At 43.0% G+C, this 60948-nt stretch overlaps 1 protein-coding gene across 1 annotated transcript; it reads left to right on the top strand.

The window, feature by feature from the left end:
• The first annotated feature begins 992 nt into the window (after positions 1-992).
• Positions 993-46196, top strand: LOC135550988 (neuronal vesicle trafficking-associated protein 2-like). Its single transcript, XM_064982329.1, has 5 exons — positions 993-1149; positions 1611-1777; positions 10274-10390; positions 44028-44138; positions 44828-46196. The coding sequence occupies exons 2-5, from the start codon at positions 1649-1651 to the stop codon at positions 45017-45019; spliced, it is 549 nt and encodes a 182-aa protein (XP_064838401.1). The 5' UTR covers positions 993-1149; positions 1611-1648; the 3' UTR covers positions 45020-46196.
• The last annotated feature ends 14752 nt before the right edge of the window (positions 46197-60948 follow it).

Raw genomic sequence — 60948 nt, 5'->3', positions numbered from 1 at the left:
ACTTCAGCGACTGACATAACAAGACGAAAACTGCTGACACACTACCAAACTGCTGAAGCACTATGAAATTGTTAGTTGTGTGTCCTACTATCAATACTAACTAAACAGTACATTGTGTTGAGGCCAATGACTGTTGAAGTGGCCGTTTATGTCTAGAAACGGTACGGGCAATGTCCATTTTAATGTTATTTCTCCTCAGTTATACTTAACTGCTCCTCAATTCTACTTTCTAACCAAGTGGGAATGGGATAATTACCAGTTGCGAAGTCGTAAATACGAGTTGTGTGCTTTCACGTTTTGAACTGGGAAATACCATCAAACATGGTGGTCATTAGAAGGTTTGTGAGTGTTTTGCTCTTTTTTGGGCCGACGAAAAGTATATTCAGAGCTGCTTTCACTTTCTAAATCAAACCGAAGATGAACAGAATCAATAAACTACTGCTGATGACGTCGCCATGCTTAATGTCTTTTTGTGTTGACAAATTACGTCAGAGATGTGCAGGGGAGAACGGGGATGATAGATGAGTTTCCCACTTGTAATTATCAATTGAATTGGCGTTCAAGTGGATTTCCCCAGTCATATGCTGTTATTTACAAAGTTACTAGATGATGTGAAGGCAGTTTTATAGAGATGGCTATTTTTATGCAGGGGGGGAGATACAGACATGCACCGTAAATGTTGGGCGGATTATTTACTGTAATCCGATTAGACATTTTTTCATATAATCCGGGTTGATTACAGTTATTTATTAATGTAGCTATCCCGAAACATGTAATCCGTTACTACCCAACCCTGCAGCACAGTTATAGCGGCAAGTCCCTAGATGGCGATAAAGACTAAGAAAATACATCTGTTTTGGTTTGTGGTTTTATTCAAATTGGCCAAAACAAATGTGGGATTTCATTCAAAAATCCACCTAGTGGTGCCGTTTGCAAGTATAAAGTGAGGAGGCCGTGTTTGGGTTTGGGGGCTGGGCTGCCTATGTAATCTGTTAGTCTCTGCCTACTTTCTCGCATCAGCACCACCAAGCTTTGATTGCGTTTTAGCCCGGTCTGCCTGCATCTGCGTTCCTTGCCTCGCGTCTTAGATATTAGCCTACAAAACAGCAGACGAAGAAACGAAAAAGGATCTATAGAAGTGTGTCCATCGTAAGTAGATGTTTTTATTTGACATATTCTGTTTTTGGACGCTAAGGACGAAGTAGTCTATGCTAGGTTACTGCAGGTGTAGCCCTATGAACATAGCCCGATAACATAGTATTTATTTTGATGCCTGCTCCATGGCGTTGGAAAAGGTGATTTTCCACCTTTTTTAAATGTAGAATATATTAATTTCGATACATTAGATGGGGGAAATGATATCTCAAGTTAGCCTGCACACCCACATATTTAATTTATCAAATATTTTGAATAATTAAACGGGGTTTCATAGCGTCTTATTACCCTGTTACAATATTTGATGTTATGAAGTTAAAGTTAAAATCCAACATTTAAATAAACTTGGTTGGATTAAATAACAAACGTATCGATTTGCGTGGTTAGTAGATGTTTTATTGTTTGATAAATGACACACGAACAATGAACTAACATAGTTTTTGTTATATTTACAGCATCTGCTTGAGAAGTGTACTATTTTCTATTAGTAAAGATGGTTAAACTGGGGAGCAATCTAGAAGACAAAGGCGCTAAACCGGTCAGTGTGGAGGATGGCTTCCAAAACGTGCCGCTCATCACCCCTCTGGACGTCGGTAACCTCCAGTATGGAGCGCCAGACAAGGTAAAATGGACTATCTGTCTGCTCTGCTCTCCTCTCCGACTCACTCCTTGATTTAGTGCCATTGCCATTACGTAATTGAACAGAAATCCCATCTTTCTGTCATCTCAATTGCCCTCTTGCTTCCTTTGTTTAAAGCACCTATTAAGGAAGCAGGTGTACAACTGGGATGTACAAGGAAGCCAGCAAACATGTAATCTCTAATTTACTTTGACAAGAGGGTTTATTTTTTGGTCCAGCACTGAGGACTTCTGCTGCTTATTACACAGAATGATGATGAATGAATCACTGAACTGAATGCGTTAATATGATTGATATGAGTAATGATATTTGTAATTGTTTAATAATGCATATAATTGAATCTTACTTTGAAGGGATTTTCAATCATAACAGCTGATCGGCTAGTGTTCTCCATATGAACGCAGCAGTTTTTAAAAACGTTTTCATAGGAGTGAAGGACAGGTCCTTTGTTGTGTTGTCACAAGGCATATCTGCTGATGTCATTTCATGCATGTTTTACTTCAGCAGGGAATGCTGATATTAATTTGACATTGAGGATGTAAAGAAATAACTGTCCTCTCTCTGTGATTTATTTGTCAGCTCCCAGCTGATCATGAGGCTGGCTCTTGGTTTATTTGATCGACAGCACAGCAGGGCCCGTGGCCCCATGCAGGCCGAGCCCGTCACTCTATAGTAACCATTAGGAGAAGAACCGTGACACTTTTGCAGAGTGGTGCTTCAGCCCTCGTCTTGTATTCTGCTGATGAAAGCACAATCTCCCAGTACACCTGCTAACTGGAGTGGCCTGTCACTCCACACAGACTTGCAGCATTACAAAAGAGCCCTGTGTCATATTTCACTAGGGGGGCAGGGTCACAATAGCAGGTCCTGCCTCTCCTTCCACAACAGTGTTATAAAGGAGACTCTGGGGAGACGGAGCACCATACAGAATTTTCAATGCGTTGATTCATGCCTCTCGAGTGTCATATAAGATATACCATTTAGAGGGTCAAAATGGGTCAAGGGCAGTGCTATTGGGCTGTGATTACGGGAACAGCTGCTTTAGAGAACATGTCAAAATGGATAAGTACATAATTGCCGGTTGTTTGGAGATGGAGTTGTTGAAGTGGACTAGGTGCCATGCCAAAACATTTCCCCGGGGTGGTTGGATAACTAGAAAAAATGTGAAGGCTCTACTTTGCATACAGCCTTGGGAAAATGCAGTTGAGTTATTTATTTTAATGGGGAATTATTGACATTTGAAACAATGCAGTGAAGGCTCATTTCATGATGTGTTTACCGTGGTCCTGTGTTCCCTGAACAGTGAAACTGACATGAAATTACATGACATGACATCAGAGGGTTTGAATAGTCTTTGTTTGTCTCTATGAAGAGTGGACATCAATGTCTCCAGATCTCCCCCTCAAAGCGCTGTCATTCTAGTATCTAGTTCGTTCCTGACAGAGATTGAGAGGTGGTCTAGGCAGGCTCTCAGAGCTCTGGAGGGCAGTGGTGTGTGTAGACTAGACACAGTGTAGTCTTGTTGGGCTACAGATGATGCATAGCTCTGGGTACAGTTCACATTCTGCTGCATTCCCAAGATTCCATGTTCACCGTCTGGTTAAAAACCTCCCCAGCCTGAGGTGATGTTACCATGTTTTCTCAGAGATTCGTGGCTGTATGTTATACGGAAATAATGTATTTTTATGGGGTGGATCAGCTTTAACATTGCAGCTTCTATCAATGTAATTGTCTGCATTATTTACAATCCACCATATATATTTTGTTTATAAATATAGATATTATTTTAAATATATTTTATATATTTTCCTTTATTATTTTCCCCTAACCCTACCGCCCCTCCCCTAATTGGAGTAAACTAATGGACAACAACACTTAGGCTTCTACTTCCAGTTTATACATACTAAATAACAGTGGAGGCTGCTGCGGGGAGGACGGCTCATAGTAATGACTCGCTGGAACGGAGCGAATGGAATGGCATCAAACACATGGAAACCATGGAAACCATGTGTTTGATGTATTTGATACCATTCCACCAATTCCACTCCAGCCATTACCACAAGCCTGTCCTCCTCAATTGCGGTGCCACCAACCTCCTGTGCTATATACATTTCATGGACGCAGTATATTATACATTAGTTATCTTTTATTTTTCTTTAGTCCCACCCTTCAGCTCCCCTCAACCCCTCCCATCTATCTCTGAACATCATTTCATTTCTATTTGCCATATATTGTTCAAGTGTTCTGTGATGTTTCCCAAAAGTTCTGAACCTTTCTATTCTCATAGTTTTCTACAGATTGTAAATTAAAGATACACATTTTAGGTAAGAGTATTATTATACTATTGATCAATTGACTATAACTTTTCACATCACCCAGCAGTGCTATTCACAGAGTTAACTCCAGGTAAATGTTGCAATTCTTCAGCCATTGCTGAACCTGCGACCAAAAACAAGCTACAGGAAAGGACAATAACAAAAACGAAAATCAAATGATTCTGTCTTTTCGCAGCAAAATGTCACCGTTCATCAGGTGAATATAAAACAATGACTGAAATAGATGACACCCTCTATGGACATTATTACAGAGAGTGGCCTAGAGGTCTAAAGGGAATTTACATTGTACCTTCAAACATAACTCAAAACACTATGGGGTTGAGTCTATTCTGTCATCCTGTGTTGGAGGAGTTACCAGGGAGCTACAGCTGTTGATATCCCTCTAAGTCTAACCAGGGCTACACAGGGCTGGACAGGACTATACAGGGCTGGACAGGACTACACAGAGCTACACAGGGCTGGAAAGGACTATACAGAGCTACACAGGGCTGGAAAGGACTACACAGAGCTACACAGGGCTGGACAGGACTACACAGAGCTACACAGGGCTAAGCACGGCTGGACAGGACTACACAGAGCTACACAGGGCTGGAAAGGACTACACAGAGCTACACAGGGCTACACAGGGCTACACAGCGCTGGACAGGACTACACAGAGCTACACAGGGCTAAGCACAGCTAGACAGGACTATACAGGGCTGGACAGGACTACACAGAGCTACACAGGGCTGGACAGGACTACACAGAGCTACACAGGGCTAAGCACGGCTAGACAGGACTATACAGGGCTGGACAGGACTACACAGAGCTACACAGGGCTGGACAGGATTATACAGGGCTGGACAGGACTACACAGAGCTACACAGGGCTAAGCACGGCTGGAAAGGACTACACAGAGCTACACAGGGCTGGACAGGACTACACAGGGCTAGACATGGCTGGCCAGGACTATTCAGGGCTAGACATGGCTGGCCAGGACTATACAGGGCTAGACAGGGCTACACAGGGCTAGACAGGGCTCCCCAGGGCTACACAGAGCTACACAGGGCTTAGCACGACTACACAAGGCTGGACAGGGCTACACAGAGCTAGACAGGGCTAGACAGGGCTGGACAGGGCTACACAGGGCAAGACAGGGCTGGACAGGGCTACACAGGGCTACACAGGGCTAGACAGGGCTAGACAGGGCTGGACAGGGCTACACAGGGCTGGACAGGGCTACACAGGGCTGGACAGGACTACACATGGCTGGACAGGGCTACACAGGGCAAGACAGGGCTGGACAGGGCTACACAGGGCTACACAGGGCTACACAAGGCTAGACAGGGCTGGACAGGGCTACACAGGGCTGGACAGGGCTACACAGGGCTGGACAGGGCTACACAGGGCTGGACAGGGCTACACAGGGCTACACAGCGCTAGACAGGGCTAGACAGGGCTACACAGGGCTACACAGGGCTAGACAGGGCTGGACAGGGCTACACAGGGCTGGACAGGGCTACACAGGGCAAGACAGGGCTGGACAGGGCTACACAGGGTTGGACAGGGCTAGACAGGGCCAGACAGGGCTAGACAGGGCTACACAGGGCTACACAGGGCTAGACAGGGCTGGACAGGGCTACACAGGGCTGGACAGGGCTACACAGGGCTGGACAGGGCTACACAAGGCTGGACAGGGCTAGACAGGGCCAGACAGGGCTGGACAGGGCTACACAGGGCTACACAGGGCTAGACATGGCTAGACCTGGCTACACAGGGCAAGACAGGGCTGGACAGGGCTACACAGGGCTGGACAGGGCTACACAGGGCTGGACAGGGCTACACAGGGCTGGACAGGGCTACACATGGCTGGACAGGGCTACACATGGCTGGACAGGGCTACATAGGGCTACACAGGGCTAGACAGGGCTGGACAGGGCTGGACAGGGCTACACATGGCTGGACAGGGCTACATAGGGCTACACAGGGCTAGACAGGGCTGGACAGGGCTGGACAGGGCTACACAGGGCTGGACAGGGCTACACAGGGCTGGACAGGGCTACACATGGCTGGACAGGGCTGGACAGGGCTACACAGGGCTGGACAGGGCTACACAGGGCAAGACAGGGCTACACAGGGTTGGACAGGGCTACACAGGGCTAGACAGGGCCAGACAGGGCTAGACAGGGCTACACATGGCTAGACAGGGGAACAAACAGGCCAGGGAAACAGAATTCTCTGTGGGTCAGTGCTGAGAGGAATTAGACCCGATCCCATCTGGAAGGCCAGTGACGTGCCTGCAGGCCGCAGGGTCTCCAATATCTTGATTGGGTGGGAAACCAGCAGAGTAACTGAGCTGTGGAGTGTAATGAAGGGTGGTACATACAGCACTTTGAATCAATAATTTTCATAAGAATTCAGGCCCCAGGCCAAGCCTTTGATTGCACATCTTTGAGAACAAGCTGCTGTTTTACAGGGTGAGCTAAATGACCCATCACTTGGCCCAAACATCTAAGAGCTTGTTGGTTATTGGATGAGGGATGCCATGTTGTGACTGTGCAAGTGGGCCATCTAATACTCACCTGGAGTTTCCTCTCAGAATAACTGCAGTGTTTCTTAGAAAAGTGTACACACCAAAGCATAAAGGAGAATCTAGCAGAATATGTAAAGACCATATTTGGGGACTTTTTTTTGTTATCTTGCTAGTCTTATTATCTTGGTAGGTTTATTATTTTGAGTTTCTTTGGCGTTTCACCTCCTTATTCCTTGTAGCAGTGATGCAGTCATTCATGTGCATTATTCAGACAGGAAGTCATTGGGTATGTCCCAAATGGTAGCCTATTCCCTATTTGGTTCACTACTTTGACTAGGACCCTATCCCTAAAAGTAGTGCACTAAATAGGGAATAAGTTGCCATTTGGGACTTATCCATAATGACATAAAATGTGATCCTGTTCTAGGATTAGACAACAATCTCTATGTGATCTTATTATCAGCCTTTTGATATACAGTGGGGCAAAAAAGTATGTAGTCAGTCACCAATTGTGCAAGTTCTCCCACTTAAAAAGATGAGAGTCCTGTCATTGTCATCATAGGTACACTTCAACTATGAGAAAAAAAATATATCCAGATATCACATTGTAGGATTTTTAATGAATTTATTTGCAAATTATGGTGGAAAATAAGTATTTGGTCACCTACAAGCAAGCAAGATTTTTGGCTCTAACAGACCTATAACTTCTTCTTTAAGAGGCTCCTCTGTCCTCCACTCGTTACCTGTATTAATGGCACCTGTTTGAACTTGTTATCAGTATAAAAGACACCTGTCCACAACCTCAAACAGTCACACTCCAAACTCCACTATGGCCAAGACCAAAGAGCTGTCAAAGGACACCAGAAACAAAATTGTAGACCTGCACCAGGCTGGGAAGACTGAATCTGCAATAGGTAAGCAGCTTGGTTTGAAGAAATAAACTGTGGGTGCAATTATTAGGAAATGGAAGACATACAAGACCACTGATAATCTCCCTCGTTCTTGGGCTCCACGCAAGAGTTCACCCCGTGGGTTCAAAATGATCACAAGAACGGTGAGCAAAAATCCCAGAACCACACGGGGGGACCTAGTGAATGACCTGCAGAGAGCTGGGACCAAAGTAACATGTCATATGGTCAGATGAAACCAAAATATAAATTTTTGGTAAAAACTCAACTCGTCGTGTTTGGAGGACAAAGAATACTATGTTGCATCCAAAGAACACCATACCTACTGTGAAGCATGGGGGTGGAAACATCATGCTTTTGGGGCTGTTTTTCTGCAAAGGCAACAGGACGACTGATCCGTGTAAAGGAAAGAATGAATGGGGCCATCTATCGTGAGATTTTGAGTGAAAACCTCCTTCCATCAGCAAGGGCATTGAAGATGAAACGTGGCTGGGTCTTTCAGCATGACAATGATCCCAAACACACCGCCCGGCAACGAAGGAGTGGCTTCGTAAGAAGCATTTCAAGGTCCTGAAGTGGCCTAGCCAGTCTCCAGATCTCAACCCTATAGAAAATCTTTGGAGGGAGTAGAAAGTCCGTGTTACCCAGCAACAGCCCCAAAACATCACTGCTCTAGAGGAGATCTGCATGGAGGAATGGGCCAAAATACCAGCAACAGTGTGTGAAAACCTTGTGAAGACTTACAGAAAACGTTTGACCTCTGTCATTGCCAACAAAGGGTATATAACAAAGTATTGAGATAAACTTTTGTTATTGACCAAATACTTATTTTCCACCATAATTTGCAAATAAATTCATAAAAAATCCTACATTGTGATTTTCTGGATTTGTTTTCTTCTCATTTTGTCTGTCATAGTTGAAGTGTACCTATGATGAAAATTACAGGCCTCTCTCATCTTTTTAAGTGGGAGAACTTGCACAATTGGTGGCTGACTTAATACTTCTTTGCCCAACTGTAGGTATATTATAATGCAAATACAGTCCGTTTGATTATCTGACTCAGTGGAGCTCCTAGGATGACCTACTGTACCTGGGGAACTGCATGTCCTCACACAAGGGTAGCCTACATATTGCTTTTTCCCATGAATGAGAAATGAAATGCCAATGGTAATGATAACAGTGTCTCTAAAAAAAGACAGAGAAGCATGGGGTGCAGACAGCCTGGTATTTCAGGGGGGAAATGAAATGTCAACATGATGGGGGAAGAAGTTAGAGAGGCTGTAATTGCAGAGTTCAGGGCAAGTAGCTGAGTCTCTTGGAGACTTCAGGACAATATAATGCCGTTAATTCCAGGTTGTGCTGTAGAGAGAGGAGGTACCAACGGTTTGTGGAAGGTGCAATTATTTGGTCCTATTATTGGAAGCGCTAGCGCCATTCAGTTCCTGTAATTTGTCAAGTTAGAGAGGTCCAGGGGAAGAGTGTCTGCAGATGGATATCTGAGAGGAACAGTACAGTCACAATGGCCTGTACCAGTGATAAGGAACCAGCAGTACAGTCACAGTGGCCTGTACAAGTGATAAGGAACCAGCAGTACAGTCACAGTGGCCTGTACAAGTGATAAGGAACCAGCAGTACAGTCACAGTGGCCTGTACCAGTGATAAGGAACCAGCAGTACAGTCACAGTGGCCTGTACCAGTGATAAGGAACCAGCAGTACAGTCACAGTGGCCTGTACCAGTGATAAGGAACCAGCAGTACAGTCACAGTGGCCTGTACCAGTGATAAGGAACCAGCAGTACAGTCACAGTGGCCTGTACCAGTGTTAAGGAACCAGCAGTACAGTCACAATGGCCTGTACCAGTGATAAGGAACCAGCAGTACAGTCACAGTGGCCTGTACCAGTGATAAGGAACCAGCAGTACAGTCACAGTGGCCTGTACCAGTGATAAGGAACCAGCAGTACAGTCACAGTGGCCTGTACCAGTGATAAGGAACCAGCAGTACAGTCACAGTGGCCTGTACAAGTGATAAGGAAACAGCAGTACAATGTGCTGAATTCATCAGTCATTTACTGCAGAGTTTACTTTCTGACGAAATCTTCAATGTGACTTTCATACAAGCAGCACAATGAGGTTCACCTGGATGTTTAATTTTTAAAAAATGTAACCTTTATTTGACTAGGCAAGTCAGTTAAGAAGGTTGTGATACAGCCCAGGATCAAACCAGGGTCTGTAGTGACGGCTCTAGCAGTGAGATGCAGTCCCTTAAACCTCTGCGCCACTCGGGAGCACTCAGGATGTAATCACGTGCACATTTTCATCTCTCTCTCCCCCTCTGTGTTTTGACTGCTATTCTGAGCCAATTTCAGTGAAGAATGGCAGAGTGACATTACTGGGACAGGCCTCTGCTTACCCAACTCTCTGTTCCTCTACATCGTGTTAAAAGAGAGTGGATTGGTTCTGATTGGGGTGCATCATACAGGCCAGTGCCTAAAATAGCCAACCCCTGACAGTTGCTTGGCAGAGACAGAGGTTAGAGTTTTTATGTTTCTCTCTCTGCCCTTGAGTAGATAACACAGTGATGACATAACACGGTGATGACGTAAGAGTAAGACTGTGCGCTATGATGGCTCTGTCTAACTGAAGTCCAGCTAACCCCTAAGGTACATTTTTTTGCTGTGTCACTGTAACTGACTGTGTTTTGTCCTCTCCTTTCTCTGTAGGTGGTGGTGAAGACACGGACTGAGTACCAGACGGACCAGAAGAAATCCAAGATGAAGGTGCCCAAGGTGGAGGAGTTTACCATCAGCTTCACTGATGGAGTGTCAGAGAGACTCAAGGTACTCTGAAAGTTCATTTCTTAATTCACTGAGACAGACCAACTCTTCCCTCAGCGCTAAGATGCTACTTTGCTACGTTGCTGCCTGCTAGCGTTGTTAATATTAGAATTCCGCTCCTTTAAGCGCATACAGTGTTCCTGAGGAGTTATCTTTGGGAATGTATCAACTTCACGGATGCAGATGTAAGTTCCTCAGGATTCCTTAGGAGCTGTACAGGGAACACAATGGTAATTGGGTTGTCATGGTAGCCAGATCTCAAGCATAAGCTCATGAGAATCTTTGTACTACTTGAGCTAGCAAGCTGAAATGTCCGTGTGAATATAACAGTGTGTGATCCACAGTACCTGAGACATACTGGATGTTTCTTCTGGATTTATTACACATTATTAACATACAAAGTAGATACCCAGGTTGAAATTGAAATGGACCTGCAGTTTCTTATCGAGCAACTCTGTCACTAACAGTGAGAGAAGACCCAGACCGTAGAGTGAAATGGATTGACCTCATCCATAGTTAACACATGCTCTGCTTTCATTAGCCTCAATAGCAGTGGTCATTGTTCCCTCGGCACATCAAATCAATGGGCTGCAATTTCTTATACAGTCCTGAGAGTGAGGTCTAGGGCTGGGAATTGCCAGGGACCTCTCAATATGATATTATCAATATACTTAGGTGCCCATACTATACAGTGGGGCAAAAAAGTATTTAGTCAGCCACCAATTGTGCAAGTTCTCCCACTTAAAAATACGAGAGAGGCCTGTAATTTTCATCATAGGTACACTTCAACTATGACAGACAAAATGAGAAGAAAAAAATCCTGAAAATCACATTGTAGAATTTTTAATGAATTTATTTGCAAATTATGGTGAAAAATAAGTATTTGGTCACCTACAAACAAGCAAGATTTCTGGCTTTCACAGACCTGTAACTTCTTCTTTAAGAGGCTCCTCTGTCCTCCACTCTTTACCTGTATTAATGCCACCTGTTTGAACTTGTTATCAGTATAAAAGACACCTGTCCACAACCTCAAACAGTCAAACTCCAAACTCCACTATGGCCAAGACCAAAGAGCCAGAAACAAAATTGTAGACCTGCACCAGGCTGGGAAGACTGAATCTGCAATAGGTAAGCAGCTTGGTTTGAAGAAATCAACTGTGGGAGCAATTATTAGGAAATTGAAGACATACAAGACCACTGTTAATCTCCCTCAATCTGGGGCTCCACGCAAGATCTCACCCCGTGGGGTCAAAATGATCACAAGAACGGTGAGCAAAAATCCCAGAACCACACGGGGAACCTAGTGAATGACCTGCAGAGAGCTGGGACCAAAGTAACAAAGCCTACCATCAGTAACACACTACGCCGCCAGGGACTCAAATCCTGCAGTTCCAGACGTGTCCCCCTGCTTAAGCCAGTACATGTCCAGGCCCGTCTGAAGTTTGCTAGAGAGCATTTGGATGATCCAGAAGAAGATTGGGAAAATGTCATATGGACAGATGAAACCAAAATATAACTTTTTGGTAAAAACTCAACTCGTCGTGTTTGAAGGACAAAGAATGCTGAGTTGCATCCAAAGAACACCATACCTACTGTGAAGCATGGGGGTGGAAACATCATGCTTTGGGGCTGTTTTTCTGCAAAGGGACCAGGACGACTGATCCGTGTAAAGGAAAGAATGAATGGGGCCATGTATCGTGAGATTTTGAGTGAAAACCTCCTTCCATCAGCAAGGGCATTGAAGATGAAACGTGGCTGGGTCTTTCAGCATGACAATGATCCCAAGCACACCGCCCGGGCAACGAAGGAGTGGCTTTGTAAAAAGCATTTGAAGGTCCTGAGGTGGCCTAGCCAGTCTCCAGATCTCAACCCCATAGAAAATCTTTGGAGGGAGTTGAAAGTCCGTGTTGCCCAGCAACAGCCCCAAAACATCACTGCTCCAGAGGAGATATGCATGGAGGAATGGGCCAAAATACCAGCAACAGTGTGTGAAAACCTTGTGAAGACTTACAGAAAACGTTTGACCTCTGTCATTGCCAACAAAGCCTGAAATGTGGCAAAAGGTCGCAAAGTTCAAGGGGGCCGAATACTTTCGCAAGGCACTGTATAACAAAGTATTGAGATACACTTTTGTTATTGACCAAATACCTATTTTCCACCATAATATACAAATAAATTCATAAAAAATCCTACAATGTGATTTTCTGGATTTTTTTTCTCATTTTTTCTGGCATAATTGAAGTGTACCTATGATGAAAATTACAGGCCTCTCTCATCTTTTTAAGTAGGAGAACTTGCACAATTGGTGGCTGACTCAATACTTTTTTGCCCCACTCTATGTATTGCAATTCTCAGGATTCTATAGGTATTGCGATTCTATGCTGTGATTTTGTTGAGATTTAAATGTTACAAACATATTCACCATATGTTCCGTGTGTCTCAATTGGTAGAGCATGGCGTTTGCAACACCAGGCTTGTGAGTTTGATTCCCATGGGGGACAAGTACGAAAATGTATGCTCTCACTACTTTAAGCCACTCTGGATAAGAGCATCAGCTAAATGTAATATTGCTCACTATATGTCTTCTGCAGAAAGAGAAGGGAGAAAAGGAGTTTTGGTCAGTCATGGAAATCAAAGTATTTAAAACATGTTGGCTCACTATTTAAAAAGAAGATGGAGAACAAGCTATATGATGAAAAATACCTGAGTTTTGGTGCAGGTACAGACGACTAGTGCTAGCTAACGCTATCTAGCAAAAAAACACAACCAAAATATATATTTTTGCAAATCAATACTTGGAGTCAAAATATCAAAATATCAACATGCGATATGTAACTGTATCGATTCCACCCCCCCATCACTTGTTTAGAGCTATTGCCATTTTAGGTGCTGTTGAATTTTGATGGAAGAGAGGGTTCTGCAGAGTGTTTGACTATAATTATTGTGAGATGGAGTCTGGCAGTGAGGAAGGAGAGCAGAGAGAGGGGAAGTTTGGCTATGCCGTTAAAGGTCATTTGAGGAGCCGGCAGAGGAAGAGATAGACAATGAAATATTCAACACAAACAGAGGCTGTGAAGCTTGTCTGAGTGGGGTTGTGACTGACTGAGAGGAGGATCTCTTCTGCCCTGCTCCCTTTGTTGCAGAGTGGAGAGGCTTGATCGACCATGCCTGGCTTTCCCTCCCACAGCTGGGAGATGAGACGGAGGTATTTGACCTGGAAACAAGGAGGGCTTTCTCTTGCAGACTGCACGGCGCAATGCGCTATCAACTTCTGTTTGGTGGAGGGGAATTCAAATGAGAGACTTTCTTATAACTCAGTCTGATTTGTGTGCCGTAGGATCTTTTGGGGGGGCTGGATGCCTTGCGTGACTGATTGAGCTGAATGAGCAGTGGTGTATTCTGACTATCCTCCCAGCCTAGCGCTGACTGGGGAGAAAGAGACGGATCTGTGTAGGAAGCTCTCCATCGTCTCTCCATAGCTGATTGTGTTGATGGATGAAGCGCTCAGAGTCTCACCTCCCTGCGATTGCTCCAAGTTGAGTTGAGCATGGCCAAATTCCCCATAGTTACTTTATCTGGGAAAAGGGGGAGGAACGTCTTCCTTCGTTAAACACAAAACAAAAGAAGACGGAGGTCTCTCGGTATCTGATGCAGCAAAGCGGAACATATTAACATATCATGTCGGAATAAAAGGGGGAATTAGGAGGACTCAATGAAAGTGGGGAGGTGGATGGAGGGACGGGCTTCAAGCTGTCTGCTGGGGCTCGGAGGGCAGGTTGTGGCTGGCTCTCTCTTTCTCTGCAAGCAGGGAGGCATGATGTTTGACCACACACTGCATGCCAAGTGACTCACACAGCATGCCAAGTGGCTCACACAGGATGCCAAGTGGCTCAGACAGCATGCCAAGTAGCTCACACAGCATGCCAAGTGGCTCACACAGCATACCACGTGGCTCACACAGCAGCAGCAGTAACAGTAGTAGTAGTAGTAGTAGTAGTAGTAGTAGCAGCAGTAGAAGTAGCCTAGTAGTAGTAGTAGTGGTAGCCTAGTAGTAGTGGTGGTAGTAGTAGTAGTAGTGGTAGCCTAGTAGTAGTGGTAGTAGTAGTAGTAGTAGTAGTAGCAGCAGTAGTAGCAGTAGAAGTAGCCTAGTAGTAGTAGTAGTAGTAGTAGTAGTAGTAGTAGTAGTAGTAGTAGTAGTAGTAGTAGTAGTAGTAGCCTAGTAGTAGTAGTAGTAGTAGTAGTAGTAGTAGTAGTAGTAGTAGTAGTAGTAGTAGTAGTAGTAGTAGTAGTAGTAGTAGTAGTAGTAGTAGTAGTAGTTAGTAGTAGTAGTCGTAGTAGTCGTAGTAGTAGTAGTTCTCATCCAAAGCAATTATCATATAATTATCTTAACTGTCTTTGTTTTTTTCTGTTGGGGGAAAAAAAGCCTGTTGCAAACAACAGAAGCAATGCCGCACTCCACTGAAGGGGAAGTTGGAGATGTTTGATGTTCATACAGTGGGGAGAAGAAGTATTTGATACAATGCCGATTTTGCAGGTTTTCCTACTTACAAAGCATGTAGAGGTCTGTAATTTTTATCATAGGTACACTTCAACTGTGAGAGACGGAATCTAAAGCAAAAATCCAGAAAATCACATTGTATGATTTTTATTGCATGACATAAGTATTTGATACATCAGAAAAGCAGAACTTAATATTTGGTACAGAAACCTTTGTTTGCAATTACAAAGATCATACATTTCCTGTAGTTCTTGACCAGGTTTGCACACACTGCAGCACACACTGCAGCCCACTCCTCCATACAGACCTTCTCCAGATCCTTCAGGTTTCGGGGCTGTCGCTGGGCAATACGGACTTTCAGCCCCCTCCAAAGATTTTCTATTTGGTTCAGGTCTGGAGACTGGCTAGGCCACTCCAGGACCTTGAGATGCTTCTTACAGAGCCACTCCTTAGTTGCCCTGGCTGTGTGTTTCAGGTTGTTGTCATGCTGGAAGACCCAGCCACAACCCATCTTCAATGCTCTTACTGAGGGAAGGAGGTTGTTGGCCAAGATCTCGTGATACATGGCCCCATCCATCCTCCCCTCAATACGATGCAGTCGTCCTGTCCCCTTTGCAGAAAAGCATCCCCAAAGAATGATGTTTCCACCTCCATGCTTCACGGTTGGGATGGTGTTCTTAGGGTTGTACTCATCCTTCTTCTTCCTCCAAACACGGCGAGTTGAATTTAGACCAAAAAATCTCTATTTTTGTCTCATCAGACCACATGACCTTCTCCCATTCCTCCTCTGGATCATCCAGATGGTCATTGGCAAACTTCAGACGGGCCTGGACATGCGCTGGCTTGAGCAGGGGGACCTTGCGTGCACTGCAGAATTTTAATCCATGACGGCGTAGTGTGTTACTAATGGTTTTCTTTGAGACTGTGGTCCCAGCTCTCTTCAGGTCATTGACCAGGTCCTGCCATGTAGTTCTGGGCTGATCCCTCACCTTCCTCATGATCATTGATGCCCCACGAGGTGAGATCTTGCATGGAGCCCCAGACCAAGGGTGATTGACCATCATCTTCAACTTCTTCCATTTTCTAATAATTGCGCCAACAGTTGTTGCCTTCTCACCAAGCTGCTTGCCTAATGTCCTGTAGCCCATCCCATTCTTGTGCAGGTCTACAATTTTATCCCTGTTGTCCTTACACAGCGCTCTGGTCTTGGCCATTGCGGAGAGGTTGGTGTCTGTTTGATTGAGTGTGTGGACAGGTGTCTTTTATACAGGTAATGAGTTCAAACAGGTGCAGATAATACAGGTAATGAGTGGAGAATATGATGGCTTCTTAAAGAAAAACTAACAGGTCTGTGAGAGCCGGAATTCTTACTGGTTGGTAGGTGATCAAATACTTATGTCATGCAATAAAATGCAAATTAATTACTTAAAAATCATACATTGTGATTTTCTGGATCTTTGTTTTAGATTCCGTCTCTCACAGTTGAAGTGTACCTATGATAAAAATTACAGACCTCTACATGCTTTGTAAGTAGGAAAACCTGCAAAATTGACAGTGTATCAAATACTTGTCCTCCCCACTGTATGTGACGTAAACAGTTGTTTCAGATGGATGAGTAATGCTGCCATACAGAATGTTCAGAGTGTATGGTTATTACACACGCTCACACACACACAAAGGAAAATTGGTTTACCTGTAAAAATAGCTTATGAATACTCCATTTAAATGGGAATCGATTCTCAATTGCGATACGGTTCTAGAAACATAAAGCCCTTTACTTTTATATACATTACATTACGATGACAAAATAATCGCAAACGTTTCAGACAGCACTTTTCAGAGACAGCACGTTTCAGTGACAGCACGTTTCAGTGACAGCACGCTTCAGTGACAGCACGTTTCTGGCAGACTTCTTCTGTTACACACAGGTGTTCGAAGTATGCTAGAAAGCTAATTTGTATAGGTGGTCCCTCCAACTGCAGTCTGTCTTCTGTAAACACGTGCTGTAACATGGAGATGTGGCCATGTGGGAACACTAACCCTATAAAGGTGTGCATCCATTTCTCGCTGATATGAAAGGTAAGGTCCTGATGCTTAATGTCTTTGTCAAATGACAATGACTCTTATGTGTAATGTAATGAAATGGAACTGAGAGTCATGAACAATGGCTAACTCTCCCTGTGTGCACATGAGTATAGAGAAAATGAAATGAAAGAGCAAGGAGCTGAGCTGAGACGCCTCTCTCTCTGTCAAGGGACTCAGCAGAATGAGAATGAAGGGCAGGCGCTGGCTGGGTGTCTTGGCTAGCAGATGCAATCTCCACATATCCAAAACATTGCCTGTGAGCATCAGAGGTGAACCAGTTGCATACACAGCTCGAGCAAGACATTCATCAGCATTTCTTTGACTACTTTACTCCATTGAGTCAAATAATCTGATTCCAGGAGGACCATGAGCTGTTGCTATCAATAAGGTGTCTGATTTATCATTTTCATCTTGAATAGAAGTCGAGGGACTTTTGTCAGAGATTGCTTGTTGTGAGCACTGAGGAAACTTTATGCACTTGGCCAGATGATTCTGCATCTTTCTTGCATTTTTCACTTAAGATTTGGCACAGTATTTGCAAATGTACATAGCTTTTCCTTCTACATTAGCTGCAGTGAAATGTCTCTACACATCAGATAGTGCCCGTGGCGTTTTCCTGTAAAGAGCTTTTTTTTATTTGAAAAAAAAGAATAGAAATTCCATGTACAGATAAATAGAAAAGCAGTTAGATTAAACAAATCCTTTGTAAGATACATGTTTTAAAATGAAACATGTATGGAAACAGGTGAATTAACACTCCTCAGTTAGCAGGCGAGCTAAAACCCACATGGTAGCAAAAAAACGAACTAACAAGTTAGAAATGATTTAAACACACTTGCTGGCTACTATTTACTAGTTAGCAAAAAATCATGAATGTCCTATAAAATAAATTCACCCCACCCGTTATTGTAATCAAAACTTACGAGAAAGCATGTAGTCCTTGGCTCAGACAGTGTAGTAGTGTGGGAGCAATAGCATCTCATTAGTGTGCAAGATCTTGAGAATCAGCTGTTCATGTGATGGAACAGTGCACTGCACATGTGATGGAAGAATCCACTGTGCGTGCAGAGGGTTGCAATTCCATTGAATTGGGCATAGTTTAACCAAAATATGCCACAAGACCTAGAATTGCCTTATGTGTATCCCACAAAAAACGGCTCATTGTTATAAGCTAACTTTTTCATGAATTTAAGAAAGATTCCCAAAATTCCAGGGCTTAACTTCCCATGGAAAATGTATGGGGAAATTTACTGGAAAGTTTCCGACCCTTTGCAACCCTAATAAAGAGTAGAGAGTAGTAGACAGTATAGAGTAGTAGAGAGTATTGTGTAGTAGAGACTAATAGAGAGCATATAGTAGTAGAGAGTAGTAGAGAGTAGAGGAGAGTATGGAGTAGTAGAAAGTAATAGAGAGTATATAGTAGTAGAGAGTATAGAGTAGTATAGAGTATAAAGTAGAAGAGAGTATAGAGTAGTATAGAGTATATAGTAGAGAGTAGTAGAGAGTATAGAGTAGTAGAGAGTATAGAGTAGAGAGTAGTAGAGAGTAGAAGAGAGTAGAGAGTAGTAGAAAGTAATAGAGTGTATATAGTACTAGAGTGTATAGGGTAGTAGAGGGTAGAAGAGAGTATAGAGTAGTAGAGAGTATAGAATATAGAGTAGTAGAGAGTATAGAGTATAGAGTAGTAGAGAGTATAGAGTAGAGAGTAGTAGAGCGTATAGAGTAGTAGAGAGTAGAAGATAGTATAGAGTAGTAGAGAGTATAGAGTATAGAGTAGTATAGAGTATATAGTAGTAGAGAGTATAGAGTAGTAGATAGTAGTAGAGAGTATAGAGTAGTAGAGAGCAGAGAGTAGTAGAGATTAGAGAGTAGTAGAGAGTATAGAGTAGTAGATAGTAGAGAGGAGTAGAGTATATAGTAGTAGAGAGTTGTAGAGAGTATAGAATAGAGAGTAGTAGAGAGTAGAGAGTATTAGAGAGTATATAGTAGTAGAGAGTAGAGAGTGTAGAGTAGAAGAGAGTATAGAGTAGTAGAGAGTAGAGAGTCGAGAGTATAGAGTAGTAGAGAGTAGAGAGTTTAGAGTAGAAGAGAGTATAGAGTAGTAGAGAGTAGAAGAGAGTAGTAGAGAGTAGAAGAGAGTATGGAGTAGTATAGAGTGTAGATTATAGAGTAGTAGAGAGTCGTGGAGTATAGAGTAGTAGAGAGTAGTGGAGAGTAGTAGAGAGTAGTGGAGTATAGAGTATAATAGAGTAGTTGAGAGTATAGAGTAGTAGAGATTACAGAGTAGTATTGAGTATAGAGTAATATAGAGTAGTAGAGAGTAGAAAAGAGTATAGAGTAGTAGAGAGTAGTGGAGTATAGAGTAGTTTAGAGTATAGAGTAGTAGAGCGTATAGAGTAGTAGAGAGTTTAGAGTAATAGAGAGTAGTAGAGAGTAGAAAAGAGTATAGAGTAGTAGAGAATAGTAGAGACTATAGAGTAGTAGAGAGTATAGAGTAGTATAGAGTATAGCGTAGTAGAGAGTATAGAGTAGAATAGAGTAATAGAGAGTATAGAGTAGTAGAGAGTAGTAGAGAGTAGTAGAGCGTAAAGAGTAGTAGAGAGTAAAGAGTAGCAGAGAGAAGTATAGAGTATAGTGTAGTAGAGAGTAGAGAGTAGTCGAGACTATAAAGTAGTAGAGATTATAGATTAGTATAGAGTAGAGTCATAGAGAGTAGAGCTAGTAGAGAGTATTGAGTATAGAGTAGTAGAGGATATAGAGTAGTATAAAGTATAGAGTTGTAAAGAGTAGATTGTAGTAGAGAGTGGAATAGAGTATAGAGTAGTATAGAGTATAGAATTGTAGAGAGTAGATAGTATTGAGAATAGAATAGTATAGAGTACAGAGTAGTATAGAGCATATAGTATGGAGTAGTAGAGGATAGTATAGAGTAGTAGAAAGTAGAAGAGAGTATAGAGTAGTAGAGAGTATAGAGTAGTAGAGAGTATAGTGCAGTCGAGAGTAGAGAGTAGTATAAAGCAGTAGAGAATAGTAGAGAGTAGGAGAGTAGTAGAGAGTAGTAGAGAGTTTACAGTAGTAGAGAGTAGTATAGAGTAGCAGAGATTAGTATAGAGTATTGAGTATAGAATATAGAGTGGTAGAGATGATAGAGTATTGCGTATAGAGTAGTAGAGTATAGAGTAGTATGGAGTAGATAGTAGTAGAGAGTAGTAGATATTAGAGAGTTGTAGAGAGCATAGAGGTGTAGAGAGCATAGAGTATTAGAGAGTAGAATAGAGTATAGAGTAGTAGAGAATATAGAGTAGTAGAGAGTGGAGAGTGATAGAGAGCATAGAGTAGTAGAGAGTATATTGTAGTAGAGAGTATAGAGTTGTAGAGAGTATGAGAGTAGTAGAGAATATAGAGTAGTAGAGATTATAGAATATTGCATATAGAGTATAGAGTATTAGAGAGTATAGAGTGGTATAGAGTAGACAGTAGAGAGTTGTAGAGAGTAGGGATGATTAGAGTGTAGTATAGAGTAGAGAGTAATAGAGAGTAGAGAGTAGTAGTGAGTATAGATTAGAAGTGAGTATAGAGTAGTAGAGACTAGAGAGTAGTAGTGAGTATAGAGTAGTAGAGACTAGAGAGTAGTAGTGAGTATAGATTAGAAGTGAGTATAGAGTAGCTGAGACTAGAGAGTAGTAGTGAGTGACGAGTAGTAGAGTAGTAGAGTATAGTGTAGTAGAGAGTAGTAGATTATAGAGTAGTTTTCAGAAATCGGTATTTTTGGAGTATAGAGTAGTAGAACACATTCTTATTGTCAATGAAGGCCTAGGAACGGTGGGTTGTTCAGGGGCAGAATAGAGCTAGAAAATCTTGCAGTAGTAGAGAATATAGAGTATGGAGTAGTAGAAGTCTTAAGTTTCAGCACTTAAGTCCCAAGTAGGTCACAAGTCAAGAAGAGAGTCAAGTCTCAGTATAGTCCTAGTAGTAGAGATTATAGAGTAGTAGTAGAGTATATAGTAGTAGAAATATTTCCATGTATAGAGTAGTAGATAGTAGAATATAGTAGTAGAGTAGAGAGTAGTAGAGAGTAGAGTAGTAGAGAGCAGAGAGTAGTAGAGAGTAGAGAGTAGTAGAGAGTATAGAGTAGTAGATAGTAAAGAGGAGTAGAGTATATAGTAGTAGAGCGTATAGAATAGAGAGTAGTAGAGAGTAGAGAGTATTAGAGAGTATATAGTAGTAGAGTGTAGAGAGAGTAGAGTAGAATAGCGTATAGAGTAGTAGAGAGTAGAGAGTAGTGAGTATAGAGTAGTAGAGAGTAGAAGAGTGTAGTAGAGAGTAGAAGAGAGTATGGAGTAGTATAGAGTAGTAGATTATAGAGTAGTAGAGAGTAGAGATAGAGTGGTAGAGTTGTAGTGGAGTATAGAGTAGTAGAGAGTAGTAGGAGAGTAGTAGAAAGAGTAGTGTAGAGAGTAGAGAAGAGTATAAAGTAGTAATAGAATAGTTATAGAGAGTAGAGTGAGTAGAGTAGTAGAGATTATAGAGTAGTATTGAGTAAAGAGTAATATAGAGTAGTAGAGTAGTAGAAAAGAGTAGTATAGAGAGTAGTAGAGAGTAGAGTAGTAGAGTAGTTAGAGAGTATAGAGTAGTAGAAGTAGAGAGCGTATAGTAGAGTAGAGTAGTAGAGTAGTAGAGAGTTTAGAGTAATATAGAGTAGTAGAGAGTAGAAAAGAGTATAGAGTAGTAGAGAGTAGTAGAGACTATAGAGTAGTAGAGTTGTAGTATAGAGTAGTAGAGAGTATAGAGTAGTATAGAGTAGTAGAGAGTATTGAGTATAGAGAATATAGAGTAGTAGAGATGGAGATAAAGTAGCATAGCGTAGTAGAGTAGTAGAGTAATAGAGTAGTATAGAGTAGATATTATAGTAGAGTAGAGTAGAGAGTATAGAGTAGAATAGAGTAATAGAGATTATAGAGTAGTAGAGAGTAGTAGAGAGTAGTAGAGAGTAAAGAGTAGTAGAGTGAAGTATAGAGTATAGTGTAGTAGAGAGTAGAGAGTAGTCGAGACTATAGAGTAGTAGAGATTATAGATTAGTATAGAGTAGATGTTGACCGATTAATCGGAATGGCCGATTAATTAGGGCCGATTTCAAGTTTTCATAACAATCAAAAATCGGTATTTTTGGACACCGATTTAGCCATTTTTTTTATTTTGTATATTTTTTTACAACTTTATTTAATCTTTATTAACTAGGCAAGTCAGTTAAGAACACATTCTTATTGTCAATGAAGGCCTAGGAACGGTGGGTTGTTCAGGGGCAGAATGACGATTTTTACCTTGTCAGCTCAGGGATTCAATCTTTCAATCTTGCAACCTTACAGTTAACTAGTTCAACGCTCTAACCACCTGCCTCTCATTGCACTCCACAAGGAGCCTGCCTGTTGTTGTCTTGTTTTACAAGTCACAAGTAAGTCTTAAGTTTCAGCACTTAAGTCCCAAGTCAGGTCACAAGAAAAGACAGGCAAGTCCGAGTCAAGTCTCAAGTCCTAAACTTTGAGTTTCGAGTCCTAAGCAAGTCATAATGTACTCTTCACCAAATGTAATACCTATTCATATTTTTAACAGGAGTAATACTTAGTATATTACATTTACGCAATTAATGAATGCTTTTAGAAATATATATATTTATTACTTTCCAAATAAACATTATATTTCCATGGAAATACATGGGTAGCCATGAGAAAGAGTTGTCGGGAGTAGTATAGAGTAGGGAGTAGAAGGGAGTATAGAGTTGTAGAAATTAGAGACTAGTAGAGAGTAGAATAGAGTACAGAGTTGTAGAGAGTAGTAGAGAGTAGGGAATAGAAGATAGTAGAGTTTTAGAGAATAGAGAGTAGTATAGAGTTGTAGAGAGCAGTAGAGAGTAGAATAGAGTATAGAGTGGTAGAGAGTAGAGAGTTTTGAGTATAGAGTAGTAGAGAGTATAGAGTAGTAGAGAGTAGAGAGTATAGAGTATAGAGTAGTAGAGATGTAGAGAGTAGGGAATAGAAGATAGTAGAGTTGTAGAGAATAGAGAGTAGTAGAGAGTAGAATAGAGTATAGAGTGGTAGAGAGTAGAGAGTTTTGAGTATAGAGTAGTAGAGAGTATAGAGTAGTAGAGAGTATAGAGTAGTAGAGAGTAGAGAGTATAGAGTAGTAGAGAGTTTTGAGTATAGAGTAGTAGAGAGTATAGAGTAGTAGAGAGTATAGAGTAGTAGAGAGTAGAGAGTATAGAGTAGTAGAGAGTATAGTGTATAGAGTAGTAGAAAGTATAGTACTTCTCTGTAGAACTGTACATTTGTAAATATGTTAAAACTATAATTTCTAGACTCGATTTCCACCTAGAGGCTTTTCTCCCTGGCTCTGTCACACAACTGTGGCAAGTCAATGGCCTGTATGGATCAGCCTGTTCTGTGACAGTTAGTCCTCCAGTCAGGATCTGGGTTGTGGCCTGAGGCTAGCAGCAATCCTCCTCCAGACTATAATTTATGACCAGCCTCTCTCCACTGTCACTTGTCGCCATCCGCATTTCTAAAGTGCCAGTCAATACACAATACAAACTCACTCACTCCACCACTCACTCACCACACCACCACCACCACCACCACCACTCACCACCACCACACTCACTCACTCACTCACCTTGGAGCCATAGAAACACTGCCAGGTCCTAGTGCTAGGGAATTAGAGCCGCCTCCCTGGTGAACGCTGGCCATTGATTGGTTGGATTAATCAGCCATGTTGTTCATGGGCAGCCCTGACCCCCCCAGCCCAGTTAGCGGCCAGTGATGCTGACTGACTGCCTGACTGCCTGCCTGTCAGTGTTACGATGATCGATCGCTTCCAGTTATTCCAATTACAGCTGGGTCCTCCTCCACCCTCTCTGAGATAGAGAATCTATCAACATGGCATCGCATGGGGAGGTTCAACTTTGAATGGTTAGGAGGCATTGCATGATAGCTAAGATTGAACATGTGAAGATACTGTTACAATGAATTTGTTTACCCATTATTGCCACTCCCCCTCCACATGTACAAACAGATACATGCAATGGGTTATGTGGGCTACAGATGGGAAATACTATATGTTAATTTATTAATTTATATGTTAATTTATTACTGCTATTCACTGTTCCATTGGACCAAAAAGTACAACAAAAGACGGTTGGTAGTTTGTGCCAAAGGAGTAATTTATTTTTGTGATTTGTAATTTCAAAAAGGACAGCATATTCAAGCTGCCGCGGGGGACAAGGATTTTTGTGTGAGCAATGTAGGAGATCATTTATAGCAGCAGCTGGCTTTTCCTCTGTTCTCACAGCGATTAACACTCAGCTGCCTCCAATAGCTCACAATTATTACATCTGGTTACGGAGCTCATGTTAAATCCTCAACTTTCTCCATAATGATGTGTTCTGTCTAATGTTTCAGGAAAAGTTCAATTCTTCGCCAATTTTACCTGGTTTACTTTCTGTAATCTAGTTTTCAAGAGTAACAGGCTGACTACACTGCTCGTGTCACACGCGTCCCATAAATGTGGAAATCTATATTATTAAATTATTGTACCTACACTGCTCACGCTCGCCAACGAGCGTCTGCGTTGCCAAGGGCTAAAATAGAAGTCAGTTCTATTTGTGACGCGGATCGCGCTTCAAGTCCCACCTCTCCCATCTCCTCATTGGTTTATGGAAGCAGGTACCCACGTGCCATCTCCTCATTGGTTATACCCACGTGGGTGACTGAAAGATGAATGAAGTCAGTGGCGGTGATGCACCTAATTTATGAAAGATGCCAATTGCAATATAAAGTCCAGAGAAGAAAAAGCCTGGAAGGAGGAGAGATGACTAGAAAATATTTGGTTGACTGTTTTTTGTGTGGATGAATTGTCGGAGTAGAGGACCTTGGGCATTTCAGGTTAAATAACAACTCGATGTTTATATCCCAGGACAAATTAGCTAGCAACAGCAAGCTATCTAAATGGGACACATTAGCTAGCAATGGCAAGCTAGCTAGCTAAATTGCCATAAATGTATAATGCTTTTAACCTGTCCCCAAATTAATGTATTTGGTTGAGTTTGTTTTGATATTTTAACCTGCTTGTCGTGATCACGTTTGGTGTGGGGAACAAAATACATTTTTGCACGATGGCATACGATGGCGCACGCACACAGCTGGTTTGGGTTCCGTGTAACACTACCCGCGGAAATTATTTGATCATTTGATTTGTGGTGATGTGGAAATAGGGACACGCTGTCATTGAGGAGGTAGCATAAGGATATGTTATTGTAATTCAGGCTGAAGTGTCCCACTCCTTGTTTCTGGTTTGTGTGGCTCTGACACTTTCCATGAGCACTTTATATGTTGTGAAGTCATGATGACCGTGGGAATCTAATTGACTGCTGTGTTCTGTCAGAACCCTCTCCTCCATCTCTGGCCCGGTGAGCTTGGGGAGCAACTTGTTTCTATGTGTCTGTTTCTGTCCTCTCTCTCTCTCTCTCTCTCTCTCTCTCTCTCTCTCTCTCTCTCTCTCTCTCTGTCTCTTCTGTCTCTGTCTCTCTCTCTCTCTCTCTCTCTCCCTCTCTCTCTCTCTCTGTCTGTCTCTCTCTCTCTCTCTCTCTCAATTCAAGGGGCTTTATTGGCATGGGAAACGTGTGTTAACATTGCCAAAGCAAGTGAGGTAGATAATATAGGTAGATAATATACAAAGTGAAATAAGCAATACAAATTAACAGTAAACATTACACATACAGGAGTTTCAAAACCATAAAGACATTACAAATGTCATATTACATATATATGCAGTGTTGTAACAATGTTTAAATGGTTAAGGGTACATGAGGGAAAATAAATAAGCATATATATGGGTTGTATTTACAATGTTGTTTGTTCTTCACTGGTTGCCCTTTTCTTGTGGCAACAGGTCACAAATCTTGCTGCTGTGATGGCACACTATGGAATTTCATCCAGTAGATATGGGAGTTTATCAAAATTGGGTTTGTTTTCAATTTTTTTGTGGATCTGTGTAATCTGAGGGAAATATGTGTCTCTAATATGGTCATACATTGGACAGGCGGTTAGGAAGTGCAGCTCAGTTTCCACCTCATTTTGTGGGCAGTGAGCACATAGCCTGTCTTCTCTTGAGAGCCATGTCTGCCTATGGCGGCCTTTCTCAATAGCAAGGCTATGCTCATTGAGTCTGTACATAGTCAAAGCTTTCCTTACGTTTGGGTCAGTCACAGTGGTCAGGTATTCTGCCACCGTGTACTCTCTGTTTAGGGCCAAATAGCATTCTGGTTTGCTCTGATTTTTTGTTTATCCTTTCCAATGTGTCAAGTAATTATCTTTTTGTTTTCTTGTGATTTGGTTGGGTCTAATTGAGCTACTGTCCTGGGGCTCTGTGGGGTGTATTTGTGTTTGTGAACAGAGCCCCAGGAGCAGCTTGCTTAGGGGACTCTTCTCCAGGTTTATCTCACTGTAGGTGATGGCTTTGTTATGGAAAGTTTGGGAATCGCTTCCTTTTAGGTGGTTGTAGAATTTTATGTTCATTTTGATGGCATAGAATGCCCTTCTTGCCCTGTCTCTCAGATCGTTCACAGCTTTGTGGGAGTTACCTGTGGCGCTGATGTTTAGGCCAAGGTATGTATAGTTTTTTGTGTGCTCTAGGGAAATGGTGTCGAGATGGAATTTGTATTTGTGGTCCTGGTGACTGGACCTTTTTTGGAACACCATTATTTTGGTCTTACTGAGATTTACTGTCAGGGCCCAGGTCTGGCAGAATCTGTGCTGAATATCTAGGTGCTGCTGTAGGCCCTCCTTGGTTGGTGACCGAAGCACCAGATCATCAGCAGACAGTAGGCATTTGACTTCAGATTCTAGTAGGGTGAGGCCGGGTGCTGCAGACTCTTCTAGTGCCCGCGCCAATTCGTTGATATATATGTTGAAGAGGATGGGGTTTAAGCTGCATCCCTGTCTCACCCCACGGCCCTGTGGGAAGAAATGTATATGTTTGCCTATTTTAACTGCACACTTGTTGTTTGTGTACATGGATTTTATAATGTCGTATATTTGACCCCCAACACCACTTTCCTACAATTTGTATAGCAGACCCTCATGCCGAATTGAGTCGAAGGCTTTTTTGAAATCAACAAAGCATGAGAAGACTTTGCCTTTGTTTTGGTTTGTTTGGTTGTCAATTAGGGTGTGCAGGGTGAATATATGGTCTGTTGTACGGTAATTTGGTAAAAAAATACATTTGACATTTGCTCAGTACATTGTTTTCATTGAGGAATGTACAAGTCTGCTGTTAATGATAATGCAGAGGATTTTGCCAAGGTGCTGTTGACGCATATCCCATGGTAGTTATTAGGGTCAAATTTGTCTCCACTTTTATCGATTGGGGTGATCAATCCTTGATTCCAAATATTGGGGAAGGTTCCAGAGCTAAGGATGATGTTAAAGAGTTTTAGTATAGCCAATTGGAATTTGTTGTCTGTATATTTGATCATTTCATTAAGGATACCATCAACACCACAGGCATTTTTGGGTTGAAGAGTTTTTATTTTGTGCTGTACCTCATTCAAGGTAATTGGAGAATCCAGTGGGTTCTGGGTTCTTTAATAGTTGATTCTAAGATTTGTATTTGATCCTGTATATGTTTTTGCTCTTTATTCTTTGTTATAGAGCCAAAAAGATTGGAGAAGTGGTTTACCCATACATTTCCATTTTGGATAGGTAATTCTTTGTGTTGTTGTTTGTTTAGTGTTTTCCAATTTTCCCAGAAGTGGTTAGAGTCTATGGATTCTTAAATTACATTGAGCTGATTTCTGATGTGCTGTTTCTTCTTTCTCCGTAGTGTATTTCTGTATTGTTTTAGTGATTCACCATAGTGAAGGCGTAAACTCAGGTTTTCTGGGTCTCTATGTTTTTGGTTGGACAGGTTTCTCAGTTTCTTTCTTAGATTTTGACATTCTTCCTCAAACCATTTGTCATAGATGTTCATTTTCTTCGGTTTTCTATTTGAGATTTTTAGATTTGATAGGGAAGCTGAGAGGTCAAATATACTGTTAAAATTTTCTACTGCTAAGTTTACACTTTCACTATTACAGTGGAACATTTTACCCAGGAAATTGTATAAAAGGGATTGAATTTGTTGTTAACTAATTTTTTTTGGTAGGTTTCCAAACTGCATTCCTTCCATCTATAGCATTTCTTAATGGTACTCAGTTCCTTTGGCTTTGATGCCTCATGATTGGGTATTGCTCGGTTCAAGTAGAATGTGATTTTGCTGTGGTCTGATAGGGGTGTCAGTGTGCTGACTGTGAATGCTCTGAGAGACTCTGGGTTGAGGTCAGTGATAAAGTCATCTACAGTTCTCTCTCTCTCTCTCTCTCTCTCTCTCTCTCTCTCTCTGTCTCTCTCTCTCTGTCTCTTTCTGTCTGTCTGTCTGTCTGTCTCTCTCTCTCTCTCTCTCTCTCTCTCTCTCTCTCTCATCCATCATTATATTTCGGCCAGGCAGGCAGGGCCCACAGAGGGCCCCCTTCATCTCCTCATCAAGCTGCTCCGAACTCTCCTCATCCAGCAGCACCTAGCTTCACATAATAAGGTGTGATTGTGAGGCGCTGGAGACTGACTGACAGGAAGATATTCATGATCGTTTCTGAGGGATGTAAACAGGAGTGTTTAGTTGTTCTTTACCAAGCCTGGGGAGTGTCTTTGGGTAAATTTACTCCAAGCCCGAGATCAACACCCCAGCATTAATATCGTATCTTCTCTTCTCCTCAACAATTTTATCCAAAATGCAGGTCATTAGAAAAATTCAATGATTCTTGTTTGCCCTATCCTCGTTAGTGGTAATAACCAACACACTATCACAGCCTATTGTGAAAGTAGACACAAATGACACAATTATCGTTCTTCATAATGCATTTATGTACATTACACAGATTCTAATTTGTTGTGGCTAACGTTAGCTAGGTTAGCTAGTTGGCTAACGTTAGCTAGGCTAAGGGTTAAGGCTAGGGTTTGAGGTTAAGATTCGGTTTAGGGGTTAGAGTTAGGTAACATGCTAACTAAGTAGTTAAGGGTTAAGGTTAGGGTTAGCTAACATGCTAACTGAGTAGTTAAAAAGTAGTAAGTTGTTGCAAAGTTGATAATTAGCTAAAATGCAAAAGTTGTCTGTGACATAATTTGAACATGCAACATTTGGGTTGCTAGACGGTTGCGTTATACAATCTTACCGACCAATCCGACCAACCTCCCTCCTATCGTTTCTGTCTTAAGTAACCTACTGTCTTTATCTGTGATTAAAATGCACTTTATACAAAATTGTGTACAAAATTGTACTTTTTCATGTGCCCGTCATGAATTTCCAATAAGCTATTCATGCTTATTTCAAAATAATCTGCGATATTGGTTAGCAATAACAGGATTGTGTATAACAAATGCCATTGCTCGGTGTGAGATAGTGCCATGCTGTCAGTTAAGAACAAATTCTTATTTACAATGACGGTGCACTGATCCGGTCCTCGTCTCTGTGCGTGGATTCATAGAACGTCACTAAGTCTTTCAAGTGTTATCCTTAATGAAAATCTAGATTGTGTAAGTTTCTAAGTGTGAACCTGTCTTCATTAGACGTGCCAGTGTGTTCTTTCAAACCCTTGAAGTGCTATCTCCTGAGAGACCTGCCCCAATTGGGCTCATTAACATAATGAGAAATGAACTCATACTGAACATGACACTGCTTCCCTTCTCTAATGGATAAGTCAAATCAGATAAAATTTGATTTGCCACGTGCACCGAATACAACATTGAAATGCTTACTTACAGGCCCTAACCAACCGTGCAATTTTTAAGTAAAAAATAGGTATTAGGTGAACAATAGATACGTAAGGAAATAAAAAAACAATAGTAAAAAGACAGTGAGAAATAACAATAACTACTATAATAGTAGCAGGGCTATATACAGTAGCGAGGCTATATACAGTAGCGAGGCTATATACAGTAGCGAGGCTATATACAGTAGCGAGGCTATAACAGTAGCGAGGCTATAATAGTAGCAGTATATACAGTAGTGAGGCTATAATAGTAGTGAGGCTATAACAGTACAGTAGTGAGGCTATATACAGTATATACAGCGAGGCTATATACAGTAGCGAGGCTATATACAGTAGTGAGGCTATAACAGTAGCGAGGCTATAATAGTAGCGAGGCTATATACAGTAGTGAGGCTATAATAGTAGCGAGGCTATATACAGTAGTGAGGCTATAATAGTAGTGAGGCTATATACAGTAGCGAGGCTATAATAGTAGCGAGGCTATATACAGTAGTGAGGCTATAACAGTAGCGAGGCTATAATAGTAGCGAGGCTATATACAGTAGCGAGGCTATAATAGTAGCGAGGCTATATACAGTAGTGAGGCTATAATAGTAGCGAGGCTATATACAGTAGTGAGGCTATAATAGTAGTGAGGCTATAACAGTAGCGAGGCTATATACCGTAGCGAGGCTATATACAGTAGCGAGGCTATATACAGTAGCGAGGCTATAACAGTAGCGAGGCTATATACAGTAGCGAGGCTATAACAGTAGCGAGGCTATATACAGTAGCGAGGCTATATACAGTAGCGAGGCTATAACAGTAGCGAGGCTATATACTGTAGCGAGGCTACATACAGTAGCGAGGCTATAACAGTAGCGAGGCTATATACAGACACAGGTTAGTCGGGCTAATTGAGGTAGTATGTACATGTACAGTAGGTATGGTTAAAGTGACTATGCATATTTGATAAACAGAGAGTAGCAGCAGCGTAAAAGAGGGGGTAGTGGGTGGCGGGACACAATGCAGATAGTCCAGGTAGACAATGTGCAGGGGCACCGATTAGTTGCGCTAATTGAGGTAGCATGTACATGAATGTATAGTTAAAGTGACTATGCATATATGATAGAGAGTAGCAGCAGCGTAAAAGAGGGGTTGGGGGAGTGGCGGGACAATGCAAATAGTCCAGATAGCCATTTGTTTACCTGTTCAGGAGTCTTATGGGTAAACGGGTGTCCTGACTCTCTGAGGTCATTAAAGATCCCATGGCACTTATCGTAAGAGTAGGGGTGTTAACACCGGTGTCCTGGCTAAATTCCCAATCTGGCCCTCAAACCATCACGGTCACCTAATAATCCCCAGTTAACAATTGGCTCATTCATCCCCCTCCTCTCCCCTGTAACTATTCCCCAGGTCGTTGCTGCAAATGAGAACGTGTTCTCAGTCAACTTACCTGGTAAAACAATGGATAAATAAAAAAATAAAAAAAATAAAATGGCTTGGGGGTAAAAGCTGTTGAGAAGCATTTTGGTCCTAGACTTGGCGCACCGGTACCACTTGCCATGCGGTGGTAGAGAAAACAGTCCATGACTGGGGGCGTGGGATCTTTGACAATTTTTTAGGGCCTTCCTCTGACACCGCCTGGAGTAGTGGTCCTGGATGGCAGGCAGCTTTGCCCCAGTGATGTACTGGGCCGTACGCACTACCCTCTGTAGTGCCTTGCAGTCCGAGGCCAAGCAGTTGCCATACCAGGCAGTGATGCAACCAGTCAGGATGCTCTCGATGTTGCAACTGTAGAACCTATTGAGGATCTGAGGACCCATGCTAAATCTTTTTGGTTTCCTGAGGGGGAATAGGCTTTGTTGTGGCCTCTTTACTACTGTCTTGGTGTGTTTGGATCATTCTAGTTTGTTGGTGATGTGGACATCAAGGAACTTGAAGCTCTCAACCTGCTCCATTACAGCTCCCTCGATGAGAATGGGGTGTGCTCGGTCCTCCTTTTCATATAATCCACAATTACCTCCTTAGTCTTGGTTACGTTGAGGGATAAGTTGTTATTCTGGCACCACCGGCCAGGTCTCTGACCTCCTCCCTATAGGGTGTCTCGTCGTTGTCGGTGATCAGGCCTACCACTGTTGTCTCGTCTGCACACTTAATGATGGTGTTGGAGTCGTACCTGGCCACGCAGTCGTGGGTGAACAGGGCGTACAGGAGGGGACTGAGCACGCACCCCTGAGTGGCTCCAGTGTTGAGTATTAGCGTTGCAGATGTGTTGCTACCTACCCTCACCACCCGGGAGCAGCCAGTCAGGAAGTCCAGGATCCAGTTGCGGAGGGAGGCATTTAGTCCCAGGATCCTTAGCTTAGTGATGAGCTTTGAGGGTACTATGGTGTTGAATGCTGAGCTGTTGTCAATGAATAGCATTCTCACATAGGTGTTCCTTTTGTCCAGGTGGGAAAGGGCAGTGTGGAGTGCAATAGAGATTGCATCACCTGTGGATCTGTTTGGGCGGTATGCAAATTGGAGTGGGTCTAGGGTTTCTGGGATAATGGTGTTGACGTGAGCCATTACCAGCCTTTCAAAGCACTTCATGGCTACGGACGTGAGTGCTACGGGTCTGTAGTCATTTAGGCAAGTTGCCTTAGTGTTCTTGGGCACAGGAAATATGGTGGTCTGCTTGAAACATATTCGTATTATATACTCAATCAGGGACATGTTGAAAATGTCAGTGAAGACACCTGCCAGTTAGTCAGCACATGCCCGGAGCACACGTCCTGGTAATCGGTCTGGCCCCTCAGCCTTGTGAATGTTGACCTGTTTAAAGGTCTTAATCATGTAGGCTACGGAGAGCGTGATCACGCAGTCATCTTGAACAGCTGATAGTCTTATGCATGCCTCAGTGTTGCTTGCCTCGAAGCGAGCACAGAAGTGATTTAGCTCGTCTGGGAGGCTCATGTCACTGGGCAACTCGCTGCTGTGCTTCCCTTTGTAGTCTGTAGTACTTTGTAAGCCCTGCCACATAAGACGAGCGTCGGAGCCGGTGTAGTACGATCTTAGCCCTGTATAGCAGGATTTCTTATAAGCCCGCACCTTGAAAGCGGCAGCTCTACCCTTTAGCTCAGTGCGAATGTTGCCTGTAATCCATTGCTTCTGGTTGGTACGTACAGTCACTGTGGGGACGACGTCCTCGATGCACTTATTGATAAAGCCAGTGACTGATGTGGTGTATTCCTCAATGCAATCGGAAGAATCCCGGAACATGTTCCAGTCTGTGATAGCAAAACAGTCCTGTAGTTTAGCATCTGATTCATCTGACCTAGTTTTTATAGACTGAGTCACTGGTGCTTCCTGCTTTAATTTTTGCTTGTAATTAGGAGGATAGAATTGTGGTCAGATTTACCAAATGGAGGGCTAGGGTGAGCTTTGTAGCCTGGTGCAGGTCTACAATTTTGTTTCTGGTGTCCTTTGACAGCTCTTTGGTCTTGGCCATAGTGGAGTTTGGAGTGTGACTGTTTGAGGTTGTGGACAGGTGTCTTTTATACTGATAACAAGTTCAAACAGGTGCCATTAATACAGGTAATGAGTGGAGGACAGAGAAGCCTCTTAAAGAAGAAGTTACAGGTCTGTGAGAGCCAGAAATCCTGCTTGTTTGTAGGTGACCAAATACTTATTTTCCACCATAATTTGCAAATAAATTCATTAAAAATCCTGCAATGTGATTTTCTGGATTTTTTTTCTCATTTTGTCTGTCATAGTTGAAGTGTACCTATGATGAAAATTACAGGCCTCTCTCATCTTTTTAAGTGGGAGAACTTGCACAATTGGTGACTGACTAAATACTTTTTTTGCCCCACAGTAAATGCTTCAGAGTTCAAGTAACAGACACTTCTCAACATCAACTGTTCAGAAGAGACCCGGTGAATCAAGCCTTCATGGTCGAATTGCTGCAAAGAAACCACTACTAAAGGACACCAATAAGAAGAAGAGACTTGCTTGGGCCAAGAAATATGAGTAATGGACATGGTGGAAATCTGTCCTTTGGTATGATGAGTCCAAATTGAAGATTTTTGGATCCAACTGCAGTGTTTTTGAGACGCAGAGTACTGTAGGTGAACGGATGATCTCTGCATGTGTGGTTCCCACCGTGAAGCATGGAGGAGGAGGTGTGATGGTGTGGGGGTGCTTTGCTGGTGACACTGCCAGTGATTTATTTAGAATTCAAGGCACACTTAACCAGCATGGCTACCACAGAATTCTATAGTGATAGCCCATCCTATCTGGTTTATGCTTAGTGGGACTATAATTTGTTTTTCAACAGGACAATGACCCAACATACCTACAGGCTGTGTAAGGGCTATTTGACCAAGAAGGAGAGTGAAGTAGTGCTGCATCAGATGATCTGGCCTCCACAATCACCCGACCTCAACCCAATTGCGATGGTTTGGGATGAGTTTGACCGCAGAGTGAAGGAAAAGCAACATGTGGGAACTCCTTCAAGACTGTTGGAAAAGCATTCCTGGTGAAGCTGGTTGAGAGAATGTTATTTCATAGTTTTGATGTCTTCACTCTTATTCTACAATGTAGAAAATAGTAAAAATAAAGATTTGTCCAAACTTTTGACTGGTTCTGTCTGTCTGTCTGTCTGTCTGTCTGTCTGTCTGTCTGTCTGTCTGTCTGTCTGTCTGTCTGTCAATTTGTAAGTCGCTCTGGATAAGAGCGTCTGCTAAATGACTTAAATGTAAATGTAATGTAAATGTCTGTCTGTCTGTCTGTCTGTCTGTCTGTCTGTCTGTCTGTCTGTCTGTTTGTCTGTACAATGCATTTGGTAGACTTTTTCCACATTTTTTTTACGTTACAGCCTTATTCTAAAATGTATTAAATACATTATTTTCCTCAATCTACAATTTATTAAACATAAAAAACTGAAATACTTTATTTACATAAATGTTCAGACCCTTTGCTATGAGACTCGAAATTGAGCTCAGGTGCATCAGCCTGTTTCCTTTGATCATCTTTGAGATGGTTCTACAACTTTGTTTCTACAACCTGTGGTAAATTCAATTGATTGGACATGATTTGGAAAGGCACATACCTGTTTCTATAAAGTCCCACAGTTGACGGTGCATGTCAGAGCAAAAAACAAGCAATGAGGTCAAAGGAATCATCCGTAGACCGCCGAGACAGCATTGTGTCGAGGCACAGATCTGGGCAAGGGGACCAAAACATTTATGCAGCATTGAAGGTCCCCAAAAACACAGTGGCCTCCATCATTCTTCATTGTAAGAAGTTTGGAACCAACAAGACTCTTCCTAGAGCTGACCTAGAGCATTTCTCTCTACCCTATGGCAGAATTTGTAGAATTGTGGGAAATTAGCTATAAAACAGTTAATTTTCTTCTCTGCCCCATGGTAAAATGTGTAGAATTGCACTAAATTAACTCTAAAATGTTAAAAATGTCAAGCTGGGGGCACCAAAAATATTTGGCTGGCATTGTGAGGAGGAGGGGGTTCAGCCTTGCAGCTTTTTTATGGCCCCCATAAAAGTTGCCCATCCCTGGTCTAGACATTGTTACCTCCATGGCACCACTTCTCCTGTGCATCGCTCCTTTCCTTCCTCAGCCTCTACCCTAGTGGGCATCCCCCTTCAGGTTGCCATGTAGGTCAGTCATCTAAAACCATCTCATAAGGGCTTGAGAGGGAAATCTAAGACCATTACATTCGATGAAAAAGATGGTTGTAGTTCCCTCAGTCTTACAAAGCTCCCTCCATTTTAACAGGTCTTAGCCTCAGAGATACAGTTAACTGGTCATGTGAAAATGGCAGGTAAAGCCCAATTTTCTTCTTCATGTTATCAGAAAAACTGAACCCCCTCCTCCTCATATTGTGAGCAAAATCTTACAATAGAGGAACAGAGTTTCCCCTTGTGTACTTGGCTCTGTATTGAATGCCAGCTTAAGCATTCCAATATGATTCACAGACAATAGGCTTTCATTCCTCAATCATAGATCTACTGATGTACTTTTAACTTATCTCATTGTTCTGTCAGCAACACCTGGTGCTAGAGGAAGAACATACTCTCTCTGCCTCTCTTTAGCTCTCTCTTGACTGTCTCTATCTCCCTCTGCCTCTCTCTGCTTGTCTTTAGCTCTCTCTGCCTCTCTTTAGCGCTCTCTCTGACTATCTGTCTCTGTCTCTCTCTGCCTCTCTCTGCCTCTAACTCTCTCTCTGCCTCTCTCTGCCTCTCTCTGCCTCTAGCTCTCTCTCTGTCTCTCTTTTTAGCTCTCTCTCTGCCTCTCTAGCTCTCTCTCTGCCTCTCTTTAGCTCTCTCTGCCTATCTCTGTCTCTTTAGCTCTCTCTCTGCCTCTTTCTGCCTCTAGCTATCTCTCTGTCTCTTTAGCTCTCTCTCTGCCTCTCTCTAGCTATCTCTCTGCCTCTCTGTAGCTCTCTCTCTGCCTCTCTGTAGCTCTCTCTCTGCCTCTCTGTAGCTCTCTCTCTGCCTCTCTGTAGCTCTCTCTGCCTCTTTAGCTCTCTCTCTCTCTGACTATCTCTCTGCCTCTCTTTTGCTCTCTCTCTTTCCCTCTTTCTCTCTCTGCCTCTCGATTTCTCCCTCTGGAGCGACAGTAAGAGTTTTTGCCCTCTCATACTGTATTCCTGGAAAAGTGGTCTTGCTGTGAGAGTGGGCGAGGGTTGCATTCTAACAGCATAAGGCAAGGAGACTGGAATTACAAGATAGGGCAGAGTTAGGAAGAAAATAAAAGATCAAACTGACACATATATAGAAAAAACCTATGTCTGAGGGAGACAAATGGCAGAAACATAGCGAGGCACGTGTTGAAATTTTCCCCATATTCAGAACAGTAAATTGAGAATTGAACAGAAACCTATTACACGGAGCCACAACAGACTCAGCTGAACAACGTGTGGGGGAGAGGAGATTAGGGGTGATAGAGAAAAGGGATGATGTACCACAGCCACTCTGTCTGTACTGTACCACAGCCACTCTGTCTGTACTGTACCACAGCCACTCTGTCAGTACTGTACCACAGCCACTCTGTCTGTACTGTACCACAGCCACTCTGTCTGTACTGTACCACAGCCACTCTGTCTGTACTGTACCACAGCCACTCTGTCTGTACTGTACCACAGCCACTCTGTCTGTACTGTACCACAGCCACTCTGACTGTACTGTACCACAGCCACTCTGTCTGTACTGTACCACAGCCACTCTGACTGTACTGTACCACAGCCACTCTGACTGTACTGTACCACAGCCACTCTGTCTGTACTGTACCACAGCCACTCTGACTGTACTGTACCACAGCCACTCTGTCTGTACTGTACCACAGCCACTCTGTCTGTACTGTACCACAGCCACTCTGTCTGTACTGTACCACAGCCACTCTGACTGTACTGTACCACAGCCACTCTGACTGTACTGTACCACAGCCACTCTGACTGTACTGTACCACAGCCACTCTGTCTGTACTGTACCACAGCCACTCTGACTGTACTGTACCACAGCCACTCTGTCTGTACTGTGCCACTCTGTCTGTACTGTACCACAGCCACTCTGACTGTACTGTACCACAGCCACTCTGTCTGTACTGTGCCACTCTGACTGTACTGTACCACAGCCACTCTGTCTGTACTGTACCACAGCCACTCTGACTGTACTGTACCACAGCCACTCTGTCTGTACTGTACCACAGCCACTCTGTCTGTACTGTACCACAGCCACTCTGACTGTACTGTGCCACTCTGACTGTACTGTACCACAGCCACTCTGACTGTACTGTACCACAGCCACTCTGTCTGTACTGTACCACAGCCACTCTGTCTGTACTGTACCACAGCCACTCTGACTGTACTGTACCACAGCCACTCTGTCTGTACTGTACCACAGCCACTCTGTCTGTACTGTACCACAGCCACTCTGTCTGTACTGTACCACAGCCACTCTGTCTGTACTGTACCACAGCCACTCTGTCTGTACTGTACCACAGCCACTCTGTCAGTACTGTACCACAGCCACTCTGTCTGTACTGTACCACAGCCACTCTGTCTGTACTGTACCACAGCCACTCTGTCAGTACTGTACCACAGCCACTCTGTCTGTACTGTACCACAGCCACTCTGTCAGTACTGTACCACAGCCACTCTGTCTGTACTGTACCACAGCCACTCTGTCAGTACTGTACCACAGCCACTCTGTCTGTACTGTACCACAGCCACTCTGTCTGTACTGTACCACAGCCACTCTGTCTGTACTGTACCACAGCCACTCTGTCTGTACTGTACCACAGCCACTCTGTCTGTACTGTACCACAGCCACTCTGACTCTACTGTACCACAGCCACTCTGTCTGTACTGTACCACAGCCACTCTGTCTGTACTGTACCACAGCCACTCTGTCTGTACTGTACCACTCTGTCTGTACTGTACCACAGCCACTCTGTCTGTACTGTACCACAGCCACTCTGTCTGTACTGTGCCACTCTGACTGTACTGTACCACAGCCACTCTGACTGTACTGTACCACAGCCACTCTGTCTGTACTGTACCACAGCCACACTGTCTGTACTGTACCACAGCCACTCTGTCAGTACTGTACCACAGCCACACTGTCTGTACTGCTACAGTAGCACAGTAACACACCCACCGTGTACTCCAGGGATGTTTAGCCAGTGAATAAATCCCGCTGCTTCCTAGGGATTATGGGCCTCCGTCTATGTGGATTATAGGGATGTCAGATTACGACGCCAACAACAACAACACAAACAACAGCAGCAGCTGCCTGTCTGCCTGTCTGTTTTGTGTCTGCCTGTTTGCCTGTCTGTCTGTCTCTGTCTGCCTATCTGCCTGTCTGTCTGCCTGTCTGCACTAAGACTATAGCTGCCATATTTGGGGCAGATTTTACCTCGTTTGCTGACGTCCGTCCCTGTCCTTATTGAGTCAGGTGCTTTAGGGAAAGGTTGACATGTATGCCAGCTGGCACAAGGACAAATACAGCTAGTCAGCAAAACCTTTCAAAATGAAGCAGTCTGTATTTAATCAAAATACAGATGAAAACAACCAGTCAGATGGGAATTGGATCATGGCGGATCTGCCGGTGCATCCCAGTTTAGTCCCCATTATCGTCAAGGCAAGGGAAAATAGAGGTCATTCCATTCACAACTAAGCCAACGGGGTGCACACATCAATAATGGCAGATGTGTATGTTGTATTACTGTAGTCAGGACATTTGATGTGTTGGAAATTGGCAAACGTATCCTCACCTAGAGTTGGACTACACTAGACTACAGTGTATGATTCAGACTGTTCAATAGTAGGGTTCCATTCCTGTAGTGTTCTGACTAGAAGGCCAACCATTTTATTGGTGCTACCTGGTGCTGTGAGGGCACACTAAATATAGGATGCTAGCTGTGAGATTAGTATTATCATCAAATCAAATTCATCGCAAATTTAACTCATCTCAAATTTGAAATAGGTTTGAGCTGAATCTTTAACATGATGAAACAAATGCTGGCCACCAGTAATGAAAATATCCTAAAGTAATAATGTAGTATAATAATAGTAAAGGTAATATGTAGATAAAGATCAAGAATGTCCAATGCGCCCCCCAGGTGGTGCAGTGGTTAAGGGCACTGCATCGCAGCGCCAGCTGTGCCACCAGAGACTCTGGGTTCACGCCCAGGCTCTGTCGCAGCCGGCCGCGACTGGGAGGCCCATGGGGCGACGCACAATTGGCCTAGCGTCGTCCGGATTAGGGAAGGTTTGGCCAGTAGGGATATCCTTGTCGCAGTGCGCACTAACCAAGGTTGCCAGGTGCACAGTGTTTCCTCCGACACATTGGTGCGGCTGGCTTCCGGGTTGGATGCGCGCTGTGTTAAGAAGCAGTGCGGCTTGGTTGGGTTGTGTTTCGGAGGACGCATGACTTTCGACCTTCGTCTCTCCCGAGTCCGTACGGGAGTTGTAGCGATGAGACAAGATAGTAACTACTAATAATTGGATACCACGAAATTGGGGAGAAAAAGCACAATTTGTGTCATGGTGTTATTTCACATCCTGGTGAGGTTTAGGATTCATTTTGTTTCTTAAAAAGAAGCTAATCATTAAAATTAACGTAAACCCCATTTTTCTGTCAGGTTAAAAGCTATCAACTGATATTCCATATAATAAACAATAATAATGTGTTTCTGTCATTTGGACAGCTGCCAGAGAGAGAGAAAAAATGAGTTTTGTTATTGCATTGATTTAGCAAGACTGATTGAGTTTTGAATAATTATGCTTTAAAATCAAAACGTAAGATGTAAAATAGTAGATAGCTACAGTAGATGTGTATTTAATTATTTGTGAGCCTAAAATCCCTTTTTAAGCAGCCATTTCAACATGTTTCGGGTTTGTGATAAGCGAATGTAATTGAACAGAACGTCAGACCGATCCAAGCATGTGTCCTGACATTAACACAGAAGTCAACTGTCATTTAGCCTCTGTACAAATCATCCTGATCTCTGCTAATCAGCACTCAGCTATAATTACCCTAGCCTAGCATCCTGCCGAAATGGTGTGGTGTCCAGTACGAAGGGAGGCCATTGGAAACAGGGAAATTGTTTTATGGCGCAATAGGATGAATTGTGAAACTGAAGATGAAGACAGCACTTCAGTCACCGGATTTGACACTGTGGTAAAATCAGAGCTTTACTGTACCACCACCTAATGTAGAGTGTTGGCGTGTGCACGTGTCCTTTCACTCCTCTTCCGAGTCTTCACTTCACAATACCATTCTTACTTCTCTCAGCTGTCCTTTATTTACATTTGCATCATTTTAATTAACCAGTGCTCCAAAGCACCCAATCACAGATTCAGGAGGAATAGGGAGAACATTGGTCCTTTTTTGTATGTTAATCTCTCACTATAAAACTGTCTCGTCTACCAGGGAAATACACATTTTAAACACAACATTTCCACATCAAGACGTACAGATGTACTTATTTGAATCACTATTGAAAGTAATGTGTTCTTATTTATTGGATTATGTGTTTTTTGGGGATGTGGTTTGTGATAAATTATAAATTAGCGCTGCTCAAAACAGTTTCACACTTCTCAATTTTACTCATTTCCAAACCAAGCTATTTTTTTCTAGCCTCTGTCCGCATCAACTGCATTTTGTGACCAATATGGGTGCTAAATTGTGAAAAATTGAATTAGTGAAGGTTTTTATTAAATCTGTTTGTCTCCACTGGGTTTCATCTGGCAGCCAATGAACACACTGAGCTTTCTCCCTCTACCTCACTACTCAGATGGAAACTTCTAGAGCTAATGATGTTGAGTTATTAACATGTCGGGACGATACAAGTATCGCAATACTCCTTAGTATCGTGGCAAGGAAACAAAACACGAAGCGGATTTAACTTCTTTAGGAAAACAGCCCTAATGTTGGAAACAAACATCATTATGTTGTCATCCAGAGTCATGTGCATTTTTCTTCCAAGCTATAGCACACACTATTTGATCATACTTTATTTAGATAGTGTCAGTAGAACAATCCGGACTATCAACAAACTATCTGTTATAAAGTAACTGCTTGCTAAACTTAGGTTTAGAATAATGGTTAGGTTTAGGTTTAGAATAAGGTTTAGATTTAGGTTTAGAATAAGGTTTAGGTTTAGGTTTAGAATAAGATTAAGGGTTAGGTTTAGAACAAGATTAAGGGTTAGGTTTAGAATAAGATTAAGGGTTAGGTTTAGAACAAGATTAAGGGTTAAGTTTAGAATAAGGGTTAGGTTTAGGTTTAGAATAAGGTTTATGTTTAGGTTTAGAATAAGGTTAAGGGTGAGGTTTAGAACAAGATTAAGGGTTAGGTTTAGAACAAGATTAAGGGTTAGGTTTAGAATAAGATTAAGGGTTAGGTTTAGAACAAGATTAAGGGTTAGGTTTAGAATAAGGGTTAGGTTTAGGTTTAGAATAAGGTTTAGGTTTAGGTTTAGAATAAGATAAGGTTAAGGGTTAGGTTTAGAACAAGATTAAGGGTTAGGTTTAGAACAAGATTAAGGGTTAGGTTTAGAACAAGATTAAGGGTTAGGTTTAGAACAAGATTAAGGGTTAGGTTTAGAACAAGATTAAGGGTTAGGTTTAGAATAAGGGGGTTAGGTTTAGAACAAGATTAAGGGTTAGGTTTAGAATAAGGTTAAGGGTTAGGTTTAGAATAAGGTTAAGGGTTAGGTTTAGAATAAGGGTTAGGTTTAGGTTTAGAATAAGGTTAAGGGTTAGGTTTAGAATAAGGTTTAGGGTTAGGTTTAGAATAAGGTTAAGGGTTAGGTTTAGAATAAGGGTTAGGTTTAGGTTTAGAATAAGGGTTAGGGTTAGGCTTCAGGTTAGGTTTAAGAGGGTTTCTGGTAGTAAGATGACATATTACATATAGTCTGTAGGGCAGATGGACTATCCAAATAAAGTGATACCTAATATGTTACATTTAGTCTGTAGGGCAGATGGACTATCCAAATAAAGTGATACCTAATATGTTACATTTAGTCTGTAGGGCAGATGGACTATCCAAATAAAGTGATACCTAATATGTTACATTTAGTCTGTAGGGCAGATGGACTATCCAAATAAAGTGATACCTAATATGTTACATTTAGTCTGTAGGGCAGATGGACTATCCAAATAAAGTGATACCTAATATGTTACATTTAGTCTGTAGGGCAGATGGACTATCCAAATAAAGTGATACCTAATATGTTACATTTAGTCTGTAGGGCAGATGGACTATCCAAATAAAGTGATACCTAATATGTTACATTTAGTCTGTAGGGCAGATGGACTATCCAAATAAAGTGATACCTAATATGTTACATATAGTCTGTAGGGCAGATGGACTATCCAAATAAAGTGATACCTAATATGTTACATATAGTCTGTAGGGCAGATGGACTATCCAAATAAAGTGATACCTAATATGTTACATATAGTCTGTAGGGCAGATGGACTATCCAAATAAAGTGATACCTAATATGTTACATATAGTCTGTAGGGCAGATGGACTATCCAAATAAAGTGATACCTAATATGTTACATATAGTCTGAGGGCAGATGGACTATCCAAATAAAGTGATACCTAATATGTTACATATAGTCTGTAGGGCAGATGGACTATCCAAATAAAGCGATACCTAATATGTTACATTTAGTCTGTAGGGCAGATGGACTATCCAAATAAAGTGATACCTAATATGTTACATTTAGTCTGTAGGGCAGATGGACTATCCAAATAAAGTGATACCTAATATGTTACATATAGTCTGTAGGGCAGATGGACTATCCAAATAAAGTGATACCTAATATGTTACATATAGTCTGTAGGGCAGATGGACTATCCAAATAAAGTGATACCTAATATGTTACATTTAGTCTGTAGGGCAGATGGACTATCCAAATAAAGTGATACCTAATATGTTACATATAGTCTGTAGGGCAGATGGACTATCCAAATAAAGTGATACCTAATATGTTACATATAGTCTGTAGGGCAGATGGACTATCCAAATAAAGTGATACCTAATATGTTACATATAGTCTGTAGGGCAGATGGACTATCCAAATAAAGCGATACCTAATATGTTACATTTAGTCTGTAGGGCAGATGGACTATCCAAATAAAGTGATACCTAATATGTTACATTTAGTCTGTAGGGCAGATGGACTATCCAAATAAAGTGATACCTAATATGTTACATATAGTCTGTAGGACAGATGGACTATCCATATAAAGTGATACCTAATATGTTACATTTAGTCTGTAGGGCAGATGGACTATCCAAATAAAGTGATACCTAATATGTTACATATAGTCTGTAGGGCAGATGGACTATCCAAATAAAGTGATACCTAATATGTTACATACACCAGGTTCTTATTAAAGGACCAAAGACTTTGGTCTGCTTGGTGTTTTAATTGTTGTCATGGAAACAATCTAGTGATACTGGTTTCGTCAAATCCTAATGCATATTCACTTGTTTTCTCTCACCTTGTCACGAGACAAGTGATGGTTAAAAATCTATTGTGATGGAGGTTATTTTGGTTGTTAGTTGTCGAGTGCTCTTTTGAATATATATATTGATTCATGGTGTCAAACCTTGCTTCAAGACCTCCGCTTTGACAAGAGACCTGACATTGCCGGCAGCTATAAAATTGACCAGAGTATTTGTCATCTTTTATTCCCAGGTCACGATTCTGATAGTCTTGGCCTTGGCCTTCTTGGCCTGCATAGTGTTCCTGGTGGTGTACAAGGCCTTCACGTACGAACACAGCTGCCCAGATGGATTCATATACAAGGTGAGTGGGCCCTGTCTTATGTGGGGTCATATGTGTGTCGCAAATGGAACCCTATTCCCAACGGGCTCTGGTCAAAAGTAGTGTACTGCATAGGGAATAGAGTGCTATTTGTGACAAAACTTGAAAACTACACTGGCTAGTCATCTGAACAGTCACCTTTAGAGGTTATTGCTGTGGACTACATGTTAGCTGAAGCAAATCTAATTTTAGACACAGCCCCTGCACTCTTCAGAGAAAAAAAGAACCTCTTCACCAGAAAAAGCCCTTAGTGTTGTGCAGCAGTCTGTACGTGAGGAGAGTATGTTCTTGAACCCTCTCTCTCTCGCTCTCTCTCGCTCTCGCTCTCTCTCTTTCTCTCTCTCGCTCTCTCACTCTCTCGCTCTCGCTCTCTCGCTCTCTCTCTTTCTCTCTCTCTTTCTCTCTCTCTCGCTCTCTCGCTCTCTCTCGCGCCCACTCTCTGGCACGCTCGCTCTCTCGGTCTCTCGCTCTCTCGCTCTCTCTCTTTCTCTCTCTCGCGCTCTCTCTCTCACTCTCTCTCGCGCCCACTCTCTCTCGCACGCTCGCTCTCTCGGTCTCTCGCTCTCTCGCTCTCTCTCTTTCTCTCTCTCCTGCTCTCTCTCTCACTCTCTCTCGCGCCCACTCTCTCTCGCGCCCTCTCGCTCTCTTGCTCTCTCTCTCTCCCCCTGCAGCATAAGCGATGCATCCCTGCCTCTCTGGAGGCCTACTACACAGCTCAGGATGCCAACTCCCGAGGGCGCTTCTATACGGTGATCAGCCACTACAGCATGGCCAAGCAGACCACCTCCCGCTCCGTCTCTCCATGGCTCCCCGCTGGCGCTGCCCCGCACGACGCCAAGCCGCCCAACACAGACGGGCACTGAGTATGCCTGCCCAACCCTCCCACCAACCCCACCTCTTCTGCCCGTCTCCATGACAAGCTTTTAACAGGGAGTGTCTGTCGTTCTCCAGTGTCTCGCTAGGCTCAGAGTACTGTCACGCCCACCTGCCAGCCCCAGCCCATCAACCCAGCACCACAATCTCTGCCTCTCCTCCCTTCTGTCGGTTTTCTTTCTTTATTTATTCATTATTTATCATCACTAATTAATTTTTTAACTTGTTATTGGTATTTTGTATTTGATATCAAACAACTGTTTGTACAAAGTCTCGAGTCAAAGTTGAAATCCATTCAGAGTATATGCTTTTCTGAGCTGCTACTAACTGAGTGAGTCAAAAGTCATTTTTCAGATGTGTCCATTTGATGTGTCCATTTGATGTGTCCATCTGATATGTCCATCTGCTCGGCCCCCTGTAGTGTCATGACTCCGTGTAATCAAAGTCATGTTATGATAAACTCTGATTCAAGTCCAGGCATATCCATGGCATTTTGGTTCATACTCATACTGTAATACATTCTTATAGAAAGGGTTTTCCCAAATTAGTACCTATTTGTACGTCTATGGAAGTTAAACTCCAACACCAATATACAGTAGATGTCCTGAATTATCTGAGCAAAGCTAGCTAAGTATTCTCTATCATGACGGTTTGATATTGGAACACTCTTTAATGTACTGTCCTGTATGTCCTACTTCCCTTCTTGAGCCAAGCTGTATAAAGCCCAGTGCATTCATGCTAGTTCATGTGTGTGCATGGTTGTAGCTAGGTTTCATGACAGTTTAACTATTTTTCGTGGGAAAAGAGCGACCTTTATTGCCAGTTACATTTCGCTTTAGCAGACAGTCCAGCCACTGTACACAACATGAATATGTGGGTCTATTGCTAAGGATAAATACCCAAGAAGTGGTGATGATGGGAAACGTTGTGTATATCGCTGTCTTTGCCAAAACTCTGGTTCCTGTAATGTTTAGAACCATTTGTAGATAAGCTTCTCTGCAGAGTTTTGTTCTGTTACCATTTTATTTCTTTTTTTTTATCTTGTCAAAAAAAAATGCTTTTTGAACTATTGTGATGTTTGGTAGTTGATATGTAGCAAAGTCTGGAGTAGTTTCTCACTGTACATCCCATAGGTTTGAAATGAAAATAAAGCAAGTTGTGACCTGATCAGAAAGTCTCTGTCCTGTTGTTTTCAATGCTCCACCATTTGGTTCCGTGCATTAATTAGTCAACTCTGCTGACTATCGTTGACTCTGCTGACTATCGTTGGAAAGTCATAGGGTACATGACACAAGATGGGGGGGGGTTAAGGGTTAATTACACATACTGATCTAGTCCAAGCTACCTCTGCATTGGAAGCATCATAGAATCCAGGGCAGGCTCCAGGCATAAGTGATATAAGCGGCTAGGGCCCCTGAGAGTTGACAGTTAGAATAGTAGAATACACAGGGTTGTGCATCAGCAGTTTTTCACTCATTTTGTCAGTCACTGACAATCAGTTAATTAGCCAAGTCAGCTAACAATGTTTAGATATCACTCAGATATCATTAACATGGCATAAGTTATGGCAAAATGTGTAGTTCCAGGAAATTAGCTTTAAAACTGCAACAACAAATCTGCACCCTGGCAAAATGTGTAGAACTGCACTAAACTTGCTATACAACCGCAAAATGTTCTTTACCCAACATGGCAAAATGTGTAGAACTGCACTAAACTTGCTATACAACCGCAAAATGTTCTTTACGCCACATGGCAAAATGTGTAGAACTGCACTAAACTTGCTATACAACCGCAAAATGTTCTTTACGCCACATGGCAAAATGTGTAGAATTGCAGGAACTTAACATTAAAACGTAAATGTTTTCTCTGCCTTCAAGAGGGGGGGGGGCAACACATTTTTTGTTTCTTCGGGAGCTGTGGAAACATGTAATTAGATATACACAGAGACAACTTGAAACAGGAGAGATTTGTTGCACTAACATGGAACAATGTGAGCAAACAGGATGATTGCATAATAAACTATACAAGCAACATGCAGTACATTCCTTTACATAAACTACATAGTTCCTGACTGAAATAGGCATTGCTCTTAGATTCTCATTCATCATCGCATGGCAAGTCTTAAGCCATTAAGGGCTTAAGGGCTTGATCGTTAATATTGAACCAAGATTTACCTGAATCAAAGATAGTTTCCTACATGGGGATTTTTATTATTGAAAATAGCCTCAAACTTGTGTTGAATCTGGAATCCTTAAAATGGCGATCATCGGCTGGAACAATGCGTTTTTCCTCCCAGCCACTGTTTGGCTTAAAAGCTGCTGGTGCTGGAGAAATGTAACCACTCTCAAATTCAAAAGACAGAGCTATGGATGCAAGGACTGACCATCCATGATATAACACCATGTTTTGAGGCTGTACAGTGTTTGTTCTCATTTACTTACCGTTTTCAAACATTGGAGTAAAATAATACTACAGATAATAAGTTACTGCAAACAAGGGACAGTGTTTTTCCCCTTCGGATATCATTGCACGTGTGATAGAAGAACAGAATATCTACGCCATTTTTTTTATCACCCTTCTCGAGGATCCTCACTTCTGCTTCCTCAACAAAACTACAACAATAACAAAACACTGGGGCGAATGCCGGCACTGTTTGCCCTAATGAGGATTCCAGCTTTAAATGTCCAGGCTTATCAAACCCAATAGACACGGCACTAGTCAAGTCACTGTAAAAGACCGTCCGTGTGGACAGAGATTTCTATGAGGAGAGTAGGACAGGAGTTAACAGGGGCGATGCAGCTTTGCGCTGACTGACACCCCCATGTTGACGTGTGGAAATGAACATCCATTTATTTTCTCGTCTGTTGTCTTTCCTCACCAGAACAGCCATGTTTAAAGCTCCACTTTTAATACTGAAGCTTTGTTTGGTTGTTTTCAATGCTGCCCAATAGTATCGAAAGGCTGCTCCACCTGCTGTCGGCCCGTTAGAGAAAGGCTGCTGCACCTGCTGTTGGCCCGTTAGAGAAAGGCTGCTCCACCTGCTGTCGGCCCGTCAGAGAAAGGCTGCTCCACCTGCTGTCGGCCCGTCAGAGAAAGGCTGCTCCACCTGCTGTCGGCCCGTCAGAGAAAGGCTGCTCCACCTGCTGTCGGCCCGTCAGAGAAAGGCTACTCCACCTGCTGTCGGCCCATCAGAGAAAGGCTGCTCCACCTGCTGTCGGCCCTTCAGAGAAAGGCTGCTCCACCTGCTGTCGGCCCGTCAGAGAAAGGCTACTCCACCTGCTGTCGGCCCGTCAGAGAAAGGCTACTCCACCTGCTGTCGGCCCGTCAGAGAAAGGCTGCTCCACCTGCTGTCGGCCCGTCAGAGAAAGGCTACTCCACCTGCTGTCGGCCCATCAGAGAAAGGCTGCTCCACCTGCTGTCGGCCCGTCAGAGAAAGGCTGCTCCACCTGCTGTCGGCCTGTCAGGGAAAGGCTGCTCCACCTGCTGTCGGCCCGTCAGAGAAAGGCTGCTCCACCTGCTGTCGGCCCGTCAGAGAAAGGCTACTCCACCTGCTGTCGGCCCATCAGAGAAAGGCTGCTCCACCTGCTGTCGGCCCGTCAGAGAAAGGCTACTCCACCTGCTGTCGGCCCGTCAGAGAAAGGCTACTCCACCTGCTGTCGGCCCGTCAGAGAAAGGCTGCTCCACCTGCTGTCGGCCCGTCAGAGAAAGGCTGCTCCACCTGCTGTCGGCCCGTCAGAGAAAGGCTGCTCCACCTGCTGTAGGCCCGTCAGAGAAAGGCTGCTCCACCTGCTGTCGGCCCGTCAGAGAAAGGTTGCAGCTCAGCTGGACATCACAGCTCATGTCCTGAGTGCTTAACCAGTCCATCTATTCAACACAGAGGATTCTATTACCTTATATTTTATGACTGATTTGTGACCAGTTCACACGTATATAATTAATTCCAAGGGAATACAGAATCCCATTAAAATTAAAGAGACATCCAGATGACTGGTTCTTAAGTCCCATGTTACATCCAGACTGGTTCTTCTCATTACAAGTCCCATGTTACATCCAGACTGGTTCTTCTCATTACAAGTCCCATGTTACATCCAGACTGGTTCTTCTCATTACAAGTCCCATGTTACATCCAGACTGGTTCTTCTCATTACAAGTCCCATGTTACATCCAGACTGGTTCTTCTCATTACAAGTCCCATGTTACATCCAGACTGGTTCTTCTCATTACAAGTCCCATGTTACATCCAGACTGGTTCTTCTCATTACAAGTCCCATGTTACATCCAGACTGGTTCTTCTCATTACAAGTCCCATGTTGCATCCAGACTGGTTCTTCTCATTACAAGTCCCATGTTACATCCAGACTGGTTCTTCTCATTACAAGTCCCATGTTACATCCAGACTGGTTCTTCTCATTACAAGTCCCATGTTACATCCAGACTGGTTCTTCTCATTGCAAGTCCCATGTTACATCCAGACTGGTTCTTCTCATTACAAGTCCCATGTTACATCCAGACTGGTTCTTCTCATTACAAGTCCCATGTTACATCCAGACTGGTTCTTCTCATTACAAGTCCCATGTTACATCCAGACTGGTTCTTCTCATTGCAAGTCCCATGTTACATCCAGACTGGTTCTTCTCATTACAAGTCCCATGTTACATCCAGACTGGTTCTTCTCATTACAAGTCCCATGTTACATCCAGACTGGTTCTTCTCATTACAAGTCCCATGTTACATCCAGACTGGTTCTTCTCATTACAAGTCCCATGTTACATCCAGACTGGTTCTTCTCATTACAAGTCCCATGTTACATCCAGACTGGTTCTTCTCATTACAAGTCCCATGTTACATCCAGACTGGTTCTTCTCACTACTCAACTCATCACCAGGAAAACCTTCAGGGTGCCCTTTAGGCCTCTCTGACATAGATTGGAGGATATTGTAAGAATATATTGTTGGAGAGTCTGTAGTGGAGGCTGTCATAGATAGACTGGAAAAGGGAAATAATATGAAACAGTATGGATTGGATTCCCATGGCCCTTTTGCCTCACTCTGGTTTTAAACTGACATTTTGTTTTTTTTAGTAGGAATTTTACTGGAATGGTTTAAATGAAGGGTATTGGATAATATAGTATTTTTTTAAAGTTTTGTAACCTGTGAGTCCTCCTTCAGTGTTCTGGTATCTCTTCATGGAGACCTGGCTGGGTCCTCTGAGGAAGCCTAAGGGTTGTGTTTAGTCAAGGTTTGGCCTAGTTTCTCTGTGCCTTTTAAAACAGGCTTTTTACAGTTATTCACTGGTGTGCTTTGGGGACCCCCGTTTTGTTTCGTTACATACAATATTCAAAGTGTGGAGAACCATTTAATTATTTAGAAAATGTGTCTGGCCAGGGCCTGGAAGTCCCTGACTCAATGGCTTAAACATGCCAGGTGCAGAGCCTGAGTGCAAAACTCTCCAGTAATGGTGATTACATCCATTACCACTGTTTGTGTCTGCTTGCCTACATTGTTTGCGTCTGTCCGAAACAAAATCATAATCACACACACCTCCAGGGCCGTGCACAGACCTTTGTGTGGGAAGGTGCTCGAATATAATAGTATTTCTGCAACAACAACACACATTATAAGCAAGCTAGTGCCAGTGACTCATCAGCCTAGAGACGACGAGAGATTACATCGGGAAAAGTGTCTATCAGAAGATCATATTGAATGATGATGTAAATCTGCTAGCTAGTTAGTTAGGCTGTCAAAACATTCTCCTTTTAATTTGATCCTGCTGCTGACAATTGCATCTTACTAACAAGCAGTCAAATTGCCCCAATTTTGTCCCCTTTTTTAAATGTTTTACCTTTATTTTACTAGGCAAGTCAGTTAAGAACAAATTCTTATTTTCAATGACGGCCTAGGAACAGTGGGTTAACTGCCTGTTCAGGGACAGAACTACAGATTTTGTACCTTGTCAGCTCGGGGATTTGAACATGCAACCTTTCGGTTACTAGTCCAATGCTCTAACCACTAGGCTACACTGCCGCCCCACTGACACTGAGAGACACACAATAGATCAAACTCAAAAATAGCCTCCAACCAGTCTCAAGCCCAGCGCCCCCGTCGCCAGTGGCCACTGCAAGCAAGCAAGTCTGACTAGTGCTCTCTTGGTGCTATAGGATCTTTCGGAGATTCAAGAGCTTATGAAATTAGCAACTATGACGTGACATTTCTAAATTTAAAATAAAAAAATGTAAATAAAAATGAAGAAGTCATTCACCAAATGTAAAAAATCCACGAGCTGTGTGAGCACTTTTTCATTGGAGGGCAAAAGGGCAGGTGCTCAGGCACGGGTTGAGCCTTGTCTGTGCACATGACTGCACACGTCTGTTCATTACAGGACCTTAAATGTCAATTCATTCTAAAAGAAAACCAACCCTCTAAATCCATGTGAATTATTAATTGAAAGAGAGTTTTATGTGCTCATTAATTTCTGTTTTCAACGTATTGAAAGGAGCAAATGTTTGAGTTAGCTGCTTTACAGTCTGTAACTATGGGATAATTCCTTATTTGGTCATACTGAATTAATGGCTCATTCCCCAGTGTAATTTTAATTAGCATATGCACACATTCAGTTAAAGCAACGTCAATGTATCTCAAAACAGACAGAGTAAGCTAAGTGCTACCACTGAAACTGGGTCATGGGATAATCCCCTGGTCATATGTCAATCATATTTAATAACTCCAAGTATGCTGACACACTGCAGTCACAGATAGCCCACTTTCAGTAGCTTTGACACATACTGCAAAATACCCTGAGCGTTGCCTTCTGAATAATGAGTATCTAACATAGGCTAAGTCACATACAATGCTATGCTAAGCCAATAAAATGTTGCAGTGGATTTAAGAAGTGCATTCTGATTAGTCAGCCTTTGAATTTTCATCACCAAGTAACAGAGAGACTATCAAGCAAAATATGGAGCTTAGCCTCAAGCATTTAGTGAAAGTCGTATGATTTCTGTACCTTATCAGGGAATCTTCCTTCCAATTCCCCACACTAATGAAGCTTTAATCGGGCCCTCATTCACTGGCCTATCAGCCTGATCACGTCACTGACTGGTTATTAAAGCTCATCTGGAGATCCAACAATAACCAGGCAAATAGTTTTGTCCTCCTGGCTGTTCCACTATCTTCACAGGCCTGGCCTCTCTCGGATGAATGGTAGTCATCCTAGCCCATCCTCATTAACTCAGTTGATAAGCAATTAAAAACAATGTTAACGAAACCATCTCTCACCTCTCTATACTTTGATCACAGAGGAGAGGAGAGGAGAGCTCTCTCCAAAGCGGACGACGGCAGTAATTCTAGGAAGATTAAAAGCGGAAAAAGGCTCCAGGTTTATTTGATAGCAGGAAAAGATTTGAAAGAAGAATTCCTCTGCCAGGAAGTTCAACGTACGGTCTCATCTACTGTCTGGTTCCTCTGAGCCTCTAGCCTGAAGGGGACAAAAACACTACTGTAGAGTATAGGAAGTGGATAAATCACCCAGGGGTCACTAACAGTGTCCTTGAGCGAAATGTTCTGCATTAATAGCGAAGCCGTGTACTGTAAACACATGATTTATTTTGCTGCATAAGGAATAAAGCTGAACTGCATATGTAAACAGGATCTACGTTGGAGAGATCAGTGCAGTTCTACAGTACATGTTCTCTCTGTATGTTCCGACCCATCACATGGCTGACTGGCTGGGCTGTTTTTGGACGTGCGGCTCTCTTCCTCTTCATCATCACTGGTCCATTTGTTCCCCCACAGACTGCTCTGTCAAACACAGGACATATTCTGACACCCCACAAACATGTAGGCTAGATAGAGATAAGATAAGATCAGACACACACACACGCGCACGCACGCGCGCACGCGCACACACACACACACACACACACACACACACACACACACACACACACACACACACACACACACACACACACACACACACACACACACACACACACACACACACACACACACACACACACACACACACAGAGCGCACTCGGGACCGTGGCATCTGGTGCTTCATCTGGAAGCTGCCATGACTGACAGAGCATGAGGTGGACGGGTGCATCCAAGGGGAAAGCGGTCAGCAGACACTGTTACCACACTGTTAACACGACACCACATGTCCAGTCCACTCTGAAAGGGACTGTGGGACTAGACCACTGTTAAAGGAAGGTCATGATACAAGTTCCACTACACCAGAAGAAATCAATATCCAACTATCATTTAGCAACTTTTTCTCCACTTGATGGCGATGATTTGAAGTAGGCTGTTTGATCAGAAAGGTAATGGTCAGATCGAAATACCATTAGACAGATAAATCTGTGACTTTCAAACCCCAAGAACTGGAGAGATATGACCCAGGACAAAAACAGCATGGGCCATCTGCTTACAACACTATATGAATTGTAAGATATAATTTAAATGTCACAAATCACAGTTGAAGCCTACTGCATACCGACAATGGTTCTACTGCCATACACCATGAGTGGTATTCATATTTTAGTAGACACTCTTATTCAGAGCGACTTACAGTAAGTATTAAGTGCAAAAATATTCATCATTTTTAAAAGTACATTTTTTATTCTGCTCCCCCAAACCCACAACCCTGGTGTTGTGAGCACCATGCTTTACCAACTGAGACATGCCCTTCCAATTGAGCCATGCTTTACCAACTGAGCCATGCCCTTCCAATTGAGCCATGCTTTACCAACTGAGCCATGCCCTTCACAACTGAGCCATGCCCTTCCAATTCAGCCGGTGGATCCCAGCCGGCGACCCAAAAAAACGACTTCGTAAAAGAGGGAAACGAGGCGGTCTTCTGGTCAGACTACGGAGACGGGCACATCGTGCCCCACTTCCTAGCATTCTTCTCGTCAATGTCCAGTCTCTTGACAACAAGGTTGATGAAATCCGAGCAAGGGTAGCATTCCAGAGGGACATCAGAGACTGTAATGTTCTTTGCTTCACGGAAACATGGCTCACTGGAGAGACGCTCTCGGATGTGGTGCAGCCAGCGGGTTTCTCCACACATCGCGCCGACAGAAACAAACACCTTTCTGGTAAGAAGAGTGGTGGGGGCATATGCCTTATGGCTAACGAGACGTGGTGTGATCACAGAAACATACAGGAACTCAAATCCTTCTGTTCACCTGATTTAGAATTCCTCACAATCAAATGTAGACCGCATTATCTACCAAGAGAATTCTCTTCGATTATAATCACAGCCGTATATATTCCCCCCCAAGCAGACACATCGATGGCTCTGAACGAACTTTATTTGACTCTTTGCAAACTGGAATCCACACATCCTGAGGCTGCATTCATTGTTGCTGGGGATTTTAACAAGGCTAATCTGAAAACAAGACTCTCTAAAATGTATCAGCATATCGATTGCGCCACCAGGGCTGGCAGAACCTTGGATCACTGTTATTCTAACTTCCACGACATATATAAGGCCCTGCCACACCCCCCTTTCGGAAAAGCTGACTACGACTCCATTATGCTGATCCCTGCCTACAGACAAAAACTAAAACAAGAAGCTCCCATGCTGAGGTCTGTCCAACGCTGGTCCGACCAAGCTGATTCCACACTCCAAGACTGCTTCCATCACGTGGACTGGGACATGTTTCGTATTGCGTCAGGCAACAACATTGACGAATACGCTGATTCGGTGTGCGAGTTCATTAGAACGTGCATTGAAGATGTCGTTCCCATAGCAATGATTAAAACATTCCCTAACCAGAAACCGTGGACTGATGGCAGCATTCGCGTGAAACTGAAAGCACGAACCACTGCTTTTAATCAGAGCAAGGTGACTGGTAACATGACCGAATACAAACAGTGCAACCATTCCCTCCGTAAGGCTATCAAACAAGCTAAGCGTCAGTATAGAGACAAAGTAGAATCTCAATTCAACGGCTCAGACACAAGAGGTATGTGGCAGGGTCTACAGTCAATCACGGACTACAAGAAGAAATCCAGCCCAGTCATGGACCAGGATGTCTTGCTCCCAGGCAGACTAAATAACTTTTTTGCCCGCTTTGAGGACAATACAGTGCCACTGACACGGCCTGCAACGGAAACATGCGGTTTCTCCTTCACTGCAGCTGAGGTGAGTAAAACATTTAAACGTGTTAACCCTCGCAAGGCTGCAGGCCCAGACGGCATCCCCAGCCGCGCCCTCAGAGCATGCGCAGACCAGCTGGCTGGTGTGTTTACGGACATATTCAATCAATCCCTATACCAGTCTGCTGTTCCCACATGCATCAAGAGGGCCACCATTGTTCATGTTCCCAAGAAAGCTAAGGTAACTGAGCTAAACGACTACCGCCCCGTAGCACTCACTTCCGTCATCATGAAGTGCTTTGAGAGACTAGTCAAGGACCATATCACCTCCACCCTACCTGACACCCTAGACCCACTCCAATTTGCTTACCGCCCAAATAGGTCCACAGACGACGCAATCTCAACCACACTGCACACTGCCCTAACCCATCTGGACAAGAGGAATACCTATGTGAGAATGCTGTTCATCGACTACAGCTCGGCATTTAACACCATAGTACCCTCCAAGCTCGTCATCAAGCTCGAGACCCTGGGTCTCGACCCCGCCCTGTGCAACTGGGTACTGGACTTCCTGACGGGCCGCCCCCAGGTGGTGAGGGTAGGCAACAACATCTCCACCCCGCTGATCCTCAACACTGGGGCCCCACAAGGGTGCGTTCTGAGCCCTCTCCTGTACTCCCTGTTCACCCACGACTGCGCGGCAACGCACGCCTCCAACTCAATCATCAAGTTTGCGGACGACACAACAGTGGTAGGCTTGATTACCAACAACGACGAGACGGCCTACAGGGAGGAGGTGAGGGTCCTCGGAGTGTGGTGTCAGGACAATAACCTCACACTCAACGTCAACAAAACTAAGGAGATGATTGTGGACTTCAGGAAACAGCAGAGGGAACACCCCCCTATCCACATCGATGGAACAGTAGTGGAGAGGGTAGTAAGTTTTAAGTTCCTCGGCATACACATCACAGACAAACTGAATTGGTCCACTCACACAGACAGCATCGTGAAGAAGGCGCAGCAGCGCCTCTTCAACCTCAGGAGGCTGAAGAAATTCGGCTTGTCACCAAAAACACTCACAAACTTCTACAGATGCACAATCGAGAGCATTCTGGCGGGCTGTATCACCGCCTGGTATGGCAACTGCTCCGCCCACAACCGTAAGGCTCTCCAGAGGGTAGTGAGGTCTGCACAACGCATCACCGGGGGCAAACTACCTGCCCTCCAGGACACCTACACCACCCGATGTTACAGGAAGGCCATAAAGATCATTAAGGACAACACCCACCCGAGCCACTGCCTGTTCACCCCGTTATCATCCAGAAGGCGAGGTCAGTACAGGTGTATCAAAGCTGGGACCGAGAGACTGAAAAACAGCTTCTATCTCAAGGCCATCAGACTGTTAAACAGCAACCACCAACATTGAGTGGCTGCTGCCAACACACTGACTCAATTCCAGCCACTACAATAATGGGAATTGATGGGAAAGGATGTAAAATATATCACTAGCCACTTTAAACAATGCTACCTAATATAATGTTTACATACCCTACATTATTCATCTCATATGTATACGTATATACTGTACTCTATCATCTACTGCATCCTTATGTAATACATGTATCACTAGCCACTTTAACTATGCCACTTTGTTTACATACTCATCTCATATGTATATACTGTACTCAATACCATCTACTGTATCTTGCCTATGCTGCTCTGCACCATCACTCATTCATATCTTTATGTACATATTCTTTATCCCCTTACACTGTGTATAAGATTTTAGTTTTGGAATTGTTAGTTAGATTACTTGTTGGTTATTACTGCATTGTCGGAATTGGAAGCACAAGCATTTCGCTACACTCGCATTAACATCTGCTAACCATGTGTATGTGACAAATAAAATTTGATTTGATTTGATTTGATGCTTTACCAACTGAGCCATGCCCTTCCAACTGAGCCATGCCCTTCCAACTGAGCCATGCTTTACCAACTGAGCCATGCTTTACCAACTGAGCCATGCCCTTCCAACTGAGCCATGCTTTACCAACTGAGCCATGCTTTACCAACTGAGCCATGCCCTTCCAACTCAGCCATGCTTTACCAACTGAGCCATGCTTTACCAACTGAGCCATGCTTTACCATCTGTGCCATGCCCTTCCAACTGAGCCATGCTTTACCAACTGAGTCATGCTTTACCAACTGAGTCATGCTTTACCAACTGAGCCATTCTTTACCAACTGAACCATGCCCTACCAACTGAGCCATGCATTACCAACTGAGCCATGCCCTACCAACTGAACCATGCCTTACCAACTGACCCATGCTTTACCAATTGAGCCATGCTTTACCAACTGAGCCATGCCCTACCAACTGAGCCATGCTTTACCAACTGAGCCATGCTTTACCAACTGAGCCATGCTTTTACCAACTGAGCCATGCCCTACCAACTGAGCCATGCTTTACCAACTGAGCCATGCATTACCAACTGAGCCATGCCCTACCAACTGAGTCATGCTTTACCAACTGAGCCATGCTCTACCAACTGAGCTACAAAGGTATTCTCTGTCTTTTGCAAACGGGCACACATTACACGGTTCATCATTACAAATCAAATCAATTTTTATTGGTCACATGCACGTGTTTAGCAGATGTTATTGAGGGTGTAGGGAAATGCTTGTTACCAACAAGCATTCAAGTCTTACTGATGAATCATCCATCTTTCTTCAAGTACAACCACCTCATGTTAAATTAGAACCACACATGGGATTACTATAGCCTGCAAGCAAACTAGCACGAGACAGCAATGTGTTTTCACTTGAACATACAAGGTGTTTAAGTGGAGATGAATACCACAGCAGGTTAACTGTGAACGCTATCAATTTTAAAAAGAGGGAGAAACGTGTAACTGTTTTAAAAACAACATTAGCACCTGCCTTCTGGCATATAGTGAATAGAGAATGCTGTTATTGCTATCGGGAAAAAGAAAGTGGACAAATTTTCCACTTGGAAACTGCAGGTTCGCTCGACCTTATTCATGGTTTAAACGGGCGTAAAGGTGGTGGAATTATGAGGGAATTAATTCAAGGTCAGAATACAGTTTATCTGTACACACACCTCCCCCAGACCTTCATTTTGTAGTTCTCCACCATTAGAAAATAGCAGGTGAATAGCAAGTTCAAGGTCATATTACGCATAGGGGGAAAAGTGCATAAGAAATGAAATGATGTTCCATTTACATGCACTTAATTCAGGTCCAAATCAGCGCCATTGTGAGTAGTGCTTGTTGTGCTACTTTACTGCAGCAAAACGTATGTGACCGTTTGAGTGTCAACAACTGTTGCTCTCATGACTAATTCATTAAAAATGACTTCCTGTGGAATTCTTGTTATCTCATTCACATTCACCACAGATAAAACAGTAGCTCCACTGCTGAAGTAAAGAAAACCGAAACAGACCGACCGCTGCTTCAGGGTTGTTAAATTCACAAGCAACCTAGTAGTCAACCTAGTAGTCAACCTAGTAGTCAACCTAGTAGTCAACCTAGTAGTCAACCTAGTAGTCAACCTAGTAGTCAACCTAGTAGTCAACCTAGTAGTCAACAATGTTACAGCGCACTGTACCAATAACTGACGAGGGCAGATGCTGCAGGCAGGACAAATTGGAGGGAGGCATTGATAGCCATCTGGATAGAGAGAAGATCATAGTAAAGATCAAGGTAAACCGACTCCCAGGCACATATAACTGAGAGAGTAGTGAAGGTCATTGGAAACAGTAAAGACCAATGTAAACAGACTCCCAGGCACATATAACTGAGAGAGTAGTGAAGGTCATTGGAAACAGTAAAGACCAATGTAAACAGACTCCCAGGCACATAGAACTGTGAGAGTAGTGAAGGTCATTGGAAACAGTAAAGACCAATGTAAACAGACTCCCAGGCACATAGAACTGAGAGAGTAGTGAAGGTGCAGCAATATAAGGACCATTTTCAGATAAATAATTTCCAGAGAAAAGAAACTAAAAGTATTGCGCTGTACAACAATCCGGGTTTTATGTCTGTAACTGCTAGTGTAAAGACAGCCTTCTGTAGACTATGCATTTCTTGCATATAAAAACCTCTGCTGCAAAAGCCATGTTATTTCCTCAATTTTGCCCTTGTACAGCAAAGCCTTTATGGGCAACTGTTCATTACCTCTCACTGCTCTGATCAACTATCCCCAAAATGGAGCCTGAACAGAATCCAGCTCTCCTGCTCTTGGTCATTATCATTTTGAATTGGGGCCAAGTTGAGATTTTCCTGGACATTAGGTTAGGAATGCAGCACTGTGTGAGGCTGGGTGGTGAGGCTGACAGTGCCAGAACATCCTGTGGCCCACTGACCAGACTTCACCTCAGCAGCAGCAGGAGGATGATTCATCAGTACTGATGGATGACTGGCTGGTAGTCCTTGGAGACAGACACAGTGCTATCACTAGCCTCTGTCAAGGTGCTGTATTAGGGGTCTGAGAATGACAATGTGATTTGCAGCCCCAGAAAGGGCTTCCCAGGAAAATGGCACCGTTTGTCAAAACAACAACAGAACTACCGATGTTTATAACTGTACCTGTTTGTTTTAGAGTTGAATGACGGGCAACTGAAACACAATACTATTCTAGTGTGTTTCATATTCGAAAGGGATGGATGGTGCTTTTGATCTTGTGAAAGAGGACACATTCAGCAGCATAACGTTACATCTGCTATGGATCATTTGATGTTCGAGGCTAATGGGAGGATTGTTCTCATGGGTCGGATGAGGAAAACTTAGAGTAAAGTTTATTCATGAGCCCTAGAGGTGGATGTTCTACAGACTGTAAACTGTGATTGCTTCCAGTATCATTTAACAACGGCTCTATGTGTTTCTCGTCTATAGCAAGACACACATGGACAGTTGCTGATAAAAACAACAGTTGCAGCATGCCGTCGTAATATTTGCTCCCCGCTACACACTAAACGTGTTCGTTTCCTGCATACAGTTTCTTATAGCTATTCAAAAACCTTAGAGCCATGTTTATCAGGACTATAACTGTACAATAGTTCCTTTCAGTGAGCTTCTAGGGTAGCATTCGTATCACACAGGGCTATTGGGAAAGGCTATCCGCCAACGGCTTAAAGCCATGATGTCTGTAGAGATGAGATCAGGATCACCACCACTGGCGTAACGCAATTTCTCTAGATCCCCTCACGAGGTCGGAGTTGCAATGTTTTTGAATATGTCACTGTCCTGGGCTACCTGAACCTGCATGACATGACCCGTCTCTGCGTTCTCTCCCAGCTTGGATTTGATTGGATTTATTAGGATTCCCATTAGCCTACGCCAACGGTGACGGCTCGTCTTACTGGGGTCCAACACAGAACAAAAAATACATTAAAGACAAAAGACTTTACAACACACAGTACCTGTCCGAAGTTTGGACACACCTACTCATTCAAGGGGTTTTCTTTATTTTTACTATTTTCTACATTTTAGTATAATAGTGAAGACATAAAAAATAAAAAATAAACATACGGAATCATGTGGTAACTAAAAAAGTGTTAAACAAATCAAAATATATTTTACATTTGAGATTCTTCAAAGTCGCCACCATTTGCCTTGATGACAGCTTTGCACACTTTTGGCATTCTCTCAACCAGTTTCACCTGAAATGCTTTTCCAACAGTCTTGAAGGAGTTCCCACATATGCTGAGCACTTGTTGGTCAAATAGCCCTTACACAGCCTGGAGGTGTGTTGGGTCATTGTCCTGTTGAAAAACAAATGATCGTCCCACTAAGC

Source organism: Oncorhynchus masou, chromosome 12 (genome assembly GCF_036934945.1).
Source record: "Oncorhynchus masou masou isolate Uvic2021 chromosome 12, UVic_Omas_1.1, whole genome shotgun sequence".
NCBI lineage: Eukaryota > Metazoa > Chordata > Actinopteri > Salmoniformes > Salmonidae > Oncorhynchus > Oncorhynchus masou.
This window is presented reverse-complemented; position numbering and strand designations above follow the sequence as displayed.

Excerpts from the sequence above, each read along its gene's own strand:
- LOC135550988 (XM_064982329.1), top strand. The coding sequence starts at position 1,649 with ATGGTTAAACTGGGGAGCAATCTAGAAGACAAAGGCGCTAAACCGGTC. Across the intron at positions 1,778-10,273 it reads AGTATGGAGCGCCAGACAAG|GTGGTGGTGAAGACACGGAC; the intron begins GTAAAATGGACT and ends CTTTCTCTGTAG. Across the intron at positions 10,391-44,027 it reads GAGTGTCAGAGAGACTCAAG|GTCACGATTCTGATAGTCTT; the intron begins GTACTCTGAAAG and ends TTTTATTCCCAG.